This window comes from Apium graveolens, chromosome 5 (genome assembly GCF_009905375.1).
Source record: "Apium graveolens cultivar Ventura chromosome 5, ASM990537v1, whole genome shotgun sequence".
Lineage (NCBI taxonomy): Eukaryota > Viridiplantae > Streptophyta > Magnoliopsida > Apiales > Apiaceae > Apium > Apium graveolens.
The window spans coordinates 59,325,808-59,397,896 of NC_133651.1; the positions used below are offsets into that span (position 1 = coordinate 59,325,808).

Sequence of the window (72,089 nt, forward strand, 5' to 3'; positions counted from 1 at the left end):
TTAAGAATTTTCAGCAGCTAGAACACCTGAACAAAATGGAGTAGTTGAGAGGAAAAATAGAACATTGGTTGAAGCTGCTAGAACTTTGCTACAAGATACTCAATTGCCAACTAGTTTTTGGGAAGAGGCTGTTAATACTGCATGCTACATTCAAAACAGATATCTCATCAACAAAGCTCATGGCAAATCACCCTACTCAATCATGTCTAACAGGAAGCCTACAGTGAAGCATCTACATGTGTTTGGAAGCAAGTGTTATATTCTAAAAGACAACTCTGAATATGTAGGAAAATTTGACTCTAAAGTTTTTGAAGTAATTTTTCTAGGATATTCATTGGAAAGAACAACCTATAAAGTTTATGTGATTGATCAAAAGAAAATTATGAAAAGCACAGATGTGACTTTTGATGATGACAAATGTCCAGGCTTGGAATGCCTTGATGTAAATGATGCTGAAACCCTTGCATTTGAAAATCTAACCATTGATAGTGATTCTGATGAGGAAGATGAAGTTGTGGCATAACAAGTGACAAATGAAGAGACCTCTGAACAAAATCATGGGAATGAAAGCTCTCTTCAGACACCTGAATTTGATGGCACAAACTCAGGGGGAGAAGAAGAGAATGGAAATAATAGTCATGGTAATACTGAAGAAAATGATGAAGGCACTAGTCAACAGACACACACTAGAAAGTGGGATAAGAGTCATACGGTAGAAGCTATTATTGGTGATCCCTCAGCTGGTGTGAGAACTAGGAGTGCAACTGCTAATAAATGCCTACATGTATGTTTTCTATCTCAAGTAGAGTCTAAGAAAACTGAAGAAGCCCTATTGGATCCTGATTGGATATGTGCTATGCAGGAGGAGCTGAATCAGTTTGAGAGAAACAAAGTCTGGAAATTAGTTCATGCACCAAAGAATAGAAGCATAATTGGAACTAAGTGGGTGTACAGGAACAAAATGGATGAAAATGGAATTGTTACTAGAAACAAAGCAAGGTTGGTTGCTAAAGGCTACTCACAAGAAGAAGGAATTGACTATGATGAGACTTTTTCTCCTGTTGCAAGACTAGAAGCAATGAGAATTTTTCTGGCATTTGCTGCACACTCAAATTTCAAGGTGTATCAAATGGATGTCAAGAGTGCCTTTCTTAATGGTGAACAAGAAGAAGATGTTTATGTGCCACAGCCACCTGGCTTTGAAGATCAAGAATTCCCTAACTTTTTTTACATATTACTCAAGGCTCTATATAGATTGAAACAGGCACCTAGAGCCTGGTATGACACACTGTCAGAATTTTTACTCAAACATGGTTTTACCAGAGGTACTATTGATAAGACTCTCTTCTACAAGAAGCATGGTGAAGATATGATCCTAGTTCAAATCTATGTGGATGATATCATCTTTGGATCTACAAATGAAAAGCTGTGTCAAAGATTCTCTAGGCTAATGCAGAGTGAGTATGAAATGAGCATGATGGGAGAATTGAGTTACTTCCTTGGCCTTCAAGTTAGTCAAAGAAGTGATGGTATTTTCATCAGCCAAACCAAATATGTGAATGACTTATTAAAAAAATTTGGTATGGTGGATAGCTCACCTGCATCTACACATATGTCTACTGCAACCAAGTTGGATGAAGACAAGAAAGGCAAGAGTATGGATATTTCAAGCTACAGAGGGATGATTGGATCATTGCTTTATTTGACTGCTAGTAGACCAAATATCATGTTTGCTACTTGTCTATGTGCCAGATTTCATGCCAATCCAAAGGAATCACATTTGATGGCTGTAAAAAGGATTTTCAGATACTTAAAGGGAACTCCAAACTTGGGATTATGGTATCCTAAGGGAACTGGTTTTGAAGCTGTTGGATACACAGATGCAGATTTTGCTGGATGCAGGGTTGATAGGAAAAGTACTAGTGGAAGCTGTCAATTTCTTGGTCAAAGACTTGTATCCTGGTATAGTAAGAAACAATAATCTGTGTCAACTTCCACAGCTGAAGCTGAATATATAGTTGCTGGAAGTTGTTGTGCTCAGGTGCTCTGGATTAGAAATCAGCTAATGGACTATGGTCTAGTGTTACACAAAATTCCCATTATGTGTGACAATACTAGTGCCATATCTATAGTAGCTAATCCAGTTAATCATTCTAGAATAAAGCACATTGATGTTAGGTACCATTTTATCAGGGAACATGCTACAAATGGTACCATTGAGCTCATTTTTGTTCCAACAGAAAAACAATTAGCTGACATTTTTACTAAACCTTTGGATGAAGCAACCTTCACTAGACTTGTGAGTGAAATTGGAATGCTCAATTCTTCATCCTAAGGCAAAGAACTAAGCTAATGTGTTGCAGCAGATTAATTTCTAATAAAATCAACCTAGTTTGATTTAATTGGAAATTAACTAAAATATTAATTATAAATATTTCAGAATCTCTGTATATTTATTTTTCTTAAAAATTCAAAAATTAACTTAGAATATTTCAAAATTCTAAGTAAACTGCTCAGTTGTTAATTTACATCTTAAATATGTAAAATTAACACAAGGCAGAATTACAGTACTCAAAGGTATAGAGAACTGAGTTCTCGATAAGTCAAAATGACTTATCGACAAGTCATTTTAGAGTTCTCGAGTGAGTCCTCGAAAAGTCTATTTACAGACTCCTCGAATGACTTCTCGATAAGCTCTATTATGACTTATCGATAAGACCATGTAGAGTTCTCTAATAGTGTTAATTCACAGAGTTCTCGACAAGGATATTTTGAGACTTATAAATAACTCAGAACTAAAATAATTTAATTCAATGAATTATTTTAGTCAAATAATTTTGGAAAATTTATTCTGATTTCAATTTGATTCAATTCAAATAAATTAGGATTATCTCAGTCCTTTTTGGACAAACTGGGCATTTATCAGAATTCTCGATAAGTTATTTGACTTTTCGAATGTATCTTTTTCAAATTCAAAATTACTTCTCGATAAGTTTAATATCAAACATTTATTTGACTTCTCGATAAGTATTTTAACTTTTTTTAAATACCCAGACTTCTCGATACATACACTGTACCTACACTTTCTCGAGATCTCAAGTGACCTAGCTTTCAGACAAAAGGCGATTTCTCTCTTGTTTTTACTCTTTTCTCAAAACTTTTTCTTACCCACTACTTCTAAACACTAAAATGGCACAAAACATTGTTATAGCTATCATTCCAGAGAAGGGAACTAACTTTATTGCTTTTCTTGATGTTAACCAAGCCCTTGATAGTTTCAAGGGGTTTGTGAAGTTTCTTTCTGAATCTTATATTACAGGTGTTTTAACTGCAAGTCCTGTGCTGTATTTGGACGTTCTTCATGAATTTTGGACATCAGCTATAACTAGGACAGTTGTTCTAGAGAATGTCACTTCTATGGTGGTCACATGCACAATTGGAGGCCAGGAAATTGAGTTTTCAGCTGCTGATGTGAATACAGCCCTAGGATTGCCAACTGAGAATTATGGAGAGATGCCAACTGCAGATGAGCTAAGTGAATTCATGGACTTCATCAACTATAGTGGCTCAATCAACTTGGCAAGCCTGAACAGGACAAACCTTAGGAAGGAACGGTCCTTTGTGTTTGATTATGTAGTGAGGGCTTTCACTTGCAGAAAAACTGGCTTTGACAACATCTCAAGTATGGTGCGGAAACTGGTGTTCTAAATAGCTCACAATAGGCATCTGAATGTTGGGGCTCTAATTATGGAGGAGCTGGCTACCAGACTTACTATGCCTTTGAATAATAGAGGTAAAGAAATCTTTTTGCCAAGGTTTATTATGTCTACTTTAGCTCATAAAGTAAATGACATACATTTGTTAGCTGGTATTGATAGTAGTAGAATTGGCAATTGTAAACAAGTGTCCAAAATAATATTTGGCTCACTTACTTCAAAGAATAAGGTGAGTGTAAGTCTTAGAATCACTTCATTTATGTTAGAAAGATTCAGGACTTATCCTTACCCTATGCTAGTCATGAGGGCTCCTAAATTTGCTAGTTCAGCTATGGTTCCTGAGCCTGTGGAAGCACAAACACAGACACACCAATAAGGACCTTCCAAAGCTGCAGCTTCTTCTTCTAACCTACTAGATGTTAGCAAACCAACCACTTCAGTCTCTCAAAAGACTGAAGTGAGTAAAAAGACGAGAAAGGAACCAACTCTTGATGTTGTTAATGAGAGTGAAACAATTCAAACTGAACCAGGGTCACCCTTGGTCAAGAAACCAAAGAAAAGTAAGTTACCTGAGTTGACCACTCAAAACACCTCTGTGTCCTCCCAACAGGGCACAGTTGAACAAATGGGGAGTAAACAGTTACTAGATGCATCCTCTCCGCAGGGTGTATCTATTAAAAAGAGCATTCACCCCAATGCATCCTGTATTGAGTCAGCACAACCTGCACATAAAGTGTATGGTAGAAGAAATAAGGATGGCACACACAGTGAGGGCACATCACTTGAAGCTCCCTCATCCATTCAGGGGGAGCTGCCAACACTCACAACTGAGCAAACTTCTCTAATATCTCAAATTTTTTCATCATATAGAGCACTTGAATCTGATTCTCAAGTGCACCAACACTCAAGTGACATGGTTCATGAAACTGTGCTCACCAACCAGAACCAACATCTAGATGGTGAGAGGCTACTAGCTGGGGTACACCTTGATGACACCATCACAAACATGGGGGTCTCAATAGTTTTTACTGCAGACCCCATGGTCACTCTTGCACCTTCATGTGCACAATCATCTTCACAGATGAATAGGTTTTAGGGTAGTACTCTTGAGGGAGAGCTATCTAAATCCTCTCCAATTCAATTGGAGGTTCCTCTAGAAGGAACAACTCCCCTCAAAACCCTAGCTGAAATTGCCTTGACAGTTGAAGCTAGGAGTACAATTGCCAATGACCCTAATATGGAAGAGGCAAGTCCATCACATTTATGTGACAGTGCTCTGCAAGGTGCATAAAGGTTTGAGGCTGGTGTACATGACAATAACCCAGTCAAATCCTCTCCAATTCCAATGGAGGTTCCCACTACAAGTGGATGACAACACACTGTCACAACCACAGAGCAATCTGTGAGTCAAACTATGACGCCAGTCATAGATGCTAATGCACTCATTTTTCTGGTGAAATGAGTATGATTAGCCATATATGGTCTTCCTCTAATCATATGATCACAAATTACCTCTTCTCAGCCACCTCTTATTTCTGTAGGTCAAATAACATTTGAGCCTTTCATGTGAGGATAAGAGAAAAGACTGAGTGAAAAACACAGAAAAAGAGAGGCAGGATCCTTCCTGGCAAAAAGAGAGGTAGATGAATGTATGGATTTAGTAATCCTTTGAAGGAACTATGACTCTCAAAAGTCATGAGACTAGTGCAGTGAGATTTTCTGAGACTACTTATTCAAAAGAACAGAAAGCTTATGACTTTTATCACTAACAGACCTTTTCTGCAGATCTAAGTGAAACTTCTATTTTTTTTTAAAAAGGCTTATCACCATGAATCTCAATGAAGCTTGAAGCTACAGACAGTGCCCCAAATGGACAATGACAGCAGCTTGAACAATGTGCATTTAGCTGGATCTTTCTTCTTGGAGATAATGTCAAAAAGGGGGAGAATATATCTAAATGCCAAAACAACTAATAGATGTTGGATAAATCTAAATGCAACTCAACAAAAGAAGACCTGATGGGAAGATTGGTTTTGGTTTCTGCATTTGGATAAAGTTTTGACATCATCAATCAGAACTTGTGCATAATTTCATAATGAACAAGTTGGGGGAGATTGTAATATATAATAGATGATGTCAAAGATTACTGAAGCTAATAATATCTTCAACATCTATGATCTGAGTATACCAGAAGATCAGAAGAGTTGAAGGCAGCAGGCAAGAGCAGAATATCAAAGGATGGAAGATTTCTGAATATAAAAGCTGGCTATTTGTCAAGATACAGGATAGGGATGTTAGCTAGTTATCCTAAGCCAGATTTGCTAAAACTAATAGAGGCTCTAACTGACACCCCCATCCTAGAAGAATTAGAAATACTTGTGCAGATTCAGAACATATTTGAGAAAGAATCAAAAAGCTCAGTCTTTACTTAATCATTGTAAGCTGTCAAATGTTCAATGCACAAGTGTTGTATCAGCTTTTGTATCATGTTATTTTCATTCTTTAACTTGGGGTTAGTCTTGTTAATAGGCATGAATTTGTGATAAGCAATCTTCTCATAAATTGGGGGAGATTGTTGTGCAAGACATGCCTGTATCATAATAAGACAAAGTCATACTGACAACCCTAAGATTAGTTGTATTGTAACCTTAATCTGTAATTCATACTTGTAACACTTAATGTCCGTAAAATGTAAATGAAGCAGACTGGAGCATTTTTCTCTAAACAGTGTCAAGCCTAAGAATTCTATCTGGAAGAAGATCAAGAAGATCATGCCTCAGAAGAATTATGATGAAGCTTGGAGTTGAATAAATCTGTTTGGTGTAAAACATTCTAAGTCAAGATCTCTACAAGTCACATAATTAGTGTTATAGAGAAGTCAATCGAGAACTCAGAAAGACCTATCGAGAACTCAGGAATTGTCTATCGAGAACTCAGGAAATGCTATTGGAGATATTGATAAGTCAGATACCCATTCGAGAACTCAGAGATATCGACAAGTGTACATTCATTAGAGAACTCTGAGTTATCGATAAGCCAAAGTCCATTAGAGAACTCTGAGTTATCGATAAACCAAAATTCACTAGAGAACTCAGAGTTGTCGATAAGTCAAGTCAACAATGAAGTTTCAGAGATATCGACAAGCCAACATGCCTATCGAGATGTCGAGTTCTCTACAACTTAATTGGAGATCTCGAAGTGAAGAAATTTCTCTAAGTACAGAATTGTAGAATAGTTTAATATCCAAGGTTGCAAATCAACAAACAATTCACATAGCTGGATTGATAAGTCTACAAAAAGCAGCTTGAGAGATGTATAAGATTAATGGCAAAGATTAACTGACAGAGGAGATTAAAGTAATCATGGGACGCTAAAGATATGCTAATCCATAAATGGAAGATCTGCTTTTCTATAAATAGAAATGACAAGTGACAGTTTAGAAAAGCTAATAGCATGTTTATTATCCACTGTGTAAACCAGCAGTTAACTGAGCTATAAAGTTAACACTGGTCCTCTAGTTAAGTAGAACAATCTAGATAGAAAATTGGGTGTTCTCTCTCAAGAAAGAAGCTAAGTTCTAAAACAAGAACTTAGAGATTTTGTAGCAAAACACTGCTTGATTTTTAATATAAAATTAAGTGAGTTTTGAAGATCTTTGTTTTACATATTTGCACAGTTATTTATGTTTAACATCTACTCTACTAAATCATTGTTAACAACCAACTGCTAAAGCCAAAGTTGATCAAAATCAAACATTTAAGCCAAAACACATTCACCCTCCTCTGTGTTGTATTCATACCTAACAAAGCAGATGGCTGGGAATCCAACCAAATGGGAAGGGAGAAGAGTCATTTTCATTCACATTGGTAGACTCTCATGTACTTGTATTGCAAGGTCAGGAAAGCTTGATCCAGTAATCAAAAGAGATGATAAAATAAGGAGATGCATACAGATTCTTTCAAGGAGAACAAAGAATAATCATGTTCTTAAATACTGTAATTAGAGCTAAATAACGTGGAGATGCATACAGATTCTTTGTTTGGTTGTTTGAATTGTTTATTTTGTTGACTTGTATGAAAAACAGGTTTATGGCATGTTCAATTTACAAACAAATCATGTCAATTTTTTTTTGAGAAATATGTTACATTTGGTACTTCAATATATAAACAAATTAGTATAATATAATACAAATTATTATAAAACGGTTACAGTAGGGAAAAATGTTACAATGATTTGGTGACCCATATGTGGGGCCTATAGTGGCCTTATATGTGGGGCCCATTTTTTTTGTAAATTTTAAGTGCAAAGGTAACAGGTATAGTGTGATACTATAGACATACTTTGATGTTACATTTGAAGCCTATTGTAACATAAAAATCAAGGTTGCGTCAGGGTAAAAGAATGTTACCTTAGGGGCCAAAGGTAACTCGAAAAAAAAGCAACTTAATGTTTATGTTACCTTAGGCCTTTTTATGGCTGTGGTAACACTTTTTTGGGCCTATTGTAACATTTTCTTGGTGTTGCTGTAGGTCATTTATGGTTTAGTGGAAGGAGAGAGAAAAAAGAAGAAGAAATAATTGATTGATCCTGTGTATCGCCATTCTTAGAAGATATATGAGAGAATCATTTACAATTTTAAATTTTGAAAATTGATTGGGAATGATGATAAGTTACAGAATGTGCTGATTCATACGTTCAGTTGCTAATTTGCTATAATCATGGAGCAGTTTGAGTGAGGTATTAATTAATGGGTTGGGATAAATATTTATGGGAAAGATCCATGGATATGTGTATATTATAAGATTTTATGTGTTAAAAAATAAATTGGATCATGGATCATGGGTCATGGGAATCTTATATGGGCAATAGTAGCCTTGAGAATTATATAGATGAAGAGGAGAAGAAATGTGTACTGCATTTCCGACCAGGCTTTTATGAGATCGAGAGGCTCTAAAGCTTCACAATCAGTAATTGTCTTTGTATTCAATTATTTGTTAGCCTCCCTTTTGAAATTAGTCTTTATCCATCGGTTGCATTCAATGGGTTTCAAGCAAGGTTGTAAAAGTCGAAAATCGGATCTACTCGGTTCTGTTTCCAAAATCTGACTAATCAAAGCCGACCGAGTACCTGTTTTCAACGTGCAAGTACTCGTCTAACCAAACCATTTCACCTTTGATTTCCTGAGTATTATTCCGAGTTGACTGATTTTTAGAACACTGGTTTCAAGATAGTTCGAACATTGATTGAAATTTACAACAAAAAATTTCTTTTCAGCGAAATGGAGCATTAAACTAAGAAGAACAACAAAATTAAAGATAATGAATCCTAACATGTTATGGATCTCTTATAAGTTTCGTTAGATGGAATGATTTAGAATATAGAGCAGCAGAGACAGAGTTCTTGAGGGTCTGGTGAAAAATATGGCTTACGATACTGGTATATTTATGTAGTAGGCTTGCTAATGATTCTACAATAAAGAGGAAATAATCGAGGCATTTCTTGAGGATTCATATTGATCTATCTTTTTTTTAATCAACGCGGTTGGAAACTTGGAACATGTGATCTTATTGCGACCTTACTCTAAGGTGTTGAGTAAGACCAGAACTAGATCTTAATTCTTATATTAAATCCTAACAAAGGCATCCTGTTACACATCATTGTCAACAATCAACAGTCGTAAAGACTTTTACAAGGCGAAAGGATAAAATAAATGAGTCAGGGGCAATTCAGTCTTTAATTAAAGGACTAGCAATTAAATAAGAGAAAAGTAGAAATAGATTGGGTCGGGTCAAGGGAGCAAAAGGAGTTATATGTTGGACTTGGTTAAGGGAACAAAAAGGGGAGAAGAAGGCAAAGCTAGGGTTATGTCTTGGTTGGTAAAAGTTAATGAGTAGTAAGAGAGGCAACTGGGGACTCTCGAATTATCCCTAGAGATTGTAATCGTTGAATCGTATTTCAGTAATTCCATATTATCGAGTCCATATTATCTTGTATTGTTAATTGTTGCAAGTTACAGACTAAATCTGAGTAATATAGTCAGGGTTTTGATTAATATTATCGAAATTTATTACAGAGTGATATCAGAGAAGTGATGATCTATGGCTCCTACCACACCGATGGTGAATCAGAAAATCAAAAAGTTAGATGAAGCAGTGGGGAACACAGAAGCCAGGCTAACCGAGATGGTTTCACAGGAGGTTGAGAAAGGATTGGGGGCGATGAGGCACTCTTTTATAGATTTGGTGTGTACGAGTAAGGCAGATAATGTGAAGAAATAGAGTACTGATTTGGAATCATTGGGAATACGGTTAGAAGGACGGATTTCACATATTAGAGAGCAAAAGGAGACGCTTATATACTCCTTAAAAAATTCGCAAGATAAGTTTCAAAATGAGGTAAGATCGAACCTGACCTCTCTTCAGTATTTGCAACCCGTGCCATTGGATAAGCTTGAACAAAGTGTAAATAATGTGGGGTCATCTCGTGGAGTGGAGTATAGTCCAAATAGAGGGGTAAATTTGTCTGGGGTTTTTGGGAGTCCGCCACTAGAAAGGGGACGGTATGGAGGAGCTATGGGGGGACCAGGTAATTTGTAAGGAATATGTTGTGAACTTGATGATAAGTTAAATAAAACACCTTAGTAGATTTAACTTAGTATTTTTGTAGCTCTCAAAGGATGTTCTAATATAGTCCCGACGGATGATCTTTATAGTCCCGACGGATGACAACTAAACATCCATCGAGAGTGTAGCTTATGTAACAATAAGTATTGCAGCACATTTCTATAAATAACAATGTTTTTAGTCTAGTAGATTATGTAGGATTCTCTAAGTCATGTTGACTACTAGATTGATATACATGATAGGTTGGCTAATTGTAAATATGAGATGTCTTGTAATTCTGTATAAGTGAAATGGAGTCAAGTGACCAAAAGGCTTCCAACAGATGATCTACAAAGACTACCAACGGATAATCAACAAGGCTCCCGATGGATGATTAACATAGTCCCGATGGATGATTAACATAGACCCGACGGATGATCATAATTCAAAAAAGAGCAGTTGACAGTGACAACACAGTCACATGCGTTGGGTGTTTGCAAATGGAATGTGGCAGCCTAATTACAAGTTTTAGAGAACAAAGAAGCATTACCATTTCCATGCAATTATGAAGATATTCAAAGATGCTGGAATAGAGTAGTGAAACAGCATGGAGTTAGACTAGATATAGTTTGTCTTATTATCTTGTCTTACTGTCATGTAACCTGGTAATATATAAACCAAGTGTAGTAAGTAGAATATATAACTGAGTAACCATTATTTTTAAAAGAGAGAGAAAAAAAAAGTTGTATCTGTTAAGAATTTCTTTGTAAGTTTGTAAGTTCACTTATAAGCAGCTGTGTGCTATTCAAGCATCACAGAGTTCTCATACTAATATATATCTCTTATGGATAAGTTCAAATCCACCAGAAAGTTTTAAAACTTTGTGTTTTATTACTTTGTGTTTTGATTTCAATTCAAGTTTCATTCCACACTTCTTGCAAAATCAAACACTGTTATATATTAAGTAAGAACAGTCTTAAAATTTAAAAACGAGCCAGAATTACATTCAACCCTAATTCTGTAATTCTTGCTGTATTGTTTGGGAATAACATAATTGGCATTTTTGGAAGTTGGATATGCCCATATTTGATGGCAACGATCCTGATGGGTGGGTATTGCGTGTTGAGAGATATTTTGATTTTTACAAATTGACTGAGGAAGAAAAGTTAGAGGCGGTAGTAGTAGCACTGGAGGGGGATGCGTTGAAGTGGTTTCAATGGGAAAATAAGAGACTTCTTATTCGAAGATGGGCAGATTTAAAAATCTTTGTGTTAAGGCAGTTTCGCTCAGTGAAAGGGGGGTCACTATAAGAGCAATTGCTCTCAACAACCCAAATTACGACAGTGATAGAGTATAGGCGGAGATTCATTAAGACAGCTGCTCCCTTGGACCGTGTGGTGGAGGAAATTTTGTTGGGAAACTTTTTGAATGGGTTGAATGAGGACATTAGAGCTGAAGCGAGACTATTGAGTGCAGTTAGCTTGGATGAGGCAATGGAATAATCTCTGTGGGTGGAAGAGAAAAATATGTCATTGGTGTGGTGACCTCCAAACCCGGGTCAGAAGTTTGGGGTCCACAACACATACACAATATATGAACCTGTATATAAGATACTATTTGCAATGACCCTGCTTTACACAACCACGGATCGCAACAGGTTAAAGTATGAAAACAAGCCACAACCTTAACTTTTATTACAACGTACCAAATCCCAACTAATTTAACTTACAATTGATAATAAAATTATTCTTACAATCTTACTCTCTCTACCGAATGAGGCTCCTGCTAGCTCGATCCAACTCAACTGGAACCTTAGCCCGCACTCTGGACTGAGGAACTTCACTATCATCCATATCTTTTTCAACTGTAAAATATATAAAAGGATTCGCAAGAGTGAGCTAACTAGCTCAGCAAGTCATAATTATGATAACTGGGTTAGACAGTGATCAAATGAGATAATTCAGAGGAGTCAATTTTCTTTCCAACTAATCATTAGAATTGAATATTCATTTTATGTTTTAAAAACCAAGGTTAGGCTGCTGATCAGTCACGCACTAACCCCAACCGAAGCACACAACCCTGCTCTACGAAATGGATCCAAGGCACACATTGGCCTAAATCGACCACAAATCTGGTCTGACCATGAATCTGGTCCACAGAAAGAAAACTATCTAATTCTAAAACAATTTAGTATAATAAACAATGTAATTCAATAAGCAAGATCGTAATCAACAGCGATAAAGCATTGGTATAAAAGCGTAATGCAAATCTTGAGTATCACAAGGGTATATCAGGGTATGTATAAGAAACGGTTTCCAGTTTGTAAAGGATCAGGTATTAGACGAATACTGATTTTTCAAGGTATAGTTCTTTAGTGTTATAAAGAATGGTTGGAGTATAAAAGTTTCTGTGTTTTCAAACAATTTTGTTCCAGTATTTGGTATTTGGTAGTTATACATTTGGAGTGTAGTATCATATTTGTGTAGTTTGGTGTCTGAGGATCAACAAAGGATGGTTTATAAAGAACAAGGCTTACAACTCAAGATCAAGAAAATCAGGGTTCAAAGGTAAATAGTTTAAAGCACTTGCAATATAAACAAGAGTTATTTCGAATAAGAGCGACATGTTATGAAATAGTTCAAAAATAATTGTGATATATCTTGAAGAAAAGTTCGGAAGTACTTGCCTTACAGGGCTTTACAACCATTACTGACCGACTCTGAGCCGACTCTGCCGCTCAGGCTTTATCATCCCATCACTAGTCCATATAGATTCAACTTCGACACTCAGGTTTTTCTGTTGAAACTCTACTGAGCTCGTCGACTGACTACTAGGTCATCTCTAGTCCATCGTCCACTTTCAGGTTCTCGATTATAACCTACAGGGTTGAAATACCCTACGTTAGATGTCTAGGTATGCTTAACATATCCTCGATACTAATTCTTACCCAATGATATTCAAACCTGAATCGTAATTATGAATATGATAATAACACACGTAACAAGTAGGGTTCACAATCTCAAAGATTGGTTCGGTGTTTGTTTTCGGAAAATACAGGTACTTTTTATTTTAGGGAATCAGGGTTATCGATTTGGCAAAATATTGCATCACATTGTACAACCAAGTTTCATATAAAACACATACATATATATATATAGTTTCTCGACGTCCCGATATTCATCAGATACATTTCCGTATTTACGGAGTTCGATTTCCCGGAAATCGGACAGCGTTCCCTTTGTTTATCGGACTACCCGTCGACACATCATCGACGTCAATTCATCACAACAATCCATAATCACAATAACCAACATACCTAATTTCCCAGTCACCAATTCAATACTATTATTAATTATTATTCACATTTTACATTTATTTATTTTAATAATTTCCATAACCACATTTTTAAATAATTCAAAAATACACGAGTCGTTATATCCTTCCCCCCTTAAAAAGATTTTGTCCTCAAAATCTGGTTTACCTAAATAAGTGAGGATATTTTTCAAGCATATCGGACTTTAGTTTCCAGGTAGACTCATCTACTCAAGGATTTCAAACGTACTTATTATAGATATATCCTCATTTCCAAGGATTTGCCTTTAACGATCAAAAATTTGGATCGATCACTATATGCTTTACAGACTTGGACCAGAGCCCATTGGCTCCTGATCAATCACTTGGTTCGAATCAGACACTTATCGCTTTAACATTAACACGCATAACACACTATATGTACACACTGTTGTGACGGTCACATCAACTCATGGGCATCTTTACCTATATTTATCAACACACTATAAGAAAAATGTTAATAGACATCACACATTAGACATCGGTCAGTGATGCCACTGATGTCTCAAACATAATTGACATCACCCCGTGTTTATTCGATATCTTTCTATTTTTAAGACACCGTCTATTTAAAAATCAATGTCTTAAGTTGAGTTTTTAAAATTGGTACGCGCGACCTCCCCAATTCTTTTCCCCCTTAACAAAATTTTTAGTCCCTCCTTGACAATTTTAGGTTTCCCCCTCTCAAATTAAATAAAAACTAAAAACTCTCTCGTTCTCACTCTCTCTCACATCTCTCACACAGCTCTCTCTGTCTCTCACAGCTCTCTCTCACAGCTCTCTCTCCGACAAGAACACACCCTTCTCATCTCTCACTCACTGCTGCTCACCATCTCTCACCACATCTGCTATGCTCTCTTTTCCTCTCAGCTTTCTCTACTCTCTTCGCTCATCAGCTCTCTCTCTCTTTCAATTAGGTTATTTCTCTTTTCGTTTTCATATTATAAAGTAAAATTAATTGGTCTTCTTTGCATTAATCGAAACCCTGGTTTTTAAATCGAAACCCTAGTTTTTTAATCAAAATCCTTTAAATCGAAACCCTAGTTTTTAGAATTGGGGATTTTTTACAATAAAAATCCAAATTGAAGTACTGTATGGTGTTACTAATTATTTTGAATTTGTTTTATACAGGAATTGCAAACCAATCATGATACGTGGCTTCAAGTTCTGGATATTCTTTCTATCACACAAAAGCTAAATGAAATTCTTTGCGATCTAGGTCCGTTTAATGTCATACTTAGTTTTATGTTTTTTTACTTTGATTTGTTAGAATTAATAAAGGAGAGATGGCTCGATATGACAGAGCAATGAACGTGTTCTCACCGGAGGGTCATCTACTTCAAGTGAAATACGCTATCGAAGCTGTCCGTAAAGGTAACGCCTCCGTCGATGTTAGAGGTAGTGATACTATCGTTCTCGGTGTTGAGAAGAAGTCACATTTTACTTAAATATCCTGAAGCCATTTTGCTTGATGACTGATGTTATGTTTGATTTAGTATTTATCGGGTGGTTAATTTGGTTTGATGATTTTTAAAGCTATGTTGTGGAATTGTAGAGGTTTTATATTTTTGTAATTGGAATGTAGTATTTAGGCATGTAAGAAATGATGTTGTTTTGCTTGATATTTTTGATGTTATGGTCTGATTAGTGGATTTTATTTTTCTTGTTATATTCCGGAACTGTAGTGATTTTAGTTACAGTCTGCAGGTGGGTTTTAGTAGTGAAGGAGCATATATCTCATGGCTTAAATGGAAATGGAACCTGTAGAAATCATTTCATCAAATGATGATAGTGAGCTTGATTGGGATTTAGACTTGGTTAGGTCAATGTATGATCAGATTCCCTTGGATTCTACTGGAGCATCCACTTCAGATAATGATTTAGGCAAGCCAAGCCCAACAACGACTACCACTCAGAGCCAGAGAGCTCTTCCACCATGGGCAAATACATCCGGTTCTGAGTTAACAAGTGAAGTCTTTTTAGCCTAAAATATCAATATTTAATAGAATATGTGTTATCCCATTATATAACACTTCAGTATGTGCAGTTTACAAAGAATAATCACATAAGTTGGCTTCCCAAGCAGATGCTCGTAAGGGAAGCTCATCAAACCATAGCCACCAAACACAGGCTGGACATCGCAGGCCATCAGGAACTATTAGTCACTCAGGACTCTCAAACTTAAAAATAAACCAGGATACAGATTCTACAAATTCGGCTAGTAGAGGTATGTGATTCTATCAATTAAAAATTTGTCAAACTTCAAGACTCTAGGTATCATGTTCTTTATATACATCACATTTTACTCTATTTATAGTCATATATGTTCAATAATGACAGCCATATTAATGTTACCACCATCAACAAAGCTAGCTATAGTTTCTGTATCTACCAGTCAATAATGACAAATATTGCACATCTTTTATCACTTTCTTTGCTATGCCTTGTGGCTTCTGTGCAATGTTATGGTGCAAATGGAAATAACCCTCTTGAAAAGCTTATCAAAGCTCAGAAGTCGAAAAGGATATCTACTTTCCATGATGAGGGTCTAAAAGATGAGTATTCACCTGTGTATATTGGATCTCAAGATGGATTGAAGGAAGCTGACAAGTTGGATTAGCACTTTTCTACTATCTTGCACAGTCTGAAAATTCTTCTAGCCAGCCTTTAGTTTTATGGCTAAATGGAGGTAAAATAGGATCCTATAGAAGTATAGTTTCTCAATATAAAGTGCATGCCATACTGCATAGTAGAAAATATGAAACTGAAGGCTTTTTCTTCAATCTAGTAGGAATTGCTGTGAGTTTTTTCTTGAAGCAATTAAACGATCACATGGTAGCACGTATAAAACATGAACAATGATAACTGACATGGAGTACCTTAATTTGCAGATTGGTAACGCATACATAGACGAGGAAACTCAATTTAAAGGAACAATAGATTACTACTGGTCACATGATTTACTATCTGATGAAGTTTATGAGGGCATCATCCTAAACTGCAACTTTTCAGCAAATGCAAATATTTCAGAAGCATGTGAACACTCAGCAAGTTCAGACATCACTTCATGTCACTATTCCTCCAAAGACATGGGAATCTTGCAGGTACACATATCTAGTAGATAGTTAAATCACAGCTTATCATCTAATCTTAAAATTATTTGACTTACAATTGGTACTCTGACTAATTATATAACGTTGTTATCTGTAGTGGTGTAATTGATTATACGGAAGCCCCAACAACAGTCTTTCCAGTTATCAAGGAACTTACGAACAGTGGCATCAGTGTCTGGCTATATAGGTGAACAAATTTTTTTCTCGAAATTAGAAACATTATGAACTGTAAGAATTCGTATGACTAAAATCGAGTTTAAGTATGCAGCGGGGACACGGATGGCGTAGTGTCAGTGACAACAACAAGATATGCCATAGACTATCTTCAAACTACAGTCAAAACACAATGGTACCCCTAGTACACTAAGGCTGAGGTACACATACTACATTATCAGCAAGCACACACAAAACCCTTCCTCTAATTGTCAAATCACGAATCATTAATTTCTTCGATGATGTTTTTCAAGGTGGGAGGATATGCAGTTGGATACGAAAATTTGACATTTGAGACTGTAAAGGGATCCAGACATTTTGTTCCAAGTTATCAGCCTTTTCGTGCACTTGCTTTGTTCTCTTCCTTTTTGGCTGGAGAGCTTCCTCAAACAAATGTCTCCAATATCCTAAACACTTCCTCATGACGTCGCCATCCGGAGTCTATTATTACTGGACTAAACATTACTGGCTATGCAATAGGTATATAACTTACGATCATTATACTTTTGGATAAACTTTGCTTGTATAAAGTTAATAACATGCAGTGTTTACTTTCCTTGATCATCAGATATTGTCCAGCAGTTAATGGAGCTCTTTTAGAAGATAATATGAAAGACGAGTACAGAATGACTCAGTGGCATCTGAGTTTTATTTGTAAATGTTAGGCAGCTAATCGTTCATATACATCATGTCTTACTTTTATGGTCATTAGTGTTTAGGTGTATGTATAGTAAACCTGCTATGCAGGAGAGAGTTTAAGAGATATTATTACTGATTGAAGAAATTTTCAATATACTGGCTACCCGTTTACATGGTCTTACATAAATCTTGTTTATTTCTTTTTATGTTAGCAGTGTTTAGCACGTGACATGTATATAAGAAAAGCTGATGTCAAAAAAGATAATGTACATCACTTTAAGGTAAAACACTGATGTCAAAGAAATCCAGGTTCAAGTCTAAATGAAACATAGAAATCACTTTGTTTAAGATAAAACTGATGTCAAGTGACATTATAAACATCACTTTTAACCAAACAAAATTGATGTCAAAAAACGCAATGTACATCAGTTTCAGACAAATAACTGATGTGAAAGACTAACATGTTCAAGTCTAAATGATACATAGACATCACTTCATTCTAGAAAAAAGTGATGTCTATACGCTAAATTAGATATCACCTTTCATTAAAGAAACAGATGTTTAATATGCCATTTTACATCACCTCTGTCAGAATTATCGATGTTTTTGTGACAAAAAACATAGCTCATGATGTGTTTAACATGTTTAATTAGGTGTAATTTAGTTATTAAATAATTTATTTATAGCATTTTATGTAAATAATCAACACATAGACATCTGTTTTTGAACTAAAATTGATGTCTAATCGAGTATAGACATCGGGTATCTACCGATGTCTAGAATAGACATCACCGACATCAACATCGATTATGAAACAATATAGACATCGGTCAAAAAGCGATGTCTATGGACTTTTTTCATTTAGTGACACCTCGAATGGTTCACTAGTTTTAGGACTTAACCTGTCCCTTTTTACTCAAACTTATCCAGTCTCTTTCAAGAAGAAACTTGTGCTAACACTACTGGTCCTATTGCTATACTCATATTCTCTCTCGATACAATCTCGCCTTCTTTCTTTGTCTACTCCGAGCTGTTTCAATCAATATTACTACGCTGTTGGTGTGCTGAATTAACTTAGAATTTGACAACTTTCTTTTTCCCACTTTATCTCAATAAAAATGTGGACCTACAATTGCGTTCACATGAAGCTTGGTAAAGTGGCATTCTAAAGCTGACATCGCTGATAAATGATCATTCTAGTGTTTCCTTAAAACTCAACCTCTCAACATATCTTACATTTTCCGAATCACTTCCGTACTTTTGACTCTCCGTTTAAGGATGATAGGCGGTGCTCGTTTTCAACTTGGTTTCCAAACATTTAAACATTTCTTACTCTTTTCCATCAGGTAAGACTTAAAAGTAATCTCATATATTCATGTATTATCACCTTTAAGTATTTGAACTTCAGATTCCACTCTTTCCAATTCGTTTATTAACTCCTTGGTGGTCTTAATTACTGTAACACCCCCAAATCCGGGGTCGGGGATCCGGGTTGTCACGAGTTCCATTTCCCTTAATAACACCCAATCTTAATAATTACTCAACTACTCTGTACTGTGACCCCACAATAAACACACACACCATACGTTATAGTCTCAGAGATGAACATCCAAAAATAACCACAAGTCATTTTATTCCACAATTATCTGCCAATACACCTTAAAAGGTTTTCTGAATAAATTTACATTTCTTTGCCATTATTACAATTCATAATTATACATAAATCTGGTACATTAGAAGTTGAAAGCCTAGCCTATTGGTAGTTCCTACCTCAGCTACGGCGGCATCAATGCTTCTAGAAAACTGCGGAACGTCTCCTAATCGCTTGCGAATCGGGAGCTTGGTCCTGTTCATCCTTTCTATCTGTTGTTGTGTGATGAAAGAAGAAAGCAAGGGTGAGCAGCAAGCCCACCAAAATAATATGTATAATGATTAATAGTATATGAGCCTTCTCTTAGTACTCATGAAAGTCTTGGTCAAAAGAAATGAACCAAGTTGATATCTTAATGCGATGAAGTCGCAAAATATTCAGTATATATATATACATATATACTTTTCAAAATATTGGAAGTCCTCTTCCATGCATAATATACACAAAGTCCCAGTGTATAACTGTATAAAAAAAATATCGTTGCAAGGTGATCTCATATATCTAACCTTGTCTCAACATTTTTTCTGAAAATCTTTGTCATACATAAGACAATTATTAATTAGATATAAGCTTAAAAGATGAAGTTACCAAATACTCCAATATACTTATATCTTTTCCAAATACTACTTGAACTACCACCGTTCAAGTTATAATTAATTTCAAAAGTTCATCACATAGATGAGACTATAAGACAAGATTTGAATAGATTAAATCTTTAAAATATTATCAAAATAAAATGAAGTTACGAGATACTTCATTTGATGTAAACATCATTTTGAAAACTTGACCCTGCCAACACCCAACAATCGCCCAACCGTAGCCTTTCTATCGAAGTGCTCTGGGTAGTGTTGCAGAAATTATCCAATTGGATGATGAACTCATTACGGGAGTTTGCCGCGCCAGGAAGACCACTTACGATGATCAGTCGTAGTAGTACAACCCCACCATTTTCTACATGTAGAGGAGAACCTGTCGGATTTACTTGTCAACCGAACACTGAACTCCTAAGGAATGGACCGCCTTAGCGGAACTTCCAGGCCATTTGGGCCAATATAATAAGGCTGGGCCGGCGCTACTCGGCCACTTACGCCACTCCTAGTTCAGATGAAATCCATGACTCTGAAACGTAAAGCTCGTCCCCACTTTCCCCAAGTAGAAACTTGTTGATACGGCTCCACCAAGAAGTCGTATCCATTTGGAAAGGAGAACTCACCGATATTTCCCAGGCGATGCCTGTTAATGGATTAATTTGTTCCAAGAATTTTACTTCCCGAGTGTTGGGTAAGTAATCAATTCATTTATCAAAACAGCAACCTTGTTGCGAATATAAAACACACCACAGAGCCGGATCCCTCAGGTTTTGAGCGAGTATTTAAATCCCCTTAAAAAGGAAGATCTTAAATACAAAAATGAGTTTTGGGATCCGCTCTAACTTTTAAAAATCATTTTGAAGACTCGCAAAACATTTTTAAGAATGTTTGGAGTGATGCTGATTTAACAAGGTAAATCAGTCCCAATATATTAGAAAATATCTGAATATTATTATTTAAATAATATTCCCATAAAGAATAATCTTTATAAAAATAATTGAAGTAGAAGTTTTAAAACTTATACTTGAAATGAATATCAAATAACCAAAGATATACTTATATGAAAGTACTATCTTTATTTGAATAATCGAAAATAAGTTTGATTATTGACACCTTATTCTTTAATAAAATAAAGAATATATCTCAGCAAATAATCGGAGTCATAGATCCTCAAATGAATATTCAAATAATATTCATTAAATAATATAAACTGAGTCATATGCCCTCGAATGAATATTCAAATAATATTCAGATAATAAAATAAAAGGAGTCATAAGTCCTCGAATGAATATTCAAAATAATATTCATTTAATATAAAGGAGTCATACGCCTTCGAATAATATTTGAAATAATATTCAATAATAAAATAAAGCTAAAGTTATCGAATAAACCTTATTCGATTAATAGTTTTGAAAACTATGACCATATATATATAAGTATATATATATATATATTTGTATCCATATATACAAAACCTACTCGGGATCCTCGACTCCCGGTTTTAGAAAATATTTTCACCTTTGGGTCCCTATACTAAGGGTATATGCAAATTACCGCTATCCTCTAGCATAGGTAATATCAACTGAATCAATTGAATCAACAGATATATATCAAGATTACGAAACAGACATGCATATATACCATATCAGCATGCTCCAATATATCGCAAAATTTGCTAATAACAATCATGCACTTATCACAAGATAATGCATATACATATATTTACATCACAACAACAGTATAACGGGTAGAAAACTTGCCTGAGCGACTGGGGGTTACGAATGGCTCGGGACGAGTCTGGTAACCTATAAACAACAAGTAAGTTGGAATTAAACCAAAGTCACTTGTAAATCTATACTTTAACTAACTTAGACTCTAACGCTTGTTTTGCGCTTACTGATTCTCTTAAGTCACTCGAGTACCCTCGGCTCCACCATTTTTAATAATTTAAACTTTACGAGTTTTAAGGCGATTCCTTCGCGAGTGTCTTACCAACTGCCTAACACACTTACCATAAATGTTTCATACATTAATTAACCCTTTTTGGTCTTTAACCTATGTTTCAAAGTAAGGCGAGGGGAAAAGTTTCGTTCGCGAAACGCCGTTACTTGAAATGGTCGTTTCTCCTAAACCGTGCATCGGAATCGAACGAACTACATATCAAAACGAAGCTCGTAACATGAGCTATCTAGACATGGAAATGGTCATAATCTAGCAGGGGGTTCTCGGGTCCTAATGCTATGCACAAAAACAGTCTAAAGAAAATCGGACGTTACGACGGCTATGTTTACGCGATTACCCAATTTTAAACAACTCCAAATCATCTCACAATCAACCCACAATCACAACCCAATTCAACCTCAAATCCAACATACAACCAACATCCATCCTTATCACATCATAACAACCCCAACCAATTCAATTTAATCATTCATACTTATGCCTAAGCTTAACTTTAATCATACTTAAGTTCTTTTCATCAAAACCTCAACATTTACCATTCCATTTCACTACCATTTCAAATCCCAAACTCTAATCACAACAACAAGCTACAATATCATCCTACTAATCAAAATCATCTTATAATATATAGGAATCTAGGGTTTGGAGATGGTATACCTTCCTTTGAGTGGTGGGAGGAGCTAGGAAGCCTTAAGAAGCTTTGAGAAGTCTTAAGAATGCTTGGATCTTCAAGAAAAACAAGAAAAACTTCAAGTTAAAAACTTGCAAACACTATTCATAGTCTTCTTCTTTGATTAAATGGAGAAGATGGAGAAGGAATTGATGGCTTAAACTCATGATATAGCCCTAACTAAGCATGAAGATGATTAGGGAATTAACTCACCAATTTAGGAGGCTTGGATCTTGAGTTTTTGAATTCTTGCCCATTTGCAATAGTAAAAAGCCGAGAGCATGATGAACCATGCCTTGGTTTCTTTTTGATTTTGATGAAAATGATTTTGCTTGGCTTGGTTGGCTTGTTTTTGTGTTTGATTTAGTTAATTACCTTGTTGCCCTTGAATTTGTGTGGTTAAAAAGCCACCACACCTCCTTCCTTCCCATGTCATGCTTGTGTCACCTTGCACATGTCATAATGCTCCCACTTGTCCACACCTTGTGGTTTGATGATGTCACAATCCCTGGCTTCTTGTACAAGCTTGTCTCTTGGTCACTTATTTATTTTACGGTTCGCTTATCTTTCGTTCTCGTTTATCGTTTGAGGGATCATACCCGGGATCTTATTACTTAGGTTCCATTAACCTTTCTCAATATATTGTATTCCTTCTATGATCCTCTCTTATAATCCTTTAATTTAAATCCTTTTTATCCTGTTACCTTTTTCTCAATTCTTTCCGTATCTTGTGGATTTCCGGGAAAATCAAAGTGTTCAGAATTGGATTCTGACGATCTTTACATACACTTATATACGACATAGAGTACTAATAATATCCCAGAATATCCATATCAGAACCCCTACATAGTGTGGCATGAAAAGTTTTCTCATTCAGCAAAAACACTATTCATAAGGGTTTCAAAATTTCCCAAAAATTGGGGTTATTACAGTCTCCCCTCCTTAAAAGGATTCCGTCCCGGAATCAGATAGAAATGAATAGGGATACCTTTTTAGTATTGCACTTTCTAACTCTCAAGTCAATTTTCCCACATTGTGTTTCTACCATCAAACTCTTACTAGTTTGATAACCCTTCTCCTAAGCACTCGTTCCTTCTTAATCTATACCCTTCCTGGTTGCTCCATATAGGTTACGTCTGGTTGCATGTCTATGCGCTCATACGCCCCTATTTATCTGGCATCCGAATTACATTTTCTTAACATTGATACGTGAAACACGTTACGACCTGCTACATGTTCGGGGTTAGGGCTAGCTCATATGTTAACTTCCCAAACGTTTTAATATATCCAAGGGTCCAACAAATTGTAGACTTAGCTTTCCTTTCTTTCCGAACCTCATCAATCCTTTCCAATGGATACTATAACATTACTAGGTCCCCTATTTCATACTCTTTATCCTTTCGTGTCAAATCAACATACTTATCATGTCCATCTTGGGCTACTACCAGCCATCCTCTGATTAGATCTATCATATCCTTGGTCCTTTGGACTACTGCGGGTCCGAGCATCTTGCGCTCTACAACTTCATCCTAACATAAGGGAGATCGACATTGTCTTCCCTCAAGGATCTCATAAGGCGACATCTCGATAATGACATATGATCTATTATCGTAAGATAACTCAATCCGAATTAAGTGATCATTCCAAATTCTTTCAAGTCTATTACACAGACTCTCATCATAGCTTCCAATCATTCGAACTCTTGCTTCTCAATACCCATTCTTTTCCAGTTCGTAATCGCTACTACCTTCCGTTCCTAATATTATACGGGTTATACTTTTGCTCGCTAGCGTTCTATAACCTTTTAATAACCACGTCAACCTTAGTATCACGAATGTGTTCCCATTCCGCATACTACCACCACTTTATTACTCCTTTTTCAGTTATTTCTATTTTCCAAAGTTTGATTAATCATATAGAAGTAAAGGAATTTGTTGAGAGATCACTATGATCATGAACACTTGTTATATCGCATAGTTAGTACAGAAGGTGGCCAGCCTTTAGTACTTGACAAGCAATTAAACAACATGTGGTATCCTACTAGGCTTCTATCACAAAGATAGATAGTCATTCGGCAATACCTCCCCTTCTTGAAGGGTTGTTCTTCTCAGCTTACATGAAATGAAAAGAAGAGAAAAGAACGAATTGAAGAGAATTGTATATTCATAAAAAAAAAAAATTTTATTGCCATAAAATATCTGGCTTGGAATCTACCTCTGAACTATAGAGGTTTGTCATAGAAGAACAAAACATATATGTATTTATATCAATATCAAGTATTATAGCATCGCATTTCACGTGCCTAAATATTTTCGCTATCCCGTCCATCATTCTATGGACCCATGCTCTTCCTCGAGCTTATACACAATCACCTTTGAAACTCCCTCGACATCGAAAATCGAATCTGGGATCTCATTCTATACATCATCGTTACTAGAATTCTATGCTTGCACCGCAACCTTCCTCGTATAATAATATGACTCTCTATTGATAAGAAAGAATAATAATTCACTAGGTAGATACTCTAATTAATTAGTCTATCAATGATAACTTATACACTACCACGACCCGATTAGTGGTACTCAATCTCAACACCCATTCCAATACAACTATCACGGTTGTAATCAGCTCATTACTCGCAGAATCATTGCTGCCTTACTATGGTCCACCACTGACCTACTGTAGTCATTCATTTTCCATGAAGTCTTAATAGCTAACCATACGGAGTCCATACATCTCGTATCTAATTCTCCTAAGGAGTTAACATAACCACCAATCACAATTCATGAAGAACACTCCAAACTCTGACGTACTTTCATGACATGAAGTAGATAAAATTGCAGAAGAGTTTCAATCAAAGCAACGATAGCAGGTTAATACCATTCTTAATCATATGCCTTAAATAGAAGACTTAACTCAAAGATTCGTCTAGTCCTTTTTGAAACATGGTCCTGGCTTATCTCAAGATAGGACCTCCTAAGATAGATAGCCCGTTCATGGCGATTACACGAATTAAACCTTTACCAACTACTATTACGGTTGGGTATTGCACAGTCATCAGAAGGAATGTCAATCTTCCTAACCATAATTCAACCTTCACATTTTTAACCATCATCACTATATTCTCTTGGCACCCGCGCCTATAATTATCCACTTACCTTTAAAGTGTCGGCCACCTCTTTGGCCTTTCCTGATAGTAAAATTTTCCTTATAGTCAATGTCATATTTCCTTTATCAACATTTTTATTCTTGAGAATTTCGAATATTTCCTTTCTCCTTGTAAAACCTCTAAGGTTATCCTTGAATCGTTCCTCCTGTATTCCCTAGATACAGGGCATATCAAGATACCATTTATTAATACCAGAATCATTGTCTATATACTTCTGAAAAATTTCTCCACTGATCCTTAAAGGTTGTTATTACCTTAATCCTTCCCAATTCATACTGTCAAAACTCATACTATCCCTATTAAGGATGAAATGCCAACCTTTATGCATTCCCCTAGGATTCGTTTTAAGTTACCAATGTTCTATCATTAATTCCACCTTTATAAGGTACCTGCCTTCTTCCATGGATAAATCAAGTCATATATCCCTGATAAGGGTGTCTTATTCAATCCTTCCCACCTCGATAGTCTATACCTAACTTCATAATAGCATCCTTATTCAAATTGAGGTCAATCCATATGGCCTCCAAAAGATAACAATGGTCATCCGCTTTTCTTTCCTGATTTGGTAATGATAACATGGATGTTCTGGAAGATATTGATCATGTTCAACATGAACTTCTTCTTAATAATTCCTTATTTACTTTTGTTGTTTATCTCAACAGTCACCTCAATGTTGGGATATCTTTCATACCTGGCGTCTCCCTTTCTGGGTATCATGCCACCGGTCTTACACTTCACATTCTTGAAGGTCACTTCCTTCATCCAATTTTTCCTAATTTCTTACTTCCTTGTCTCCTCAGTCTATCCGCGTCTCATTATTTATCCTTCGAACTATTTCAAGGTTTCCTCGAATCCTCCCAACTTAAAGGGGGTAAAATATATGTATCTCTTATGCCTTCAACCATCAATTTTTAACTCATGGTGGATCATCATCATCCTTACGATTACATACTTTTCTATGTCTATTGCTACGAGTCTTTAGGGTTTCCTCATACCCAACTCCCTTATCATACCTCAAACTCTATTGCCTTTATATTCCTTTCCACTTCAGTTTCTTTTTTATTTTCCTTTCTCTTATCATTATTTCATGAACTAACACAACATAAGTATTGATTCCAAACATCCCGTCATTCTGGATTCGTGTCCTCAGAACGAATCTTGATAACTTTTACAACTTAGATTCATAATTCATCATACTCATCCACTTTTGTTCTAGCTCCAAAGCTTTTACATTATCTCCTTATCTTTGGGAATTACTTTCCCGAAAACAATTGACTGAACTTAAATCAGTTTATTCTAACCTCTGGCTCCGTGCCTTTCTTGGTCTTTCACCAGCGGGTGGTCTCTCTCTTAGGAGGGTAAGTGACAAAAACAGTCTTTTGTGGTTCGTCAATCATTCAGAATCTCAAATGATTCCTCTATTTCCTTTAGCCAGGCTCTTGCCTCGACTAGGTCAACCTGTTCCTTGGAACTCTGAGAGCTTAGAGACTTAAAGGTTCTGAAAGAATTTCCTATCGCATTGTTTCCTCAAGGTGGTGGTTGGGGATAATAGTCTAAGTTCTGTCTAGACAGGTCCATGAATTGCCGTATAGGAGTACCGTCTCGGGTCTCCTTTCCTTACTCGACTTTCTGTTTCCTTAGTATGAAATGTTTCATCCTACTCCCCATAATTGGGGTCATTTTTTTTTTTTTTTTAAAAAAATCCTCATTTTCCACTCCATTATGTCATGGGTTCCTTCTATCTTGATGCCGACCTCCCTGACTATCACGTTCAGGGTTTGCTCTAAATCTTATTCCTCCAACTATGGCTCTCATCTAAGTTCTCATTCTTACGCTCTTGAACTTTTCGGAACCCAAATTCTATAGGAATACCTCATTATTCCCTTATCATCTTTCTCGGTATTAATCTCATATTTATTTGTTGGCTCTCTGCCTTCATTCATCACCTTTCTCTGGCACCGTATGCTCTTTTCCAATAATTCGGTCTCTATTGCAATCTCAAACAGCTTTTTGGTACCGGCTCCGGTTACCTTCACTACTATTTCCAAAATCTCTTATAAACTCTCCCAAAGACATTATCATCTTGAGTCTCTCCTTTTTACTAAGGGCATCAGCCACCACATTGGCTTTCCCCGAATGATAAAGAATCTCCCAATCATAATTCTTGATTAGCTCTAACCGCCTCCTCTGGCGTATGTTGAGCTCTTTCTACGTAAAAAGGTACTAGAGCTCCTATGGTTTGTGTAAATCTTGCACTTCTCTCCATACAAGTAGTGCCTCCAATCTTTAGGGAAAAACTATTGCCACGAGCCCAAGCTCATGGGTGGGGATATCGAATTTTATATTACCTTAATTGTCTTGACATGTACGCGATTACCTTACCGTGCTGCATAAGCACGCACCCTAAGCCCTTGTGCGAAGCGTCACTACACTTCACAAAATCTCCTTTTCCATCCGGCAATGCCAGCATAGGGAACGTCACCAACCTTTGCTTCGGTTCTTAAAAGTTGTTCTCGCATTTCTCTGTCCATTCGAACTTCTCAGTCTTACGAGTAAGCCGCGTTAAAGGGGCTACTATCTTTACAACTTGAACGAACCTCCGGTAGTGACCGGCCAATCCTACCTCTGGTAGTCGACCAAACCATGGTCATCAATTCATCAGTGGTCCTTTATCCAATCCTGTCAGGATCCTCCATGGGATCCTCCTCAACAACTATCCCTTCTAGGACAACATCCTCAACCGCTACATCCTCAATATCAACATCATCCGGTCCTGCATTAGGACACTCTATCGGATCCACAATCCGATCTCCAATTAGTAATAAAATATCATCGTGATGTTGCTCCTCAACCTCAGGGTTCGGAGTCCCGCTACCATATACGATAACGAACTACGCTCCTATCACGATATTTATAAGGGTTCCCATAATGGTTTTAACTGTCAGTACTACGTTAGGTAGCCCGACTATGAACTTGGCAAGAGTTCTTATTATCTTAGTGAACTTATTATCTTAACGTCCCATCATCTCTGAGGTTTATAACGCTTAGCTCTGATACCATTTCTGTAACACCCCCAAATCCGGGGTCGGGGATCCGGGTTGTCACGAGTTCCATTTCCCTTAATAACACCCAATCTTAATAATTACTCAACTACTCTGTACTGTGACCCCACAATAAACACACACACCATACGTTATAGTCTCAGAGATGAACATCCAAAAATAACCACAAGTCATTTTATTCCACAATTATCTGCCAATACACCTTAAAAGGTTTTCTGAATAAATTTACATTTCTTTGCCATTATTACAATTCATAATTATACATAAATCTGGTACATTAGAAGTTGAAAGCCTAGCCTATTGGTAGTTCCTACCTCAGCTACGGCGGCATCAATGCTTCTAGAAAACTGCGGAACGTCTCCTAATCGCTTGCGAATCGGGAGCTTGGTCCTATTCATCCTTTCTATCTGTTGTTGTGTGATGAAAGAAGAAAGCAAGGGTGAGCAGCAAGCCCACCAAAATAATATTTATAATGATTAATAGTATATGAGCCTTCTCTTAGTACTCATGAAAGTCTTGGTCAAAAGAAATGAACCAAGTTGATATCTTAATGCGATGAAGTCGCAAAATATTCAGTATATATATATACATATATACTTTTCAAAATATTGGAAGTCCTCTTCCATGCATAATATACACAAAGTCCCAGTGTATAACTGTATAAAAAAAATATCGTTGCAAGGTGATCTCATATATCTAACCTTGTCTCAACGTTTTTCTGAAAATCTTTGTCATACATAAGACAATTATTAATTAGATATAAGCTTAAAAGATGAAGTTACCAAATACTCCAATATACTTATATCTTTTCCAAATACTACTTGAACTACCACCGTTCAAGTTATAATTAATTTCAAAAGTTCATCACATAGATGAGACTATAAGACAAGATTTGAATAGATTAAATCTTTAAAATATTATCAAAATAAAATGAAGTTACGAGATACTTCATTTGATGTAAACATCATTTTGAAAACTTGACCCTGCCAACACCCAACAATCGCCCAACCGTAGCCTTTCTATCGAAGTGCTCTGGGTAGTGTTGCAAAAATTATCCAATTGGATGATGAACTCATTACGGGAGTTTGCCGCGCCAGGAAGACCACTTACGATGATCAGTCGTAGTAGTACAACCCCACCATTTTCTACATGTATAGGAGAACCTGTCGGATTTACTTGTCAACCGAACACTGAACTCCTAAGGAATGGACCGCCTTAGCGGAACTTCCAGGCCATTTGGGCCAATATAATAAGGCTGGGCCGGCGCTACTCGGCCACTTACGCCACTCCTAGTTCAGATGAAATCCATGACTCTGAAACGTAAAGCTCGTCCCCACTTTCCCCAAGTAGAAACTTGTTGATACGGCTCCACCAAGAAGTCGTATCCATTTGGAAAGGAGAACTCACCGATATTTCCCAGGCGATGCCTGTTAATGGATTAACTTGTTCCAAGAATTTTACTTCCCGAGTGTTGGGTAAGTAATCAATTCATTTATCAAAACAGCAACCTTGTTGCGAATATAAAACACACCACAGAGCCGGATCCCTCAGGTTTTGAGCGAGTATTTAAATCCCCTTAAAAAGGAAGATCTTAAATACAAAAATGAGTTTTGGGATCCACTCTAACTTTTAAAAATCATTTTGAAGACTCGCAAAACATTTTTAAGAATGTTTGGAGTGATGCTGATTTAACAAGGTAAATCAGTCCCAATATATTATAAAATATCTGAATATTATTATTTAAATAATATTCCCATAAAGAATAATCTTTATAAAAATAATTGAAGTAGAAGTTTTAAAACTTATACTTGAAATGAATATCAAATAACCAAAGATATACTTATATGAAAGTACTATCTTTATTTGAATAATCGAAAATAAGTTTGATTATTGACACCTTATTCTTTAATAAAATAAAGAATATATCTCAGCAAATAATCGGAGTCATAGATCCTCAAATGAATATTCAAATAATATTCATTAAATAATATAAACTGAGTCATAAGCCCTCGAATGAATATTCAAATAATATTCAGATAATAAAATAAAAGGAGTCATAAGTCCTCGAATGAATATTCAAAATAATATTCATTTAATATAAAGGAGTCATACGCCTTCAAATAATATTCGAAATAATATTCAATAATAAAATAAAGCTAAAGTTATCGAATAAACCTTATTCGATTAATAGTTTTGAAAACTATGACCATATATATATATATATAAGTATATATATATATTTATATCCATATATACAAAACCTACTCGGGATCCTCGACTCCCGGTTTTAGAAAATATTTTCACCTTTGGGTCCCTATACTAAGGGTATATGCAAATTACCGCTATCCTCTAGCATAGGTATTATCAACTGAATCAATTGAATCAACAGATATATATCAAGATTACAAAACAGACATGCATATATACCATATCAGCATGCTCCAATATATCGCAAAATTTGCTAATAACAATCATGCACTTATCACAAGATAATGCATATACATATATTTACATCACAACAACAGTATAACGGGTAGAAAACTTGCCTGAGCGACTGGGGGTTACGAATGGCTCGGGACGAGTCTGGTAACCTATAAACAACAAGTAAGTTGGAATTAAACCAAAGTCACTTGTAAATCTATACTTTAACTAACTTAGACTCTAACGCTTGTTTTGCGCTTACTGATTCTCTTAAGTCACTCGAGTACCCTCGGCTCCACCATTTTTAATAATTTAACCTTTACGAGTTTTAAGGCGATTCCTTTGCGAGTGTCTTACCAACTGCCTAACACACTTACCATAAATGTTTCATACATTAATTAACCTTTTTGGTCTTTAACCTATGTTTCAAAGTAAGGCGAGGGGAAAAGTTTCATTCGCGAAACGCCGTTACTTGAAACGGTCGTTTCTCCTAAACCGTGCATCGGAATCGAACGAACTACATATCAAAACGAAGCTCGTAACATGAGCTATCTAGACATGGCAATGTTCATAATCTAGCAGGGGGTTCTCGGGTCCTAATGCTATGCACAAAAACAGTCTAAAGAAAATCGGACGTTACGACGGCTATATTTACGCGATTACCCAATTTTAAACAACTCCAAATCATCTCACAATCAACCCACAATCACAACCCAATTCAACCTCAAATCCAACATACAACCAACATCCATCCTTATCACATCATAACAACCCCAACCAATTCAATTTAATCATTCATACTTATGCCTAAGCTTAACTTTAATCATACTTAAGTTCTTTTCATCAAAACCTCAACATTTACCATTCCATTTCACTACCATTTCAAATCCCAAACTCTAATCACAACAACAAGCTACAATATCATCCTACTAATCAACATCATCTTATAATATATAGGAATCTAGGGTTTGGAGATGGTATACCTTCCTTTGAGTGGTGGGAGGAGCTAGAAAGCCTTAAGAAGCTTTGAGAAGTCTTAAGAATGCTTGGATCTTCAAGAAAAACAAGAAAAACTTCAAGTTAAAAACTTGAAAACACTATTCATAGTCTTCTTCTTTGATTAAATGGAGAAGATGGAGAAGGAATTGATGGCTTAAACTCATGATATAGCCCTAACTAAGAATGAAGATGATTAGGGAATTAACTCACCAATTTAGGAGGCTTGGATCTTGAGTTTTTGAATTCTTGCCCATTTGCAATAGTAAAAAGCCGAGAGCATGATGAACCATGCCTTGGTTTCTTTTTGATTTTGATGATAATGATTTTGCTTGGCTTGGTTGGCTTGTTTTTGTGTTTGATTTAGTTAATTACCTTGTTGCCCTTGAATTTGTGTGGTTAAAAAGCCACCACACCTCCTTCCTTCCCATGTCATGCTTGTGTCACCTTGCACATGTCATAATGCTCCCACTTGTCCACACCTTGTGGTTTGATGATGTCACAATCCCTGACTTCTTGTACAAGCTTGTCTCTTGGTCACTTATTTGTTTTACGGTTCGCTTATCTTTCGTTCTCGTTTATCGTTTGAGGGATCATACCCGGGATCTTATTACTTAGGTTCCCTTAACCTTTCTCAATATATTGTATTCCTTCTATGATCCTCTCTTATAATCCTTTAATTTAAATCCTTTTTATCCTGTTACCTTTTTCTCAATTCTTTCCGTATCTTGTGGATTTCCGGGAAAATTAAAGTGTTCAGAATTGGATTCTGACGATCTTTACATACACTTATATACCACATAGAGTACTAATAATATCCCAGAATATCCATATCAGAACCCCTACATAGTGTGGCATGAAAAGTTTTCTCATTCAGCAAAAACACTATTCATAAGGGTTTCAAAATTTCCCAAAAATTGGGGTTATTACAATTACATCCAATCCTTTCTGCCGGCATAAAGCATCTGTTACTATACGGTTTTGCTTAGGTAGTTGTTAATGGATTAATTCTGAATCTTTTGTGAACCTTAGTCAAAATTTCATTCTTGAAGACTCAACGTATAGTTGATTTCCTTCTGATCTTTGGAGAAAAATCCTTGGGCATCCCACACAGACTTTCTTATTCCTTGAGTAGTTGAGGATATTATTAATAAATACAGTTTGTTTATCCAAGTACTCCTTATACACCACGTTCCTTAATTCCTTATAGCCACCTAATACACTTGTCATTTCACATAATATCACCAGAGCTTGCAATGCTCTTAACTCACTTTAATCGTAATCTCTGATAATTTCTCAGGTTGGATCTTAAGTTAATACTCGAGATATAATATATTGCTTGAATTAGGTCTCATAAGTAGTCAATTCTTTTATAGGGTCTCACTTCTTCTTATTCGTTGAACTCCCGCTAATCAGTACATAATCTCATAATTTTATTCCTTTTCTCCAACAACATCACTGATACATTTTACGATTCGCTTCTTGTAAAACCACTCCTTGGTCTGCCTTGTTTATTAGGCTTCCGATACTTCGCTTTAATTCTTTGGCATATCTAACACTTCCCAATCTATTTTGAAATCCACTTCTTATACCTTGTTATCACTATTTTTCTTTAAATTTCCATATATCTTGGCGTCTCTTCAATAACTTAAATACTTAATATTGTGAATTCCCTGCGGGATCTCATTTCTTAATTCTTCTACTTGTAGCATCCAAGTGCTGGAAGAAAATCTGGAGATATCGTGATCGTTCTCCTGGGCACATAAATTTCCTTTTTCTAACTACTAACATCGTGATCCATTATCTTCTCTTGACATCTTATCTTTCCCTTCACAACTTCAACTGAAAGGTCACACTATCCATCTTTCTTCCAATTGGATTATGAACTTTAGCTTCCAATTCCAACTTCCAGAATCCTATAGTTAATTCTTCTGGTATAGTCTCTATGTTCGTTCTTTCCTTTTTGCTTATCGCTTGCCACTAAATTTGCTTTTCCTCGTGAATACCTACTTCAAACTCTTATGGTCCGTATAGATCTTACACCTTTCTTCATACATATCATGTCTCCCAATCTTTCAAAACAAATATTATTACTACTGCTAATTCCAAACTTCTGCTCATAAGATTTCGGTTGTCTGGATGCATATACAATAACTTTATTATGCTACATCAACATACATCTTATTCCCTTATGAGAAGTATCACTATAAACTACAAAAATTTCCTTAATACTTTCAAAATGATAAAGCAGGTGTTGTAACCATTCTTTCATTTAACTCCGCAAAACTTTCTTCACACTTTCCTATTTTATCTAAGCTTTTTGGTTATTCCTGGTAATCTTCATCAAAGGCGTTGCAACTTTTAAGAAATCTTGAACTAATTTTCAATAATAACCAGTCCAGGGTAAAACTTCTTACTTTTGTTGGTGTTTTTGGCCTTCCTTTATTCATAGTAACTTTAATTTCTACTGGATCTCTTTTGATCTTCTCCACATTGAATATTTATGCTAAGAACTATATTTCACACAACTTCTTTCTTCTCCAACTTCTCAGTTATCATTAAATGCTTTGCATGGTCCTCCATTGACTTTAAGTGTTACCCTACAGCTTATCCAGATATTCCTTAAAGATTCTGTCTATCAAGTTCAAATATTATTGGTATATTGATTAATCCAAATGACAATACGAGAACAGTACTTAGTTCTGAAAATTATCTTTAATATATTCATAGGTCTAATCTTCAATTGGTGAAATACCAAGTCTGAAATCAGTCTTATAAAAGTACTTTGCTTCCTTCGTCTGATCAAACAAATCATTGGGCCAAGGTAATAGATACTTGTTCTTGATAATAAACTTGTTGAGCTTTCACAGTCGACGCATAATCTCATACTTCCATCTTTCTTATTAGTAATTAATAGCGCTACACCTTATGGGGTACACTAGGTCTGATCGCTCCTTCTCCTAACGTCTCTTGCATCTACTTTGCTAATTTCCTCCTTGTAACTGGTGCCATTTTGTGTAAGGCCTTGGTCACTGGCTTCGTCTCAGGTGCTACGTCAATCGCGAGCTTCATTTCTCTATCGGGAGGAAATGTCGATAACTTATCTGGAAACATATCTTGAAACTCTTTAATTGCTATAAATTCTTCAAATTTTCGTTTGCTTCTGACTTTTATTTATCTCATAATCACCATAATGCTCACATCTTGATCACTGTAATCATCGTTAACAAATTCTTTACTCTCCTTCTTCTTTTATACCTCATCATATTCTTAGTTAATATCTTCAAAATTATCCTTTCATCAAGACAGTCTATCTGGGCCTTACGCTTAAATAGTTAGTCCATTCCTTAAAATATTATCAAATCCTCTTATCTCAAATGGTATCAATTCTTCATAACTTATTGCCAGAAATCTCAATTCCACCATTAGTACTTACTTATTCAACAATTACACGTTCTTGACTTATTAGTCCTTTGATCCTAATCTTTTCAATTCAACAGGGTAATTCATCTTATCCACAAAACCTTGAGAGATAAACAGTTTAGTTTCTCTCACAGCTTCTTTAACGCATAAGGTATTCACCATAATTATCCATGTCATCACGTCCGTGTTCTGAATAACATATTTCACAGGAAAATTGCTTATTCTCGTTCTCGAAGACGTATCCCTTATTGGAGTAGATTCCCTTGATTCTTAGTGCATCCCTGACTGGGTTAATGATTTGCAATTCTCGCCTTTTGCCCTTTTTTGCTTTCCATGCGTGAGAGGTAGATGGAACTTTGCCCGCTTAGTCCATAATACTTTGATTTCTGTTTAAAAAACTCTTACAAAGGACGACAGTACAACGAAATAACTAGAAGGATTCACAATTCAACAAAAATTGGAGTTGAAAAGAAAGAAGAATTAAGGATTTGAATATGAATGAGACAACCGCATTGGTACTTAAGATGACCAGTCTTTCATACCATATGGCATACAACACATGATTAGGTGGCGTCCCACCCGACTCTTCGTCATTTTGACAAAGTGTCTTACCATAACACTGTTTGTCCCAATCAGAAAGCAAAACTTGAGGGAAACAATTAAATTTGAAAGGAATGCAATACCCACTTTTTTGATAACATCCTAAGGAGTTTATTAAGAAAAGAAGTTTATATATTTTTAGGAATTAAAAAGGAATATATGCTGTAATACTGAAGACAAGAATGACACCATTGGTCACCATCCACATTTCACTTGTATTCATTTTTCGAGCTTGTTCAATCATATTCTCATTGTTCCATATAACAATTTTAGAAAGTACGTTGAAATGCCTTCGCAAAGTAAGCATTATGGTAAATTCTTACTTGTCGCATCTTACGTCTTTAACATCACACCTACACGTATAATACTTTAACAATTCAATCATAATGGCGTTCCCACCAGATAACTTCGAGTTTCCTCTTTTTAATTTAGAAAAATAACGAATCCTTCAACATAACGATCCTTTTGTTAATAATATTCTTCTTTTAGAAAAATCTAGAAATCTTCCCAATCTTCTGCGATCACGCCCAAGCCCCTTTTTAAATCAATAAATTCTTTAAACTTCAATGGTCTCTGCAACTGGATGAATAATTACTCCATACGCAGATTCTGTTATTACTCTTGTCAAACCATATTTGCACCTTACCGTTAGGAATAATCAGCTTCTTCATAATCACGGGTTACTTGGTTCTCTGAATTTACAATACTAAGTCTGAAATAGGTATCCTTCTAGGTAATCCGGGTCTTTTAACAAACAAGAAACTCAAGTAGTAACTTGACAACCAAGGTTTAAAACTTATTTTATTAAAACAGCCTTTGAAAATTTGTTAAGAAAATCTCTTTCGAGAATTTGTTTAAGAAAATTTTGAAAATCACAAACTTGGTTGTCCTTACTATATGAGTTGGTTGTTGTCCTTTCGACCTATAATCAAGGTACCAAATTAAAGAAACGACCACGCAAAGGTCCATTTACTTCCATTTATCTTCTCTTCTTCATTGGGTCCACTTGCCTTCCTTAATCGATGAAAACTTCAGTTGTCGTTTGCATGTTAGATTATTCGTAGCTTCGCATCAAAGCTTCCATACTGGTAATACTCCCGACATTATCGTTGCAGTAGTTAAGTAGAACAGGCTATCCAATAGTCAACAAATCGGTTGATGTCACATCACCTTGTTACTGGAAATATATCATATTGTCATAACACCACTAATTATCTTCAAGAAATCTCCAGAACCATAATCTCCTTTAACTCTCTTTTCAATACTTATCTAATCCATTCCACAAGCTAGTCATGGGTGGCCTAATCACTAAGGGCTTCTTTTAATCTGGAAACAACTATCCTTCAGAACACCTGAATCTTCTTCCTATTCTTCTTCTCACCTTTATTGATAGCTCATGCACTCACCATTTACTGTAGCTCTCGAATCCATTCTCGTAGGTACTGTTGCGTCATAGAACAAGTTTTAAACCGAGGGTATAGAAAAGGATGTAGGGTAAACTAAAGAGATACACTCACAACCGAATGTCCAGTGAAACAAGAATAAACAGATTGAGGTTCTTGAATAGGTAATCTCATATCAAGGGGTGGAAAATTAGCGTAGAATAGCTTGAAGAAGTGCAACCGTTATAACAGAAGGTAGTATCATTAATGTTGGTGGAGGAACAAGGTGCAAATCAAAACTGAGAGAAGATGACGATCCTCGAACGGAAAGCTCCAAACAATCAGATGATGCATGGAAATCAGGATCCGCTATTGCCGTTGTCTGGAAATCACGTCGCAAGCTAAGAATCCCGAATCGCAACACGACCCGTGCTGGAGACCTACTATACCCTCGCACTCAATCTCACGACGACTTATCTTTCGATTTCCTACTCCAAATCCTAACCTTCTACCCAATCCCGATAACCTAGGCTTGTTTCAGTGACTTATAACCTGTAGCTCTGATACCAACCTGTGGTGCCCTCCAAACTCGGGTCAGAAGTTTGGGGTCCACAACACATACACAATATATGAACCTGTATATAAGATACTATTTGCAATGACCTTGCTTTACACAACCATGGATCGCAACAGGTTAAAGTATAAAAACAAGCCACAACCTTAACTTTTATTACAACGTACCAAATCCCAACTAATTTAACTTACAACTGATAATAAAATTATTCTTACAATATTACTCTCTCTCTACCGAATGAGGCTCCTGCTAGCTCGATCCAACTCAACTAGAACCTTAGCCCGCACTCTGGACTGAGGAACTTCACTATCATCCATATCTTTTTCAACTGTAAAATATATAAAAAGATTCGCAAGAGTGAGCTAACTAGCTCAGCAAGTCATAATTACGATAACTGGGTTAGACAATGATCAAATGAGATAATTCAGAGGAATCAAGTTTCTTTCCAACTAATCATAAGAATTGGATATTCATTTTAAGTTTTAAAAACCAAGGTTAGGCTTCTAATCAGTCACGCACTAACCCCGAGCGAAGTACACAGCTCTGCTCTATGAAATGGATCCAAGGCACACATTGGCCTAAATCGACCATAAATCTGGTCTGACCACGAATCTGGTCCACATCAAGAAAACTATCCAATTCTAAAATAATTTAGGGTAATAAACAATGTAATTCAATAAGCAAGATCGTAATCAACAGTGATAAAGCATTGGTATAAAAGCGTAATGCAAATCTTGAGTATCACAAGGGTATATCAGGGTATGTATAAGAAACGGTTTCCAGTTTGTAAAGGATCAGGTATTAGACGAATACTGATTTTTCAAGGTATAGTTCTTTGGTGTTATAAAGAATGGTTGGAGTATAAAAGTTTCTGTGTTTTCAAACAATTTTGTTCCAGTATTTGGTGTTTGGTAGTTATACATTTGGGGTGTAGTATCATATTTGTGTAGTTTGGTGTCTGATGATCAACAAATGATGGTTTACAAAGAACAAGGCTTACGGCTCAAGATCAAGAAAATCAGGGTTCAAGGGTAAATAGTTTAAAGCACTTGCAATATAAATAATAGTTATTTCGAATAAGAGCGACATGTTATGAAATAGTTCAAAAATAATTGCGATATATCTTGAAGAAAAGTTCAGAAGTACTTGCCTTACGGGGCTTTACAACCATTACTGACCGACTCTGAGCCGACTCTGCCGCTCAGGCTTTATCGTCCCATCACTAGTCCATATTAGATTCGACTGCGACACTCAGGTTTTTCTGTTGAAACTCTACTGAGCTCGTCGACTGAGTACTAGGTCATCTCTAGTCCATCGTCCCCTTTCAGGTTCTCGATTATAACCTACAAGGTCGAAATACCCTACGTTAGATGTCTAGGTATGCTTGACATATCCTCGATACTAATTCTTACCCAATGATATTCAAACCTGAATCGTAATTATGAATATTATAATAACACAGGCAACAAGTAGGGTTCACAATCTCGAAGATTGGTTCGGTGTTCGTTTTCGGAAAATACATATACTTTTTATTTTAGGGAATCAGGGTTATCAATTTGGCAAAATATTGCATCATATTGTACAACCAAGTTTCGTATAAAACACCTATATATATATATAGTTTCTCGATGTCCCGATATTCATCGGATACGTTTCCGTATTTACGGAGTTCGATTTCCCGGAAATCGGACAGCGTTCCCTTTGTTTATCGGACTACCCGTCGACACATCATCGACGTAAATTCATCACAACAATCCATAATCACAATAACCGCCATCCCTAATTTCCTAGTCACCAATTCAATAATATTATTAATTATTATTCGCATTTTACATTTATTTATTTTAATAATTTCCATAACCACATTTTTAAATAATTCAAAAATACACGAGTCGTTATAGTTGGGACCTTAAAATTTTTTGGCAAGCTCATACAAGACCAGTTCTTATTTATAAGCTACAAGGGGACCATCATGAGGGATTTCGGTGAGTGGGACACTCTGGCCCAATGTCGGGGAAGAGTTGGGCATCTGGTGGAGGAGAGTTATAAGCGTCTGTGAGTATGCCAAAGTATACAGGGAACAATTCAGGGAGAAATATAACTGAGAATAGGCATTTTTCAGAAAAAGAGTTGCAAGAGAGACTGTCCAAGGGACTTCATTTCAAATATGATGACAAGTGGTCAGCTGGACATCATTGTCGTCGCAGAGAATTGAGTGTATTATTAATGGAGGAAGACGATGATGAAGGGCCAGAAGAAGCTGGTAGCGAACCTCCTCCTTCTCCCACAAAGGATCAGCTAGCCGAGCGAGTTACTGAGGTAGGAATTCAACCTGAAGTCTCGTTAAATTCTGTAGTAGGGTTGTCCAACCCTAAAACTATGAAATTGAGAGGGCTGTTAGGAATTTGTGAAGTGGTGGTACTTATTGATCTTGGGGCCGCACACAACTTTGTGTCCCTGAAGAAGGTAGCTGAATTAAAGTTGTCAATTACGGACTCGGGAAGTTTTGGTGTTTCGTTGAGAAACGGTGAAATGGAGTGGGGTGTGCAGGGATGTAGTAATACAGCTGAATGGTAGAGTTGTAGTGCAGGAGAATTTCTTGCCACTTAGTCTAGGTACTACAGATGTTATCTTGGGGATACAATGGTTGGAGCAACTAGCAGATGCAACTATGAACTAGAAGTCGCAAGTTATGAAGTTTAAGGAAGGAGAACAGTTGGTTACATTGGTAGGAGACCCTACTTTAGTCAAGTCTCAAATCTCCCTTAAATCGATGTTTCATACTCTTCGAAAGGAAAAATAAGGGTATAGGGTTGACATAAACAAAATGGAGGTAGTTAATAGTGGAACAAGCAAGAAACTCGATGTGGAAATACCAGAATTCTTGGCAGATATGGTTCAGGAGCATAAATCGGTATTTGCAGAACTAGAAGGCCTGCCACCAATGAGAGGGGGAGAATATTTAATTCGACTGAAAGAGGGCAGTACTCCCGTAGAAGTGCGACCCTACAGGTACCCGCAAAGCCAAAAGGATGAGATTGAGCGAATGATCCAAGAAATATTGCAAGCTGGAATCATTCAACCCTCCACAAGTCTGTTTTCCAGCCCAGTGTTATTGGTACAAAAGAAGGACGGGTCGTGGCATTTTTGTGTTGACTATAGGGCGTTAAATATGGAGACCATACCCGATAAGTATCCCATTCTGGTGATTGAAGAATTATTAGATGAGTTACATGGTTCTCGCATATTCACAAAGCTTGACTTAAAGGCGGGGTACCATCGGATTTTAGTCAAGGCCGAAGACACACACAAAACTACATTTCGCACTCACGATGGCCACCACGAGTTTATAGTCATGCCTTTCGGCCTTATGAATGCACCGTCGATATTTCAATCATTAATGAATGATATTTTCCGGCCTTACTTGAGAAAATTTGTACCCGTCTTCTTCGATGACATTCCCATCTATAGTAAAACAAAGGAGCAGCACCGAGAGCATGTGCAACTGGTTTTGAAGGTCTTGGCTGACCAGCAACTCTATGCAAATTTGAAGAAATACAAATTTGGCAAAGATCGGGTGGCCTACCTTGGGCATGTCATTTTCAACCAAGGCGTAGCAGTTGACAATGAGAAGATCAATGTAGTGTTATAATGGGAACAACCCAAGAACTTGAAGGAACTTTATGGTTTTTTTGGACTCACGGGTTATTATTGCAAGTATGTGGCCAATTGTGCTCAGATTGTCGGTCCCGTAACTGATCAGTTGCGAAAAGACAATTTTGGGTGGTCCTTAGAGGATACAAGGGCTTTCGACCAGTTAAAAAAGGCACTGACCAGTCAAACAGTTCTTGTTATGCCCAATTTTGCCAAGAAATTTGTTCTACAGACCGACGCTTATGGGTTTGGGTTAGGAGATGTCTTGATGCAAAAGAACCGCCCACTTGCATATTTCAGTAAGCTGCTAGGTGTACGGGCACGCCAAAAATCGATTTATGAGAAGGAGCTCATGGCAATTTTCTTAGCCATACAGAAATGGAGGTACTATTCAGTGGGCAGGAACTTTGTAGTACGAACGGACCAACAAAGTTTGCGATTCATACTACAACAGAGGGAGGTCAGAGCTGATTACCAGAAATGGGTCACCAAATTGTTGGGGTACTCTTTCGAGGTTCAATTTAAACCCGGAAAGGCCAATCTTGTGGCAGATGTGCTGTCGAGAAAATATGGAGGTAAGGTTGAGTTAAGTTTACTGGTTTCCTTGCCAAATGACTTATGGGAACAGTTACATCATGAGATACGTGTGGATCCCTTCTTGCAACATTTAATAACAGATCTTAGAGAGAAACCTAGTGGACATGAAAGGTTTATAATGGTGGAGGGGCGTTTACTCTGTAAGGGGCGCCTTGTTGTTCCTCGTAACTCCAAATTCAAAAGCATGTTGCCACAGTAATATCATAGATCACCAATAGGAGGGCACACAAAAGAGGTAAAAACCTATCTACGGTTGGCATCTGAATGGTATTGGGTGGGGATGAGAAGAGACGTCACGACATTCATGCAAAAATGCGAAATCTGCCAACAACATAAGTTATCTCAGCGATCCCCAGCGGGACTGCTCCAACCATTGCCAATTCCCTCCAAAATTTGGGAAGATATTTCGATCGATTTTATTGAAGGTCTTCCCTTGTCCAAAGGGGTGGATACAGTACTAGTGGTAGTCGATCGCCTATCGAAATATAGACATTTTTTGGGACTAAAGCATCCCTTTACGGCTGTCTTTATAACAAACTTTTTCATGAAAGAAATTGTGCGACTCCATGGATTCTCGGGCTCGATCATCTTAGACCGTGATAGAGTCTTTCTCAGTAGTTTTTGTCGAGAACTGTTTCGAATGCAGAGGACAACCCTCAAAAGGAGCACCGCATACCACCCCCAAACGGATGGTCAAACGGAAATCGTAAACAAATCACTAAAAACTTATTTACGCTGCTTTGCGGGAGAGCAACCGAGGCAGTGGGCTCGTTGGCTGACCTGGGCAGAATACTCGTATAACACCTCTACTCACTTGTCAACCCAGCTGACTTCATTCAAAGTGGTTTATGGACGGGATCTACCACCGTTAATTCGAATTGGGAGGGGCCAGACTCCTGTGAATAGTGTGGAGGAAATATTGCAAGAGCGAGATGCCATCTTAGAGGAGTTGAGGATTAACCTGGTGAGAGCTCAATACATAATGAAGGTAGCAACTGATTTAAAATGACGTGATGAAAAGTTTGTTGTGGGAGAGTTCGTCTACCTCAAACTTCAACCTTATCGCCAAAAATAATTGGCAAGAAGGCCATTCGAGAAATTAGCATGAAAGTTTTATGGACCCTTTGAGGTGTTACAGCAGATTGAGACATTGGCATATAAGCTAAAATTGCCCTCGAAAAGCAAGATGCACCCAATCTTTCATGTTTCTCAACTGCGAAGCGCTGTCGGCAATGTTCCTACTTGTCCAACTCTGCCAAACCAACTAAATGCTGATCTGGAACTTGTGGTACAACCTGAGAATTTGTTGGATGTGCATAACAAATGTGCTCAAGGCAGGACGCAGCGTGAAGTCTTGATACAGTGAAAAAGTTTACCAGAATTCGAAGCTACCTGGGAGGAGGTGGAAGCAATTAAAGACAAGTTCTCTGACTTCCACCTTGAGGACAAGGTGCTGATTTGGGAGGGGAGTAATGTCACACATCATGGTCAACAGTCAACAATTCTAAAGACTTTTTTAAGGTGAAAGGGTAAAAGAAATGAGTCAAGGGCAATTCATTCTTTAAATAAAGGACCAGCAATTAAATAAGAGAAAATGAGAAATAGATGCCGAGTCAAGGGAACAAAAGGAGTTATAGGTTGGGCTTGGTTAATAGAAAAAAAAAGGCAAAGCTAGGGTTATGTCTTGGTTGGTAAAAATTAGTGAGTAGTAGAAGAGGCCATTGGGGACTCTCGAATTGTCCGAGAAGATTGTAATTGCTGAATCGTATTTCAGTAATTCCACATTATCAAGCCCATATTATCTTGTATTGTTAATTGTTGCAAGTTACAGACTAAATCTGAGTTATATAGTTAGGTTTCGATTAATCATAACTAAATTCATTACACATCCAAAATGGATGAGATAGCGTAGTAGCACAAACAAATCCATTGCATATATGTTACAAAATGAAATACCAATAAATATTACATTAATTTATGTTGTGCAGAACATAGAAGTATAAATATGGAAGGAATTTTAAGTACATGTATGTAATGGCTTACGCACACAAGCAAGACAACATACAATACAAGGACTGGATTAATCTGATTACAACATGAAACTTCTTAACATTTATTCTTCTTAGAATCAGTTTTCAAGTTCTGAAATATGCATATGTAATCCATTTGGAAACATCAAGCCTGGCTTTCGAATTATTTCCCCTCCTTTTGTCACTTTCCACCTGAACAATTGACTTGGATTATTATACATAGCAAAATAAAATTGACTTCTGATATTGTACTTTGTTTAGTTCAACAAGCTTTTTTTTATAAATCAAAACAGGGGAATGAACCTGTATTTGGTGACCAAGTAATGAAGATAAACTGCCAGTTGCAACTTTGCGAAATCAGCGCCTACGCAAAGCCTCACACCCCCACCAAAAGCCATGAATTCCTTTGATCCCAAATGTAATTCTTTACCCTTTATATTATTTACATAAAAAACAGAGTTAGTTCGTTAGTTCATCGTGGATTATACTCGAGGAGGATCTAGTAAAATGCACCGGGGACACATGCCCCCCATAAAATATAAAGACGTTTTCTCAAAATTTCCTAAACGTCGCCCTAAACAAAAATTCTTAGATCTGCCCTGATTATAGCTATAGGTTCTCTAAGACGTGTTTCATTTTGGATTAGTTCTTTAATTACCTTCCAACGCCAAGGGTTGAAAGTAAGGGGATCCTCGTATTTTTGGGAATTCAGATGAACTGTGGATGGGCTCACCATTACAATCATTCCTTTAGGAATGGTATATCCTGCGTATACAACAAGGGAAATAATAATTAAAACATGTAGAATATGTATACTCAGTAACCGGTCACAAGATTCCGCTGCTGAATGAAAATTTACTTTTTCTGCATCAACTCATCTTACATCGTTAATCAGTTTAAAAAAAGATCTACAATTAGAAGTTCTAACTCACAATCCACATATATTAATGTAACTGCAATATCAAACTACAGTTGCCTACGTACCCTTTAAATCAACATCCTTGATCACTCTTCTGAAAATTCCAGGAACAATATTAGCCAGCCTCACTGTCTCGTTGATCACCTACATGTAATATATTGAAATGTCATAATTAGGTTCATTTTAAAACAAAACAGACAAATCGACAAAACTTACACAGTTGAAATATTCGCTTTACAAATTATATGCATTCTTCATTAAATACAAAACCAAGATTTACTACAGAATTTAAAGTATATAAAGATATAAACAAGATTTACTAGTGATTTAAAACTCACTAGTAGCTTGGCTTGCACACTACATATGAACTTACCTCCTTGACATTATTACATTAATGAAAATTTCGAAAAAAAATAAGAAAACATAAAATTTACCATGTGTGTGAAAGTCATGGACTTGTATTCTTTCCATGTTATTCCAATATCCTGTTCACTACGGTTTTTGAGGATATTTTGATGTTCCTTCTGCAATATCAGATAATTCGACATTTTACAACAGATTTATTCGATAAAAATATATCTCCCGTGATAACTAATTAGAATAAGAGTAAAAATCAATTTGGAAAAATTTACTGTTAATTCTTCTAGCACATTGGGATGGTCAGACAGAAACTTAGTAGCCATAGTGATAGATGTAGAAGTGGTTTCGAAAGTAGCAAACAGAATGACAAACACCAAGTCTGCAGCAATCGCTTGATTTAGAATTGTATCTTTGTCGTTTACTTCTTCGATCAGGTAATCCAAGAAATCTCTATGATCATTAGTCTTGTTTACTGATGTCGTCTGTCTCTCGATAAAAGCTTCTGTAATCACTTTCATGGCGTTTTTTCGTCCCTACAATATTCCATTGGAATCAAGATTAAATTATTCGTCGATGAAACCATGGTGTGTGTTGATTTTTTTTCTTTGTTTGGGAGGTGATGAATAAAATTTAATATTTGAACTCGATAATAAGATTCTTACTTGCAGACATGCATGAAACGCCGTTCCCGGAATATTAATAGGAAATGAGATGAGTCCATCCAAAAAATCTTTGAAACTTGCTCTAAGATTATTCTTCTTTGCCTTTGTTTCATCGTAACTCATCACCAAATTGGCAGCATAAGCAAATACCATCTGCAATTTTTTAACAAGTTACACACTTAATAAGTAGGATCTCATTAGCACTGTACCTGTTCAGTGTTTAAGAAATCCATATATAATTTTTATGAGTAGTGATAACTAAAATCTTTTTTTTAGCAAGTGTTCGGACAAATTAAGCTATATGAGATATAGATGACAAAATAATCCGATCCGACGGATACGCGATCTGAAACCCAAAATTTTGCATTTACCGAACCCGATTTTTTGGATTTGGATTTGGATATGGATTTAATTTTTAGACCTGAAAATTTTTGGATTTGGATTAGGATATTAGGTATAAGGATCCGAAACCCGATCCGAACTCCGAAACTCTATTTGAACCCGATCCGAACCCGAAATCCGAAAAACCAGAATTATTATATATATATATATTAATTATATATATAATATTAGAATTTTATATATTACACATTATAATATTATAATATATATATATATATTAATAATATACATTATACATATTATTATATTATTTTTAGAACATATATTTTTATATTTATGTTAAAAATTCACTAATTATAAAGTTTAATTAAATATAATTATTCAATCATCTAAACGCGTGATAAGATTTATAAGATTAACAAAATATCTTTTAGTAATAAATCAAAAAACTGGGTTGATTTTTTAAATATTAGCTATACATATAATAACACAATTAATAATGTAGTGTAGTGGTTGAAGATAACACGTTAAAACTCTTTCTCTACAAGTCTCGTGTTCGATACCAAGTACTTGCAATATCAATAATTATACAAATTTTTAGATTTCGTATTCGGGTTCGGGTATAAATATCCATTCAAAAAATTTCGGGTTTCGGTTATATCCGAATCCGATAGATCGAATTCGGGTATTTTTCGGGTTCGGGTCAACCCGATCCGATTGTCATCCCCAGTATGATCACATCATATGATCACATATTTTAACACTCAAAAAGGAGTTTCGAAACCTGGTGTCTAGTGAAAATAACAACATACACTAAAAACCATCTAGCCTACACAAATAATGCACTAAACCTACTACACTGGTTATATTTTGAAATTTAGGGGGGCGAGCGACCCGGCCCGCTTCTGGTTGGGAGGGTTATATACAATTCAAATAATTGACAAAATTTATTAAACAGCCACAAATCATAAATATTGAAAAAGTGCATAAGTGAAATAATGTGAAAGATCCTGTAAATGATTGGTGTAGTGGTTGATCCTTGTGCTAGGTTAAGAACTGGATTATGTGCGTATTTAGTTAATTAGTAGAAATAAATATGTTACATAATAACAAGTTGCCATCTCCCTGTAATGGAATGTACTTCCTCCATCCCAGCCCTAAATGTTTATATTTGAGTTCGGCACGAAATTTAAAAAAATGATAAAGTTGAAGAAAGTTTAAAAAAGTGAGTAAAGTAGTGAGACTGATTAATATTATATGTATAAAATGGTTATATTGAAGAGAATTATTAGATATAGTTATTTTAAAAATTATAAAAATTTTACTATTTTTAAAAAAAATTGAAATTTAAATAATTGAAAAAAACATACCAAAAATGAAAGTGTAAATAAATGGGAGGGAAACGGTGTTGTTAAAAGTTCCTAAACGGTCGTAAGCAGTAAAGAAAACTAATATTCTTAACGAATTAATGTTTTGAAGTAGATTACTAATATGTGTAATATGTACATATTCGGCATGTAAGGCATGCATGTTCATGTTTAATTCTATATATATAGTAATACTAATAATCTCAACTCTAAACATATCAATTTTCTAATTTGATTATTTTACTCATGGTGTTTCCCCGGTCCACCACACTATTAATCTCTCTCTGCTTGACTTTCAACTTCAAATCAAGAACAATATCTGTTAATATACGTTTCATTTTGTCAAACAAATAAAAAATTGTCATGATATCTTTACTCATTTATTTTTAAAGAAACATATCACAACTAGGACCAAAGAAAAGATATAAACAAGAATTGAAGGAGACGTGCAAGAAAATACATACATCTGCTGATTCTTCCTTGATCTCAACACTGCCATGACTGCTCCAAGATCGAAAAGCATTTCGCGTATTTAAGTCCATTCCATGAAGCAGGTTTTCTTTCAAGTTTTCGGGGCTGACAAGTCGAAGAATCAAACTCTTAAGGTATTTATGAAGATTACCATGATATGCCAGTATACTTTCTGTTCCCAGAAGCTTAACAAATCCATCAGTATAAAAGCACTCAAATATCTTGTCTTCCTGTTGAAATATGTAGTTGTTCACTTCTGGATCAGTTGATACCACTATTTTCTGTCCAACTATACTTGTCAAAAATATGCTTCCATACCTGTAAACCAATGTTCATTCACTGTTAAACCAATCTTAACCTTCTACAATTTAGACATATAATACCAAACAGACTTTGTCTGACAAGAAACAGAATGAATTAACAGTGGCGGAACCAGAAAAGTTTAGGTGTTAATTTTATATTATCTTCGAAATAATTATTCGAAAGGGTTGAAGATTACCTGGAGACTCGTTTCTTAATGAATGGAGGGATATCATACAAATAGTATGGAGTAAAGAACTGAAGGGTCTCTCCAATGTATGGTAAGCCAGTTGAACCAGGAGGTAAATTGGCTTTGCTCCTGGGATGACTCCATTTGTATACCTTATAACTTATCAGAAGGACAAGTAAAGTTATCAAATATGAGACTGTTAAAAGCTCCATATATTGATCTGCCTCGTACTTTGATCAGTATGTTGCTAGCTATAAGGATTTTTGGTGTATGAAACTCTATTGTTGCATGGATACTTATAGAGCCAGAAAGCTTACAGTTGGTAGCTAGTCGCTACTAGCTAGGTGTACAACTTGAGGGAATAGTGTACGTATATTTTATTACGTATCCAATGAATATTATCTTTGAAACTCCGTCTACCGATCAGATAAACGAAATTTCTACTTAATTAAGCACAGTATATACGGATGAGTATAATTCACAGGCTCATCAGTTTAAACGGCTAACCGGACCAAGCACAACTGAATTTTTTATGGAACCCAGCCGAAATTGAGATTATGAGATTTGTAGTAAGATGTTTCAAAAGTCGGTCAGTATATTTCCCACCAAATCAATTATATTGGGAATGGAATATTTTTATTAAATTAAATATAGTCATAGTTAGAGTGTTGAATGTTCACTGTGGAGTTCAATTCGATGTTCGGGCTTAACATGTATGTTTGTTTCTGGAGTTAATTGCTTCTTACTAGATACATTAGGATACAATTGATTTTAGAGAAAAACAATTTTAGAGCAAAAAAATTTAGGAGTATAATTTTTTTGGCACCTTAGCGATTACTGGTACTAGCTTGAATCACGTGTGCTGCATGAGTTCAGTTTAATATTTAATTTTTTATTCTCTTATATTATAATTTTAAAATATTTATATAAATATTGAATTTGCGACGATTTAAACATTTCGTCGTAAGTTAATTATTTTTATTAAAATTTTAAATTGAAATTGAATAAAAAAATATTTTATCTAAATTTACAACGACATTATTTTAATAACAAAAATTAGGGATAAACGTTGAACCAATGTAGGATTGTTTTAAATAACTGTAATTATTTTTTAAAAATTTAAATTTTTTATTATTTAAATTTATTATATTTTATTAATTATTTATTTTAATATTTTAACATAATCAATAATGAGAATCATCTTTAATTCGATTTTAGCTTTGTTTTAGCCTTGAGTTGTACACATTATTTTGTTTTAGTCTAAAACACAAAATCCAAGTAATTATATTCAAATTTAAAATAATTTACCTAAGTTCAGATATATTATATAATTTGTTTATCCCTAATAAAGGTACATATATTTTTTTAGCTAGTCTAACTATTTTTTTATTTTAATTTTTTATCTCGGATTAACCATCAAAATTATTTTACCCCAGATAGTATATATTATTTTGTATTTATCCGACCCTATTATACAAATTAACGAATAATGTCAAGGTTCGTTTTAATAAAATAATATTGTCTCTTGTTTCATTTTTATAAAATAATATGAATATCGTAAATATAGAAGAAAATCTTTCAGTATATCAATCAAATTTAAATAATTATATTTACTTTGTTTTTAATTATATTTTAGTTTGGGTTGAATATTTTTTAGTTTTAGCATGGATAGATAATATAATATTTGTTTTGACTCGATGTCATTATATCAACCAACGAATTAGTTATATTTAATTTTAGCCCAGATGATTACGAATTAGTTGTATTTAATTTTAACTTTAAACCTTTAAACCCCACCACTAGTATTTATGATTATGTTTTAGCATGATACAATAAATCAACTAACCATATTTAGTTTTTTATTTTTAATTTTAAATAGTATAATTTTTTTGCCCAAGTAATTAGTATATATATATTTTTCCTAGCAAGAGACCATTATACATATTCAATTATTTTATTTTACACCGGTTCAATAGTATTATTTTTTTGTCGGGTCAATAATATATATTATTTTGTTCCGGTTAGAAACTATTATACATAATTAACTTTATTTGTATTTATATAAATATATTGTAAATATTAGTCTACTAACAAGAGTGTTCTATATTAATTATAATTACAGATTTTGAATTGATAAAATAAAGGTGACCAAAAATCAAAGTTAAGTCTTTAGTATAATAATATAGACATGCTGTGGCCGGGCTACTTATTACTTAGATTTTCATATTTATTTTAAATTACTATTTATATTTTAATATTCTTCCAATAACTTTATTATGTATAATGTGTAGAAATGATGATTACATTTTATTTATTAGTTGATCATTTATAAAGTTGTTATTTAATTTGAAAGCAATTATGTTCCAAAGGTCCCGTTGAATGTGCAACCATCTGTGCAGAAGCATTGAATTGCAAAACTGGTCGTTGAATTAACAATCAAGTTAACTGATTGCTTACTTTTTCATTTTACATGCATATTGTGAATAATAAGATTATTAAAATTAAATCTTTTTTATTAATATATTATGTTTAAAATTATTTTATTATTTACATTGTAATTTTTTTTTAATTTATTGTTATAATTTATATTAAATTTGGTATTAGAGAAATATTTTTATTTGCATATATTCTTAAATTTTAAATTACTTAATTAATGATGACTTATATTTTAGTTTAATGTACTTGTATATTATAAAAATATTACAATTTCGTTATAAAAATATTTTTCTGTTACAGCTGCTGATCCTAAATATTACTTTGAAATAAAAATAGTCTAAAATATTACTTTTTCTCTCCTTCCGTGAGAGCTCTGTTTTTCTCTCCATCTCTTCTCTGAGGCTGTGAGAGTTTTCCTGTGTGTGTCCTAAAGTTTCTAATGGCAAGATTGGAGGAAATCAACGAACGTATGTCTGGAATGAATATAGATGATGAAGAGAACGAACAGATCATTTTGGATGAGGGTGTTGAGGAGGATTCAAATAAGTTTGAGCTATGTTTGGTGGGACGTTTTATTACCGAGAAAGGGATTAATACTCGTGCAATGAAGTCAAAGCTGGCAGATGTGTGGAAACCTGCACGGGGAATCAACATCAAGGATTTGAAACCTGGTATTTTCCTGTTTCAATTTTATCATGCAGATGACATGGCCTGGGTTGTGAATGGGGGACCTTGGTCTTTTGATGGTGCTTTGCTTGTTCATAATTTTATTCCAAAGGGTGAGGATCCTGTTAAAGTGCCTCTATTTGATGTGAATTTCTGGATACAAATTCACGGATTGCCATCTGGGCTTATGAACGAGACAGTGGGTAAGCAGTTGGGGAATTTCTTTGGCACGTTTCTCTTGTATGATCCAAATAATAATACGAGTATTTGGAGGGAGAGCATGAGGTTGAGAATTCGTATGGATGTGAGGAAACCATTGAAGAGAAAGAAGAAAATCTGTAAAAGAGATGGTACTGAATGTGTTGTTCAATGCAAGTATGAGAGGTTGGGGGACTTTTGTTTTGTGTGTGGCCTACTTTCTCATACGGAAAGATTTTGTAGCAAGAAATTGGGAGTGCAGCAGCATGACAGCCTTAGGGAGTGGGGATCGTGGCTTCGAGCTCCGCCACGGAGGGCGGCGGGACAGGAGAGGAGCAAGTGGTTACGGGATGAGAGGGATGAAGATTGGGGCGGTAATTTAGGAAGTGATAACTATCAGCAGCAATTTTCGGAGGGACAAGGGTCAGGAAAGGATAGGGAAATCTTGCAACGACGTGATTATAGGAATAACATGCATGTGGGTGCTAAGTTTTTGGGATCAAATATGTTAGTTGAAAATTCAAAAGTTGAAGCGGCAAATTTAAAAAGTAACAATTCTATTGGGCCCTCAGAGGATGAGTTGATTGGGCTTACTGTAGAGGAAAAAAAGAGAAAAAGAAATGGGCCTATTCAGGACGTAGCTATGTTAACAGATGGTAACATTGTTAGTATAAACCCAGAAGTTGTTCTTTCTAATATGGATTGTTCGACTTCTTCTTCTACTTTATTGGCTAAGTCTGCACAGCAGACTAGCCAGTCGTTATGAATTGCCTAAGCTGGAATTGCCGAGGTCTGGGTAATCCTCGAGCAATTCGTGTTCTTAGCGACCTTGTGAAGGTACGCAAACCCGATTTTTTATTCTTGTCTGAAACTTTCTCAAATGCAAGTAGGATTGAAGTTCTTCGTATCAAGTTTGGTTTTTTTCAATGTTTCTCTGTTGATTCTGTTGGTCATAGTGGGGGTTTAGCAGTTTTTTGGAAGCATCAAGTAAATTGTGAGATTTCTGGATTTTCGCGTAATCACGTTGATGTTGTCTTTAATGAGAATAATGTAGCTTCTTGGCGTCTTTCTTGTTTTTATGGCTTCCCGGAAAGGCACAGGCGCAGTAATTCGTGGCATTTTATTCGTACTTTAGCTGGAGTATCTAATTTGCCGTGGTGCATCTTTGGAGACTTCAATGATCTCCTTTACCAGTCGGATAAAACAGGAGGTGTTCCTCACCCGCAAAATTTGCTGGATGGTTTTAAGCTGACTGTGGAGGACTGTCTATTATCTGAAATTAATCTGGGTGGAGGTAAATATACCTGGGAAAAAGGTCGAGGCACAGACAGGTGGGTTAGAGAGAGGCTAGATAGAGCTTTTGTCTCCAGTTCTTGGTTGAGGAAATTCCCGTTGTGCAAATTAATAGTCCATCATGTAACTTACTCTGATCATGATCCAATCAATTTGGACCTTCTTTCTGTGAATTGTTCGAGAAAACAGTTCCGTTTCAAGTTTGAAAATACGTGGCTTGAAGAACCCGCTTTCAGAAAGGATGTTATTGATCACTGGTTGGACTTACCTTCCATTCATATCCTGCCCAAGCTCATTTCTGTTTCGTCCTTCATGGCTCGCTGGGGCAGAAATTTTTTTCACAAGTTTAGAGAGAAGATTAAAAAACTTAAAGATTCGTTGTCAAAGCTGGTTGATCGTACAGATACAACTGGTCTGAGTCTTTATTTTGCTGAAAGGGAGAAACTCGATGAATTACTCCGTCTTGAGGAGGTTTATTGGAAACAACGTGCAAAAACGTTTTGGCTAGCTGAGGGAGATGAAAATACTAAGTTTTTCCATGCTAATGCTTCAGCAAGGAGGAAAACTAATCGCATCGGGTTCCTTGAAAGAGAGAATGGTGAGCATGTGGATAATCATGAGGATATGTGTCATATGGTTAGAGATTATTTCTCAGAGGTATTTAAAGGTGATCAGAGAAACAGTGAAGTTCAGCAGAATGTTGCTAGTACTGCCCATATATCAGAGGAGCAGAATAGAAGTTTGGTGGATGACATTTCCTTTGATGAGTTTTTGTTGGCTATCAAACAGATGCACCCTGATAAGGCATCAGGACCGGATGGTCTAAACCCGGCTTTCTTTCAACAATTTTGGTCTATGCTTGGTAAAGAGGTCTTTCTTTGCTGCAAGGAGTGGTTGCAAGTTGGCTCATTTCCTGCACATCTTAATGATACGAATGTGGTCTTAATTCCAAAGAAGGAAAATGCGTGCAATATGAAAGATTTACGTCCAATTGCTCTGTGCAATGTCCTTTATAAAATCTTAGCAAAGGTCCTAGCTAATCGTTTAAAGCTTGTCCTTCCTGGTCTAATCTCTGAGCATCAGTCGGCTTTTGTGCCAGGGAGAAATATCACTGACAATGTGTTGGTGGCGTTTGAGATAATTCACAATATGAACAGGAAATCAAAAGGGACCGAGGGTGAAATAGCTTTAAAGCTTGATATTAGCAAGGCCTACGACAGGGTGGACTGGGATTTTCTGAAATCAAGGATGCTTCAAATGGGTTTTTGTGGCAAATGGGTAAGCTGGATCATGATGTGCGTAACGACAGTATCGTATGAGTTTTGCTTCAACGGTTCTTATGTACGGCCAATTATTCCTTCAAGAGGTCTCCGACAAGGGGACCCCTTATCCCCGTATTTGTTTCTACTATGTGTAGAAGGGTTATCAGATGCTTTGATTAATGCTGCTGCTGTAGGAGATATCCATGGATCTCAAATTTGTCACTTAGCGCCTATAGTTACCCACTTACTTTTCGCAGATGATAGCTTCCTTTTTTTCCGGGCAAAGAATGAGGAAGCTAGCAGGATTGTGGCTTTGTTAAAAGAGTATGAATACAAGTCAGGTCAATCAGTGAATCTGCAAAAGTCTGGAATTTTCTTTAGTGCCAATGTGGGTCATCAGAAGAGAGAGGAGTTGTCTGCAATTCTCGGGGTTCACAATGACTTAAGAGATAGTAAGTATCTAGGGCTGCCATCTCTTGTTGGTAGATCAAAGAAACGGGTGTTCAGTTTTGTGAAAGAAAAGGTTTGGAAGAAGATTCAAGGGTGGAAATCTAAACCCATCTCTCGTGCGGGCAAGGCTATTCTAATTAGAAATGTAGCTCAGTCGATACCTTCCTACTGCATGTCTTGTTTTTTACTTCCCAAATCGCTGTGCCAAGAAATTGAAAGGATGCTCAACAAGTTTTGGTGGAACTCAGGTTCAACGGATAGGAAAGGCATACACTGGTTGTCGTGGGATGCGATGTCTATGTCGAAAACAAAAGGTGGCTTAGGTTTCAGAAGTCTTTATGGCTTTAATGTAGCTATGCTGGGCAAACTGTGTTGGAATTTTTTGCATAATCCTCTGTCTCTGGTAGCCCGCTTGTACAAAGCATGTTACTATCCAAATGACCATCTGCTACAAGCCACTGCAAAACCTGGTGCAAGCTTTATATGGACAGGTATTTTAACAGCCAAGAATAATTTAGCTGAAGGTTTTCGATGGGTCTTGGGGGATGGTGTTGATATTAACGCTTATAAGGATCCTTGGCTGCGAGGGAATCCGGACTTCAAGGTGAATCAAAACCACAGATACGAGAGCTACAGTACCTCTGTTTCATCTCTATTTTTTGCTGGTGCGAAGGTTTGGGATGTTGTAAAAGTTAGGGATATATTTAGTGAAGTCGATGCCAATAGCATTTTAAAAACCAAGATTCCTCAGAATGATGTCAGAGATAGGATTGCTTGGACTAAAGCTACTAATGGCCATTATAGTGTGAAAACAGGGTATCACTTGTGGCATGAGAGGAATGTAGGTACAAGCAATGTCACTCAATCTAGTGGGTGGGGTCAGATCTGGAAACTGTCAATTCCTCACAAGGTAAAAGTCCTCCTATGGCGGGTATGTAGAAACAACCTCCCTGTTCGTAGTAGATTGAGCTCTAAAGGTGTTCAATTATCTTTAGCATGTCCAATGTGTGATTCTTGTGACGAAAATGTTTTGCATTTGTTCTTTGATTGTTATTTTGCTCGTCAGTGTTGGCTCCATGTGGGGGGTAACTATGATACGCAAGAGGTGGAGCATGCACCAGATTGGATTCTGAATAAAATCTGTGAAGGTTCAAGGGATGAAGTGGTTAGAATTGCTCGAGTTCTCTGGGGAATTTGGTTTGTTCGGAATAAAAAAGTTTGGGAGAACAAAGCTGTTACTCATGGTACTGCTATGGATATGAGTGCAAAGTTGTTCTTGGATTGGAAACACGCTGTTAGCATCAGGAAGGTAACGCAAACTAATGTGAATTCGTCTGTGGTTGTCCCTCAAACGAGTTGGTCTCCTCCAGAGATTGGGTGTTTCAAACTGAATACGGATGCTTCCTTTAGAAGTGATTCGGCATCTTTTTCTATTGGCTTAGTGTTACGAGATCATCTTGGAAGCTTTGTAGCAGGTAAGGTCGCGTCGTTTACAAACTGTCACACAGTTTTGGAAGCAGAAACTATTGCGATCTGGGAAGGCTTCAAGTGGCTGACATCTATGTCGTATCAGTATGTGTCTGTTGAGTCTGATTCTTTTCTTTCGATCCAAGCAATTCGGAGGCCTTGCGAGAATTTGCTGGAGCTGGGTCACATTTTGGAAAGCTGTCGAACTATAATGCAATCTAGAGCGGGTTTTTCAATCTCTTTTGTTAAAAGGCAAGCAAACAAAGTAGCCCATGAAATGGCTAAAATTCCTTGTTTGCTCAATTGCCAGAATTTGTTTACTACTCCTCCATCTAGTGTGCAGGAGATGCTTTTGTATGATCTATCTTTTTAATGAAAGTTCTCATTTTTCTTCAAAAAAAAAAAAAAATATTTTTCTGTTAGCTATATATATATTGGATATATATATATATATAATGTATATTAACATAGTTTTCTTTTCTTAGTACTCCTTACCACCAAATCATCAAAACTAACGTCAAAATTGCTTTATTTTTATCACGAAAGACTTAAGGGTCATTTGACAAATCTGAATAAAAAAATCTTAATCGTTAAAATTTCTGAATGATCAAAAAATCTAAATTCTGAATGAATAAGATTATTTGATACATAAAATTAATAACATTTGTGAACAATAATAATTTTATATTTTTTAGTTGTGGGTAAATTTATTATATTTGAAAATATTTATATATATCGTAATATATTTTAAGTTATTAATAATAATTTTTTTTAATTTTATATACGCTAAACAATTAATTTCTATAATAATTCGTATTTAAATATAAATGTAACCAATGATAACACATTGAATATATTCTTAACAAAATTTAAATTGCGTGTCTAATGTTCCTTTTTATTCAATATATATTGAAGTAAAAAACGGGAAATTGATTTCATTAAAAAACTAAAAACATGCAAATGGAGTACACAGGGAAGTAGTAATAGCATTCCTGCCAAACAAAAAATCATGACACTGATCTAGCGCAATTGTCTTAATGGTTGAGTTGCTGCTTTTCGACTCAACTATTGAGAAGTTTATGAATCATTAAGATATAAAAAGAAAGAATTCAAACAATTTTAATCCGTAAGAAATATTTATTAACAAGTATTAAGAGAGATTAAGATGAAAACAAATGACCCCTTAATAATTAATTTTGTTATTTAAGTATTTCACTATAATAAAAATTACTAAAATTCATCAACAAATATTGATAGAATTTAGCTATAATTGACCAGATGGGATGATTTTAAGTTTCTTTTTGTTATAGTGTTGGTCAATGGAAGGTACGGGGTATTCTTCTTAAAATGGGTGCCTTAATTAATGCAACCAAATATATCTAATACTCATCAGGGGAGTTACAACTACCAGATATTAAATTCGTGTTAAAAGTTTGGTATATAAATGTGTAGGCCGGGGTTTTGTAAAATCAAATTGCTTAGAATTAAATAAGTTGCACAATTCTGAATTTAAACAAAGGGTTTTTTTAACGTAGTTTAAGGGCACAAAATAAATTCTAAAATTAATGAGATATTTATGATGTGTGTCAGAAGCGCACAAAGTAAACAGTAACATCAATAAATTTGGAGTTCTCTATTATTGGAGTTGTATACAGTAAACTAATTACTTACCTCTTTTATCTTGTAAATGATATTCTCTTTTTTTCTCCTTTCTTAACACATATACCTCTCGTTTTTAAGTTCAATTTTTTCTAAAATAGTAAAACTTTTTAAAATAAAAAATAATTACACCTAGTACTTTTTCTCAGCTATACCTACTTTATCCATCACTTTATTTAATATTCTTACTTTTTACCATTAATTTACACTTTTTCTTAAATTTCATGCTCAACCTCAATGTAAAGAATTGGGTGAGACGGAGGAAGTTACTATGAATTTAGTTTCAGTTCAATCTATTATAATATGTATGTTTTGCAGAAATGTAAAAAATATATTCCTATATATTGGTGTTAAGCAAGATTAAAACTGTATATATTACTCAACAATATTGGTTTAGATAACTCAACATATAACCAAGGACTTGAAATAATCTATATTCCACTAAAATCAGTACAAATTATTTATTGGGCATATACATGATGATCTTGGTAGCTACAGTGAAGAAGAGATCAAAAAAGATCCGTATGAAGTTCATTAATATGTTTAGGGAATGAGGGAATAAGATTGAAGTCATTCAAAGCAGTTATTAGGATTAGTGTGAAGTCCTCAAGGATCTATGTGAAGTTGATTGTATCTGGTAGAAGACTTGACAATGATTTGAGAAGATTATAGTACGAAGGCCAGAGATCGGAACTAGTCACGTGTGAACCAGGCTATTACACTAGGGGTCAGTGATTCGTGAAAGGAAACTAAGTACTATCGTTAGGAAGATTGTTAAGTGAGGATTCGTATCTGGTTATGCAGGTTATATGATTTATACGAAGACTCAAGAGAGAAGACTTGAAGACATGACAACTTAAGGATTGCAATGCTCTACTGAAACTAAGTCAAAGTGATCAATACTTTAAAGTAGGAGTCACCATGGCCAATCTATTGATTATCAGAAGCATCCCTGAAGTACAATTCAATATCTCAGTACAGGAATTGGTCTTGACTTAATAGGAGCATTTCGGAACAAACTAGAGCATAAACTAACTTCAAATGTGCTTGTTTAGCTCCTTGGTCACAACTTAAGATTTCTCTAAGTAAAGAATAATTCTAAGGCACTAAATTGTGACAAGGGAACTTCCTATAACACTACAAGTCACAACTTAGAGAATAAAGGGTGAAGGAACTAGCAACTTGTCTTATATAAGTTCTAAGGTCGCAAGTTACTACCTCCTAGGCTCTAGGAATCACAAGTTATCACCCCAGCGGACACTCTAGGAACTTGTACTCCCAACTCAGCCATACAAACGGCCTAAAAGCGTAATTCGCTTCATTTTCAAAGGCATATTCTCCCTGTAAGCAAGTATGGTTCGCAAGTAAGTTTCTCCTAAAAATTGGAGTCACAACTTAGAGATGCAAAAAGATATTTCAGTCATAACCTAGCCATACTAGAAAACAAGGGTCGTCACTCAAAGATTATACTAAGACAAAAGCCCTCTATGCGCAAGTAAAGCATTTAAGGGTCCTAGTATGCGCAGGTCAGGGTATGTATTATAGAAAATCAAGTATTACTTTCTAGTACACGTAAGTCATGAAAAAGGTGAAGGGTTTCGAGCACATAAACGCAATGAAAATAGTAATTAAAAATGTGAAAAATCAGAATTTTCAAAACCCACTGCAGGATCCATGCGAAAAATAGATATTTAATTTGGAGATCAGATTATTTACCTTAAGAAGCTTTACAAATTGGTTGACTAATAGAGTAAAAGCTTGTTCAATCACCATGCATCCCGCTCTCACGATCTACGCTCTATCGGTATCCACACGAATGCTTGAACACAAGGATTGAATGTGTACTAGCACAAACTTGTTTCTTCTTGCTCTCTCCATCTTCTCCCTTGGTGGCTAGGGTTTTAGTAAAAGTCTTGCATCTAAAATCAGCCACACAAGAGATATTATATAGAGAGTACAATAAGAATTATAACTCTTAACTAATTAGGAGTTATTATTAATTCGAAATTTCTATTTGTATAATAATTAAGTCACACATAATTTTTAACAAATGAATTTCATAATTAATATTAGTAAATTCAAATATCAATATTTATCTAATTAATAAAGTCATACTTAATTAATATTATAAATAATTTGAACTACTTTAATATAATTTAAATCCAATTTAAATTAAATAAATCTTCAAGCATTCTAAGTGTGTGACCCTATATGTTATTATTACGTTGGCAACGAATTTTAAATATAGTTTAAAATCGTAAACAATGAGCGGTATCTAGTAATACATCATTGCTACCCAAGTAATAATAATTGAATCAGTGATCGATTAAAGCTTTCGTGAATAATGTACAATGTAATATAATCCCTTTAACCAAATAATATAGATTAAACTAGAGGCATGTAATGTGTCATCTTCATCATAGTTTAATCCAAGTTTCCTTGATCAATGAGTAGACTATCATATCAAATTAACATTTGAACGTGGCCACACATTTCATAGTCTAGCTCATACAAGAGACCAATAATATCACTCATAAAATAGGAGGGTTAAATCCCATCTAGATCATTCATATTTCTCATATGATTCATAATATACCCAATGTCCACTTTTATTATTACCCGGTCAAGGACAACTTTTAATGAAATCAATGTATATTAATTCTCGTATAGAAATATAATGACTTCAGGTCTAAGGACCATTACATCATTATCACTGTGAGAATTACTTATGACACAATAGACATGTAGAATCTCACATTGGGTCTGTCCAGCACCATGTACATTTACATCTGCCTGTGTTTTTTTACTTTAGTATATGTTGTGTATATGTTGTGTACTTGATGATTTCATTAACAAAACACTTTGATAGATTTTACTTAGTGAAAAATGTAGCACCTGACGGATAAGGATTATAGTCCCGACGGATGACTCAATATAGTCCCGACGGATGATAATTTATTATCCATCGAGTGAGTAGCTTATGTAACAATAAGTCTATAGCACAATTCTGCATACACATTGTTTAGATTCTGTAAGTAGTACTCAAGTCATGTTAACTTTAACTAGATATGCAGAATAGGTTGATTAATTGTACATAAATGATGTCTTGTAATTCTGCATAAATGAAATGAAGTCAAATGCCAAATAGCTACCAACGGATGATCAACAAAGCTATCGACGGATGATCAATATAGCTATCGACGGATGATCAATGTAGCTATCGATGGATGATCAATATAGTTGTCGACGGATGATCAATTTAGTTGTCGATAGGGATGGCAATCGGGTCGGTCGAAACATGTTTAGTAAAAACCAAACCCGAACCCGATTATTTTTGCCAAACCTGAACCCGAACCCGGAAAAACCCGAACCACTAAAACCGAACCCGAACCCATCGAGTTTGGTTCAGTTTCAGTTCGGATTCGGGTTTGTAGATCACTATCAAATTGCACCTTAATTTGCACAAACTCTAGTGAAAAATTAGTAGGCTCTAATTTGAGCAAAGTGCTCATAAATATGACGATATTGAAATTTTTGGGATTGAATTAGAGGGTTCAGAGAAGACAATGGATAATATACCTCTATGAATAAAATTCTTGGTGAAATAATACAGCAATCTTGACCTTAAGTATACTTGTAGTGAAAATGTTGCTAAAAACATATTTAAACAACTTTAATACAATAGTTTGTAAAAAGTATTATTTTTTAGTACTAATATTAGTAATATATTATATTATATATTATATTATTTATAAAATATAAAATATTACTATAAAATATAAAATATTATTTATATATTAACACCGGTTTCGGATCGGGATCGGGTTCGGGTTCGGGTCGGAACAGAACGAGTTTTGGGTTTTCGGCTCGGGTTCGAAACGGTATGCCTTAAAACCAAACCTGACCCAAAAATGCTTCAGGTTTAAAAATCAAACCCGAACCCGAATCCAAACCCGAAATATTCGGGTTCGGTAAAACCCGATCGGATCGGTACGGATCGGGTATCCATCGATTCGGTACAAATTGCCATCCCTAGCTGTCGACGGATGATCAACAAAGTTGTCGATGGATGATCAACAAAGCCATCGACGGATGATCATGTAATCAACAGATAATCAATTCAAACATCCGTTGACAGTGACAACACAGTCACATACGTCGAGTGTATGCAAATGGAATGTGGAAGCCTAGTTAACTGGGTTTTCGAGAACAAAGAAGCATTTCCATTTCCATGCTATTATGAAGATATTCAAAGATGCTGAAATAGAGTAATGAAGTAGCATAGTATTAGACTTGATAGTTTTTGTTTTATTATCTTGTCTTATTACTTTGTAATCTTGGTGTTATATAAACCATGAAGTAGCAAATAGAACAACTAACTAAGCAACCAAAAGAGAAACATTAGCAAGCTGTATTCTCAGTATTTCTCTGTATTCTTAGTTGTTCATTTGTAAGCAGCTGTGAGCTAATTGCTACATAGAGTTCTCTTGATATATTATGTATCTCTGGTGGATACATTCAAATCCACCAGAAAGTTTTTAAAGACTTGTGTTTTGATTCATTTTAAGTTATTATTCCGCACTCTGCAAATCAATTTACACAGATATATATTTAAGTTAGAACAATTTTATTTGTGAAAACGTATCAAGAATTCCATTCAACCCCCTTCTGTAATTCTTGTTGCATTGTTAAGGGACTAACAATTGGTATCAGAGCAAGCTCTTGATAAACAAAGAGTTTAAAGATCAATAAAACAGCAAGATGAACAAGAAGGATGTTGGAGTCAAGATTCCTTTTCTGGTAAAGATAATTACCATCACTGGAAGGTAAAGATGCATCTTCATTTACTTTCTCAAGATGAGGCCTATGTAGATTGCATAGAAAGAGGACCTCATGTACCAATGAGAGCTGCAACTGGAAATGAGCCATCTTTCCCCAAGCCAAGGCATGAATGGTCTGATCCTGACACTGAACAAGTCAGGAAAGATAAGAAGGCCATGAATATCCTATTCAATGAAGTTGATGGTGATATGTTTGACAACATCATCAATTGCAAAACTACCAAGGATGTTTGGGACATAATACAGATCATATATGATGGCACCGAGCAAGTTAGAGAAAACAAGATGCAGCTACTAATTCAGCAATATGAGCATTTTCATAGTGAAGAAAGTGAGTCTCTCACTGACATCTTTAGTAGGTTTCAAAAACTACTAAATGCTCTGAAGCTGCATGGAAGGGTCTATCAGACAAAAGACTCTAATCTAAAATTCCTTAGATCTCTTCCAAAGGAATGGAAACTAATGACAGTCTCATTAAGAAACTTTCAAGATTATAAGGAGTTTACTTTGGAGAGACTGTATGGCATCCTGAAAACTTATGAGCTTGAAATAGAGCAAGATGAGAGGATGGAGATAAGAAAGAAGAAAGGAGGATCCATTGCACTAGTTGCAGAGTTAGAAAAAGAGAAGGATATGAAGATGGAAGCTGTTGAATCAACTTCAAGGTCTGTGAAAACAAGGGCAAGGGGCTGGTAGCAGAAAATGAAGATTCTTTAAGCCAAGATGACATGGAAGATATTGATGAACATCTAGCATTTCTTTCCAGAAGATTTGCCAAGCTCAAGTTCAAAAAGAACTTTGGAGCAGCCAAGCCAAATAGAAATATGGTGGATAAATCGAAATTCAAGTGTTTCAAATGTGGCTTGGCAGGGCACTTTGCCAATGAGTGTAGAAAGCCAGATTCCAACAAAAAGAAGTTTGAGCCTGTGGATTATAAATAGAAATACTTTGAGTTGCTCAAACAAAAGGAAAGGGCTTTCATTACACAGGAAAATGACTGGGCAGCAGATGGTCTGGATGAAGATAAAGATGTCAGCTATGTCAATCTAGCCCTAATGGCCAATTCTGATGAAACAGAGACAAGTTCTTCAAGTAATCAGGTAATTACTACAAACCTTGCACATTCATCTAAAGCTAAGTGTAATGATGCTATAAATGACATGTCTACAGAGTTATATCATTTGCGTGTTACACTTAAGTCTCTTACTAAAGAAAATGCTAAAATAAAAAAAAAATATTTTTAAGTGAGAGGAATAATGTGCTAGAGTCTCAGTTCATTGATTTTGAAAAATTAAGAATTGAGTGTAAGATTGCCAAGGAGGAATTAACTGAGTCCTTGAAGAAAGAAGAAATTTTAAAGAAGCGGCTTGAACGTGAACAATAGGTGATTAAGGCATGGAAAACATCTAGAGAAGTTCATGCTCAAATCACCAAAGTTCAAGAAATCGAGTCCTTTTGTGATGCAGCTTGGAAAAAGGACAAGGAGAAGCTGGAATCCAATCTGGTGGAAGGATTGCTAACAGATGTAGACTCGACGGATGATGAAGGTCATCTATCGGATAACAAAAAGGGTTATCCGTCGAGTGATGTAAATCCTCATCCGTCGACTGTGAGCAAGCCTATCAGCAAAGCCAAACTTGTTAAGTTAAATGAAAAGTATGGATCAGTTTCCAAGAATTTTGTTCCAGGAGAATCGAGTCAAGTTAAGAAAGGGAAAAAGGCTAATGTTGGTCATATGACTATCAAGCAATTGAGTGACAGACTTGAGAAGATTGAGGTTAAAACAGAGGCTAAAAAGAAAAATAATAGAAATGGTAAAGTAGGGATTGACAAACATAATAACTACACACCTGATAAATATGCTCCAAGGAATATCTGTGTCAAGTGTGGCTGTTAATTGCAAATCTGCCATGCTTACTTCCATATCTGTGCCACCTCACTTTCCCAACATGAATGCCATGCCTCCTATGCCTATGAATGCTATGTCTACACAAAATATGAATGCACAGGTTGCTAATATGCAATTTTTACCTAATCCCTATTATGCTGCATTTAGTATGCCATAAATGCCATTTAACATGCCTTACTGGAATAATATGTTCACTAATAGCATGCCATTCCCTGTTAATCAAAGTATACATGATAATTTTGTTATGATGAATGGTTTCAAAGGCCCAACTCAAATAACTAAGGATGAATATGATATCCTCAAGTCAAATGAGATAAAGCCTAAGAAACAGAAAAAGAAAGCTAACAAGGCAGGACCCAAGGAAACTTGGGTACCAAAATCAACTTGATTTGATTTTGATGTATGCAGGGAAGTAGAAAGAATCTATGGTACTTGGATAGTGGTTGTTCAAGACATATGACTAGTGATTCTACCCTGCTCATAGAGTTCAAGGAGAGAGCTGGCCCTAGTATTACTTTTGGAGATGACAGCAAAGGTTATAATGTGGGATATGGCTTGATTTCAAAAGACAATGTCATCATTGAGGAAGTTGCCTTAGTGGATGGTCTTAAGCATAATCTGCTGCGTATCAGCCAGCTTTATGATAAAGGCAATTCAGTAACCTTCAACTCAGAAGCCTGTGTTATGACTAACAAGAGAAGCAACAAAGTGGTTCTCACTGGTGTGAGGAAAGGAAATGTGTACCTAGATGACTTCAACTCATCAAATGCAGAATCTGTTACTTGTCTTCTCAGTAAAGCAAGTCAGGATGAAAGTGAAGGGTTTTTAGCACATAAACGCAACGAAAACGTAAATTTAAATCTTAAAAAAAAATGAAACCCTCTACAGGATCCATGCGAAAAATAATATTTAATTTGTAGTTCAGTATGTTTACCTTAAAAAGCTTTACGTTAATGGAAAGATGGAGGTCTTTAATGGCGATCCAAAAACAATGAACGGAGATCCTTAGCAGCTGCTCCTCAAGTGTGAAGCACTCCACCGGTATCCACCAAGAAAACGATGTAATGAAGGAGGAGGAGATGGAGAGAATTAGGGTTTTGTAAATCTTTTTGGTTGAGGCAAAAATAGGGTCTATAATAGTATATTTATAGGCAAAATTTTCAGCTGAAAATTTTCCCATAAAATATTATTATTATTAACCCTTTATTATTCTCACTAATAATTAAAACACCTTTTAATTATTAATCCTTTTTCTAAACACTTTAGAAATAATTCTCTCACTTGATTTAATTTCCAAAAATTAAATTCTCAATTAATAATATTAAGGACTTTTTCTTAATTAATTTATAATCAATTAAATCTCATTTAATAAATTATTAAATTTTCCAATTAATTATTTATTTCATAAATAAATAATTATCAGCCATTATTAATTAATTTCTCCACCATTAAATCATTCTCTTTTATGGTGTCACCCTGTAGGTTCAATATTAAGCCGGTAGTAGAAATAAATAATAATAAAACTATTTTATCATTATTTATATAAATTCTCTAATTCATTAAATATGATTAATTAATTAATCATATTTATTCTACATCGTGAGGGATACTTCTCAACATATCGCGACTATCCGGATAATACGAATTCACTGCTTAGAATACCCAAGAACCTATTCAGTGAGTAGTTACCATACAATTAATTCCTTCTACCCTGCAATGTCACGATTAAATACAAGGCATGGAACTTGTGTCAAGCCTATCTTATTTAATCACTTGCTTTCCCATTCACTATGCTTAGTTCTATTTAATGTAAATTAGAAACTCCTTTCTAATTTCATTCACTCTGGCCAGAGATTCCTGAACTAACATAAGTGGATCAGCATTGAACATTCTCTTCCTACACTGGAAGGGGTAGATCCTTTATTGATCATACACTATCTTCGTGTACAAATTCCTATACCCAGTAGAGCCCTTATAATTGTCCCTTGTGAGTAAGAACTAAACCAAAGCATAGTTCAGTGTACACAAGATGACTATAATGACCTCGAGTCTAAGGATACTTGTACAACTATCACTATGTGAACAACTGCTGACACGTGAGTGAACTCCATCAGTTGTTCAGCTATGTGAGTCATGTTCAGTGAACTTATTCGATAATAAGCACCTACATACTAGCTATAGTGTCACCACACAAATGTCTATGAGAACAGACATCCTTCATAATGAAGCAAGCATAGTATGTACCGATCTTTGCGGATTATTAATTACCAGTTAGTAATCCTACGACCAGAAACTATTTAAGTTTAGAGTTATCATCTTTTAGGTCTCATTATTATGATCTCATCACAATCCATAAAAAGCTTTACTCTAAACTGTGATTTATCTTATTTAAACATTTAAATAGATAGAGCCCGCAATAAAAACAAAACAAGTCTTTTATTAATATCAATGAAATCAAAACAGATTACATAAAAGTTATTCCTAAATCCTCATACATGATTAGACTTAGGACATATCTCTTTCAATCTCCCACTTGTACTAAAGCCAATCACTCTGATATCTAATGCCCATCTTATCTTTATGACGATCAAATTGACTCTGAGAAAGTGGCTTTGTGAGTGGGTCTGCTACATTGTTATGTGTGTCAACTCTCTCGACGTTGACATCTCCTCTATTTTCAACTCTGATTCACCACCAAAAACAAGAAAAATGTCCTAAGTCCTTCGCAAGTACTTAAGGATGTTTTTCACTGCTTTCCAGTGGTCTTCACCTGGATTGGACTGATATCTGCTCGTCACACTAATTGAATAAGCAACATCAGGCCTTGTACACAACATCGCGTACATGATAGATCTTATTGCTGAAGCATAAGGAATCTTACTCATACGCTCTCTTTCCTCAGGTGTCTTAGGAGACATTTTTTCGGAAAGGGACACTCCATGGCTCATCGGTATGAGACCTCTTTTGGAGTTTTCCATGCTAAACCTTTTAAGCACTTTCTGGATGTATGTACCCTGGGTAAGACCTATCATTCTTCTAGATCTATCTGTACAGATCTTCATATCGAGAATGTAGGATGCTTCTCCCAAGTCCTTCATGGTGAAGTTCTTTGATAGCCATACTTTGACTGATTGTAGCATCGGTATATCATTTTCTATAAAAAGTATGGCATCCACATACAATACAAGAAATGTTACCGCGCTCCCACTAACCTTCTTGTAGACACATGGTTCGTCTATATTTTTGATAAAACCAAACTCTTTGATTGTCTCATCAAAATGGATGTTCCATCTACGAGAAGCTTGCCTTAAACCATATATGGTTCGCAACAACTTACACACTAGGTGTTCATTTCCCTTGGAAAGAAAACCCTTTGGCTGTGTCATATACACTTCCTTCTCAAGTTCCCCATTGAGGAAGGCCGTTTTCACGTCCATTTGCCAGATCTCATAGTCGTAGCAAGCAGCAATCGCAAGCAAAATCTGAATTAATTTTAACAGGGCTACAGGCGAAAAAGTTTCATCAAAGTCAATCCCTTGCCTTTGTTTGTATCCTTTTGCCACGAGCCTGGCCTTATAGGTATCCACCTGGCCATCTGCTCCAATCTTTCTTTTGTATACCCACTTGCACCCAATAGGCTTAACACCTTCAGGCGCCTCAACCAGAGTCCATACTTGGTTGGTATACATAGATTCCATTTCGGATTTCATGGCACTATGCCATTTCTCTGAGTCAACACTACTCATAGCCTCATTATTGGTCACAGGGTCGTCATCATCAATGATTGACAACTCATTGTCATTCTCAATGACAAGGCCATAATACCTCTCAGGTTGGCGAGTGTAATAACCCCAAAATTTTCAACTTTTTGTAACCCTTGTGAATAGTGTTTTAGCTGAATGAGAAAACTTTTCACGCCACGCTATTTAGGGGTTCTGTTATGGATATTCTGGGATATTATTAGTACTCTATGTAGTATATAAGTGTATGTAAAGATCGTTAGAATCCAATTCCGAACACTTTAGTTTTTCCCAGAAATCCACTAGATACGGAGAGAATTGAGTATAAGGTAACAGGATAAAAAGGATTTAAATTAAAGGATTATAATAGAGGATCATAAAAAGGAATATAATGTATTGAGAAAGGTTAAGGGAACCTAAGTAATAAGATCCCGGGTATGATCCTTCAAACGATAAAAGAGAACGAAAGTTAAGCGAACCGTATAACAGATCAGCGGTCATTAGGCAAATGATTAGGAAGTTAATCAAAGGGATTAGTGGAAATGATGCCATCCAACCAATAGAAAGGGGACAAGGAGGGAAAGATGACATCACCACATGACACAAGCATGACATGGGAAGGAAGGAGGTGTGGTGGCTTTGTAACCACACAAATTCAAGGGCAAGAAGGTAATTGACTAAATCAAACACAAAAACAAATCAACCAAGCCAAGCAAATTCATTCTTGATCAAAATCAAAAAGAAACCAAGGCCTTGTTCATCTTTGCTCTCGGCTTTTCACTATTCAAAAGGCAAGAAAAATTCAAAATCAAAGATCCAAGCTTCCTAAATTGGTGAGTTAATTCCCTAATCATCTTCATGCTTAGTTAGGGCTATATCATGAGTTTAAGCCATCAATTCCTTCTCCATATTCTCCATTTAATCAAAGAAGAAGGCTATGAATAGTGTTTTCAAGTTTTTAACTTGAAGTTTTTCTTGTTTTCCTTGAAGATCTAAGCATTCCTAAGACTTCTCAAAGCTTCTTAAGGCTTCCTAGCTCCTCCCACCACTTCAAGGAAGGTATACCATCTCCAAACCCTAGATTCCTATATATTATAAGATGATTTTGATTAGTAGGATGCTATTGTAGCTTGTTGTTGTGATTTAGAGTTTGGGATTTGAAATGGTAGTGAAATGGAATGGTAAATGTTGTGGTTTAGATTAAAAGAACTTAAGTATGATTAAAGTTAAGCTTAGGCATAAGTATGAATGATTAAATTGAATTGGTTGGGGTTGTTATGATGTCATAAGGATGGATGTTGGTTGTATGTTGGATTTGAGGTTGATTTGGGATGGTTTTGAATGGTTTAAAATATTGGAAATCGCGTAAACATAGCCGTCGTAATGTCCGATTTTCTTTGGACTGTTTTTGTGCATAGAATTAGGACCCGAGAACCCCCTGCTAGATTATGACCACTGCCATGTTTAGATAGCTCATGTTACGAGCTTCGTTTTGATATATAGTTCGTTCGATTCCGATGCACGGTTTAGGAGAAACGACCGTTTCAAGTAACGGCGTTTCGCGAACGAAACTTTTCCCTCGCCTTACTTTGAAACATAGGTTAAAGACCAAAAAGGGTTAATTAATGTATGAAACATTTATGGTAAGTGTGTTAGGCAGTTGGTAAGACACTCGCGAAGGAATCGCTTTAAAACTCGTAAAGGTTAAATTATTAAAAATGGTGGAGCCGAGGGTACCCGAGTGACTTAAGCGAATCAGTAAGCGCAAAACAAGCGTTAGAGTCTAAGTTAGTTAAAGTATAGATTTACAAGTGACTTTGGTTTAATTCCAACTTACTTGTTGTTTATAGGTTACCAGACTCGTCCCGAGCCATTCGTAACCCCCAGTCGCTCAGGCAAGTTTTCTACCCGTATATCTGTTGTTGTGATGTATATGTGTATATGCATGATCTTGCGATAAATGCATATTGGTTATTAGCAAATTCTTGCGATATATTGTAGCATGTGATATGGTATATATGCATGCCTGTTTCATATTCTTGATTTATATATCTGTTGGTTCAAATGCTTATAGTTGCATAATACATATGCTAGAGATAAGCGGTATTTGAGTTTACCCTTAGTATAGGGGATAAAAGGTGAACATATTTCTAAACCGGGAGGCGAGGCTCCCGAGTATAATATATATTTATATATATATATATTGATATAGTTTTTAAAATTATTAATCGAATAAGGTTTATTCGATAACTTTATTTTATTTAATGAATATTATTACGAATATTCATTCGAGGACTTATGACTCCTTTTATTTTATTATTTGAATAATATTTGAATATTCATTCGAGGGCTTATGACTCAGTTTATATTATTTATTGATTAATATTCGAATATTCATTCGAGGACTTATGACTCCTTTTATTTTATTATTTGAATAATATTTGAATATTCATTCGAGGGCTTATGACTCAGTTTATACTATTTATTGAATAATATTTGAATATTCATTCGAGGGCTTATGACTCAGTTTATATTATTTAATGAATATTATTTGAATATTCATTTGAGGATCTATGACTCCGATTATTGGCTGAGATATATTCTTTATTTTATTAAAGAATAATGTTTCGATAATCAAACTTATTTTCGATTATTCAAGTAAAGATAGTACTTTCATATAAGTATATCTTTGGTTATTTAATACTCATTTCAAGTATAAATCTTACAACTTCTACTTCAATTATTTGTATAAAGATTATTCTTTATGGGAATATTATTTAAATAATAATATTTAGACATTTTCTAAATATATTGGGACTGATTTACTTCATTAAATCAGCATTACTCCAAACACTCTTTAAAGTATTTTCGAGTCTTCAAAATGATTTTTAAAAGTTAGAGCGGATCCCAAAACTCATTTTTATATTTAAGATCTTCCTTTTAAAGGGGATTTAAATACTCGCTCAAAACCTGAGGGATCCGGCTCTATGGTGTATTTTATATTCGCAACAAGGTTGCTGTTTTGATAAATGAATTGATTACTTGCCCAATGTTCGGGAAGTAAGCCCATCTAATTGAGTCGGCATAAGCGACAGGCCGGGGTACGGTCTATCAAAGTGTAAGTGGCTGGGTGGCAGTCCAT

At 35.6% G+C, this 72,089-nt stretch overlaps 1 protein-coding gene across 1 annotated transcript; it reads right to left on the reverse strand.

The window, feature by feature from the left end:
* Positions 1–44,242: 44,242 nt before the first annotated feature.
* Positions 44,243–49,283, reverse strand: LOC141661372 (cytochrome P450 87A3-like). The gene is made up of 9 exons (XM_074468373.1): positions 49,036–49,283; positions 48,530–48,854; positions 46,357–46,509; positions 45,967–46,227; positions 45,769–45,858; positions 45,400–45,478; positions 45,074–45,180; positions 44,719–44,846; positions 44,243–44,607 (listed from the first exon to the last, which is right to left on the reverse strand). Exons 1-9 carry the CDS (start codon positions 49,236–49,238, stop codon positions 44,514–44,516), a joined length of 1,440 nt encoding a protein of 479 aa, XP_074324474.1. The 5' UTR covers positions 49,239–49,283; the 3' UTR covers positions 44,243–44,513.
* Positions 49,284–72,089: the final 22,806 nt, after the last annotated feature.

What these genes read in the sequence shown, in the direction of transcription:
- LOC141661372 (XM_074468373.1), bottom strand. Translation starts at nt 49,238, where the DNA reads ATGGAGCTTTTAACAGTCTCATATTTGATAACTTTACTTGTCCTTCTG. An exon ending in TCAAGGAAGAATCAGCAGAT is followed by an intron (nt 46,510 to 48,529) that starts GTATGTATTTTC and finishes AAAAAATTGCAG; the next exon opens with ATGGTATTTGCTTATGCTGC. An exon ending in TACTTGGTCACCAAATACAG is followed by an intron (nt 44,608 to 44,718) that starts GTTCATTCCCCT and finishes TCAATTGTTCAG; the next exon opens with GTGGAAAGTGACAAAAGGAG.